Source organism: Jaculus jaculus, chromosome 10 (assembly GCF_020740685.1).
Source record: "Jaculus jaculus isolate mJacJac1 chromosome 10, mJacJac1.mat.Y.cur, whole genome shotgun sequence".
In the NCBI taxonomy this organism is placed as follows: Eukaryota; Metazoa; Chordata; class Mammalia; order Rodentia; family Dipodidae; genus Jaculus; species Jaculus jaculus.
The window spans coordinates 67,717,703-67,789,791 of record NC_059111.1 but is presented as its reverse complement, the minus strand read 5'-3'; the positions used below and the strand labels follow the sequence as shown (position 1 = coordinate 67,789,791).

The 72,089-nt window shown below is 40.5% G+C and overlaps 1 protein-coding gene and 1 pseudogene across 4 annotated transcripts; both read right to left on the bottom strand.

Moving 5' to 3' along the window:
- Positions 1 to 33,006: 33,006 nt before the first annotated feature.
- LOC101600329 lies at positions 33,007 to 34,362 on the bottom strand (annotated as a pseudogene).
- A 5,691-nt stretch (positions 34,363 to 40,053) lies between these two features.
- C1galt1 (core 1 synthase, glycoprotein-N-acetylgalactosamine 3-beta-galactosyltransferase 1) lies at positions 40,054 to 68,927 on the bottom strand. 4 transcript variants are annotated; one of them, XM_045160576.1, is made up of 6 exons: positions 68,781 to 68,915; positions 68,169 to 68,259; positions 67,692 to 67,734; positions 52,015 to 52,260; positions 49,129 to 49,796; positions 40,054 to 44,869 (listed from the first exon to the last, which is right to left on the bottom strand). In XM_045160576.1, the coding sequence occupies exons 4-6, from the start codon at positions 52,241 to 52,243 to the stop codon at positions 44,666 to 44,668; spliced, it is 1,101 nt and encodes a 366-aa protein (XP_045016511.1). In that variant the 5' UTR covers positions 52,244 to 52,260; positions 67,692 to 67,734; positions 68,169 to 68,259; positions 68,781 to 68,915; the 3' UTR covers positions 40,054 to 44,665. The 4 variants fall into 4 exon arrangements, with proteins under 4 accessions (XP_045016511.1, XP_045016512.1, XP_045016510.1 ...); XM_045160577.1 differs by lacking the exon at positions 67,692 to 67,734; XM_045160575.1 differs by lacking the exons at positions 67,692 to 67,734; positions 68,169 to 68,259 and having other exon boundaries at positions 68,781 to 68,927.
- Between the last annotated feature and the right edge of the window lie 3,162 nt (positions 68,928 to 72,089).

The following is a 72,089-nucleotide window of genomic DNA, read 5'->3' as shown; positions in this document are numbered from 1 at the left end:
GCACATGCTAGCTAATGTTTCCATAAGCATTCTTAGAGGAGATTGAATACATCAATTCTCTTCATCGTTAACTGGAGCAGTTCAGAAAAGAGGAATTCTTTTACACCATCAATATACTGCAAAAAATAACAATGGTTGGGCTGAAGAGATGGCTTAGTGGTCAAGGCATTTGCCTGGGAAACCTAGAGACCCAGGCTTGATTCCCCAGGACCCACATAAGCCAGATGCACAAGGTGGTGCATGTTGTCTGGAGTTCATTTGCAGTGAGTGATTTGCAGCTCTGACATACAGATTCTCTCACTTTCGCTCTTTCACTTTCTCTCTCTCTCTCTCTCCAATAAATTAACTAATTAAACTAAATAAAAGATTGAAAAAATAACAACAGTTGACTACAGCCATTACAATCACATGTCTTATCAAGCTGAAGGCCTACTTTAAGGACAGGTTTTGTGCTCTTAGTGATTCCAGCTTTATACATAGGTCTTCAAACAGATTTCAGCAGATAAAGGGACATACTGAAACTTCCTTGGTACACATTTTTTCAATATAATTTTTTTAAAGCATGTTCAATCTTCACATTACCTGGTAAATGAGTTTTATTTTCCTTGGCATATGAATTTTCTACTTGGTAGGCTCTTTGCACTGATAGGACTCATGTGTCCCTAAGGTTTTGGTATGATCATCAAGTCACTCTCCAGTACATGCATGATAACAATTGTATCTTCTCACACTGAAAAAATTACTATCAGAGTTTTAGTGTTTGAGATAACAGTGTGAACAGATCATTTTATAATTTCCGAATCTCACCTCACTCTGAGGTAAAAATGAAGCTGAATAAAATTTCTGGGTTTATGTATGTCATTAAATAATAAATATATGGGATGTTGTTAGCAAATAAATGAGCCAATATATTTTTTTTTTAATTTTTTATTTATTTATTTGAGAGCGACAGACACAGAGAGAAAGACAGATAGAGGGAGAGAGAGAGAATGGGCGCTCCAGGGCTTCCAGCCTCTGCAAACGAACTCCAGATGCGTGCGCCCCCTTGTGCATCTGGCTAACGTGGGACCTGGGGAACCGAGCCTCGAACCAGGGTCCTTAGGCTTCACAGGCAAGCGCTTAACCGCTAAGCCATCTCTCCAGCCCGAGCCAATATATTCATGGTTAATGGATAACTAGTTAAGCAAACCCATGCAGCTTGCTGACATGGCATTTTCTGCACATGCATCATTAAACTCCCCGCAACATGTCAAAACTGATATAGTCACAATAAGATAGTTCTTTAGCAGTAAATAGTAAGTCAGTTTCCCACCACATACAATATGAGTGGAGATATATATATATATATATATATATATATATATATATATATATATACACATTTACACATTTTGGGTTTTTTTCAAATTTATTTATTTAACTGATTTGAGATAGAGAGAAAGAGAGAGAGAAGAGGTGGGCAGATAGAAAAAATGGGAGCAGCGCCATAGTCTTCAGCCACTGTAAACATACTCCAGATGCATATGCCCCTTGTGATTACATGGGCCCTGGGGAATTGAACCTGGGTCCTTTGGCTTCACAGGCAAACACCTTAACTGCTAAGTCATTCCTTCAGCCCTATTTTGGTTTTTTGAGGTACGGTCTCACTGTAGCCCAGGCTGACCTGGAATTCACTATGTAGTCTCTGGCTGGCCTCAAACTCACAACAATCTTCCTATCTCTGCCTTCCAAGTACTGAGATTAAAGGTGTGTGACATCATGTCTATCAAAAATTCGTGTTTCTTTTTATGTGGCAGGCGGGGTGGGGGAGTAGAGAGGGATTTGAGGTAAAAGCCACTCTAGACCAGGCTGACCTAGGATTTTCTATGTAGTCTCTGACTGGTCTTGAACTCACAGCAATTCTCCTACCTTGGCCTCCTGAGGACTGGGACTAAAGGCATGCACCACTACACCCAACTTAAAATCTAAGTTATCGTATATGTGTATGAGAGAGAGAGAGAGAGAGCAGAGAGAGAAAAAGAGAGAGTTTTACAGCACATGTGTGGAAGTTAGAGGGCTAGTTTTGGATGGAACTGGGTTTCCACTTCATTTGAAACAGGTCCCTTGGAGATTTAAACTGAGGTACTCAGTTTTGACTCATTTGTTCATACTGGTAAAACTGGAACTCAGAAGATTGAGACCTAATAAAGAATATGTTCCTGACTAAGGACTTCCGGTTAAGATGGCGGCGTAGGTACCACACCAAAGCTGCCTAGGGGGGAAAAAGACCAAAAAAACTCAGCAAAATACACACTTTTACTAAAAAGTGAGGTGTATAGGAAATTGAGGCGGCAGTGGAGAAGTAGAAGAGTTATGGAGCATCCAGAGCCCGCACAGGCGGGAAAAGCAGCTCCGGCAGCTCGGCCAACCTCCGCAGCCGCGGCGCAGCAGAAAGCCGCCAGACTCTTGGCTCGAGCCGCAGGAGAAGCCAGGTGCGGGATTTTCCCCTCACACCACGCTCTCCGCAACTCGGGAAACGTGAGGGGAGAGCGTCAGCGAGCAGCGGAGGAGAAGACCGCGAGGTAGAAGAACACGTGGAGCAGCGAGAGATCCAGAGCAGCCGCGGCTCCCTCCCCTCCCCCAACGCCTGAACCCAGCTCCAGCAAGCACAGCAGCGGCCCAGGACCCGGCCACGCCAACTTGGGCTGACAGCGGGACCCAAGCAGGAGCAGAGTTTGGCAGCAACTTCAGCGGCTCCAGCACCGGTACCAGCAGCCCCAGCAGCAGCAGACCCAGGAGCGGCAGCGGCTTCGGGGGGAGCAGCGGCGGTGGACACGGCAGCGGCAGCTTCAGCAGCGGTGGTGGCTCCGGTGGTGGCAGCTATGGCAGCAGCAGCGGCTCGGTTTGCCCCATAGGAAAAGCAAGTGCCCAGCTCCAGAAATCAGAACAGCAGCCCGACGACCCAGGCAGCAACTTGACTGAGACCAAAATCACCCAAGGTTTCTTCCAGGAAGGATTAACTGAAGGAGGAAGTCCTTCCCCCAGATAAGCACTTCTCCCAGAGTGGGTGTCCCCTCTCAGAGGGGGACTTTATATAAGGAAGCTCTGGGTGAAAAGAGCCCCTTCCTTCCACTTGGCTGTAGAAGCTGCTTGAAGCCTTCCAACATGGATTGAAGACCAGTGCAGACTGAAGACCAGAGTCAACTGAAGACCTGCATGAAGGAAAAAACAAACAAACAAACAAACAAAAAAAAAAAAAAACCAGCAGATCCCCAGGAAGCCTGTAGGCCTTTAGTGCCAGATTGGGACTGCTGAGGCATCTGGCCATGTGGACTGAGAAGCTATTGATGTTCCTTGATTCTGCTACTGCTATTGGACTATCATAAACTAATCCAACAAATTCCCTTTTTAATATAATTTATTCTAGCAGTACTGTTCCTCTAGAGAACCCTAATACAACTACAGTCCAGTGACACTTTCCATTATACATTTAAGTCAAGCCATAAGAAGACTTCAATACCTAGACATTTTTCTTTATCCTCTTTCCTCTATTTTAAAGTGACAATTTTCTAATCTGCCAAGGGTAAAGGCAAACAGGGAAGAAAAATGTTTGCTGTGCCCTGAGGCATGCAGGGATATGTAGTGTGCAGGAATGTCTCTGAAGTTACCACTTATGAAACAGTAGGTAAAGCCAAGCCAGACAGAGGATGAACAGGATGGAATGAGAGAAGAGGACAGGGAGAAAGAAAGAGGAAATCCTCCTCATCACACATGATGAATACTGGAAAGGATGTGAGAGAGAAATCTGGTTAATGGTTAACCACAAGATGTTTGGTGAGGCTGGGAATGCTAAGGAAAAATGTCAAAGGAGGAAGTATAATGACACTGTGAGCTTCCTGCTAAAGAATTTAAATATTGTCATTCTCATTGAAGGGTTGAGTATTGAACCAAAAATCTTTTTGTATTCAAGATTTATTTCTACCAGCAGATATTAAGGTTTTCCACAACAAGCAATTTCTTGATTCTCTACAGATGCCCACAGGGTGTCTTGAGAATTAACACAATCCTGTCATATCCACAGTAAGCTGAGTCTCCAGAGGTTAGGGGATGGGTCCCATAAAACTGGTGCCTATTTCAGATGCTAATCATAGATAGTTGATCCCAAAGTTATGCTTACTTCTGTTTATATAGTTCATAATCAGTGCCCTCCTATAACTTTCTTCTCATGTTTGCTAATTTCTTCTAATGGCTCACAGAAATCAGGGCAACATTTCACATGCTATTGCCATTGTATTATGAAGGACATTACTAAAGGCAAAAATGAGCTGACAGATGAAGAGATACATACGGTGAAGCAAGGTCGTGGAGGCTCCTCAGTGTGGCAGCATTTCCTCTCATCAAATTTGGGTGCATTACCCTCCCACCATGTGTTCACCATCTCAAAGCTCTGTAGATCTTGTTATTTATACCTTTGTGGAGGATGTGTTACATGGGCATGATTGATTAAATCATTGGCTATTGGTGATGGAATAGCAATCTTTCAGCATTTCTAGGAGCACAGGGCTTGGCCTGAAAGTTCCCACTTCCAAGAGACAGATCACTGGTACAAACTGAAGAAAAGTTGAAAGACTCATAAATAGCACAGCTCTTCCTCTCATTTATATATCTTAGGAAATTACAAAGGTATCAGAAGCTCTGTGTAAGGAACCAAGGGTTCAAGCTTTTAACTTTTTGATACTAGCTATTAAGCAGGAAAATAAAATGATTCAATATGATGGGGTAGTTTGAAAAAAAAAAAAAGAATATGTTCCTCTTCCTCTTCCTCTCCTCTTCCTCTTTCTTGTGCTGGTTCTGGAAATTGAATTCAGGGCCTTGTAGGTGCCAGGCAAGTGCTGCACATGGAACTACATCCTCAGCCCTGAGTCCATGTTTCCAATAGTCAGGCATGCCTTTCTTTTCCAGAGAGTGAACAGCCCCAATAAAGAATGTAGATGATTATAGATACACCCAGCATCAAATGCAATATGAACTCTAGGTATGCCATCTCAGGTGATATTTGAAGAAACAAGTTTATCAACTACTGTACTTAGATAACCCTTAAATTTTATCTCCAAATATTTCTTCATCATTTAATTATTGTTGAGGCTGGTAGTGGCACCCTGCTCAGGCCTCTGTCTTTTGTACCCCAAAGGCAGGGCAGTGTATATTCTTAGTAAACTGAACCCATACTTGCTATCTCAGTGACGTTTACTTACTTACAGTTATTCTTGTGGGCCATAGCTCTCCCCTTCCAGAGTCTGTCAAAGTTTTACCTATATATATCATACTCTCCCTGAGAGATTAGGTGACCTAACATTCATCTTAGTTTTATGTTTATAGAAACACTTTGGCACTTTTGCTAGATTGGTACCTTTTCAAGATATCCCACTGACCTTCCCTTTAATAATTTTTAAAAATATTTTCTTTCTTTATTTGCAAGGAATGGGGAGAGAGAAAGAATAGGTGCAAGAGAGCCTCTAGCCACTGCAAACAAACTCCAGATTCATACACCACTTTGTGCATCTGGCTTTACACGGGTACAGGAGAATTGAACCTAGGTTGTTAAGCATAGTAGGCAAGCACCTTAACCACTGAGCAATATTGCCAGCCCTTTAATTTGTTTTGAGTACATCTCTTTCTTTTTCTTATTTTTTTGTTTTGTTAATATAAATAGATGTCTTTCTAACTTGGTCCTAGTTCATAGACACTAAACAAAATGTTAGTGACATAATCATTGAAGTTGGGACATGAGATTCTTGGGCCAATCTTTTTCCTAAGGAATAAAACCTCCATCATGTAGCATGAGGGTGAGCTGGCTTAGAGGTAGACCTTATTATACTCTTGAGGTAGCAGTTAGCTTGCCATAGGCAGCAAAGGCAATGTCCATGGATAATTATAAGTCAGTCATGTAACCAAAAAGAAAAATAAAAAATGACTTAGTCACCAGCCTTCAGAAGTAGTACAACTAGTTGGAAGAGAGACAGACAAGGTGACCATGATGTGTGACCACTCCCATGATTGGGTGAGTGAAACATGATTGATTTTCATAGTTGGGTGGAGGGACATGCACAAGGCATGTAGACCCGTGATGTCTATAAACAATACCAATCTTAATACAGCTTACTTCAGTCTCTGTACAGTTCCCATCATAAATTCCCCCAAAGTCCAGCAAACCAGACATCTGGTTGGCAATCATTTTTTTTTGTGTGGGGTGTTTCAAGGTAGGGTCTCACTCTGGCCCAGAGTGACATGAAATTCACTGTGTAGACTCAGGTTGGCCTCGAACCCACAACTATCCTCCAACCTCTGCCTCCAGAGTGCTGAGTGCTAGTATTAAAGGTGTGCACCACCATGTCCAGCTTTTACTGTTTCTTCTTCTTTTTTTTTTTCCTTGTCTGCATTTCTTAATTGTTTGGTGTTCAACAATAAACTCAATAGCCCATTGGCTCAGGGCACCTCAACCCCTTGAGTTAAGCCAATAAAACTGAAAAAGGTTGTGAAACTCTCAAGCCATGTCACTCTCATGATGAGAAGATAAGAAACTAGAGAGGAGCTCCTTTCTAATTTGCTGTTGGTTGGTTCAAGTGTAGCATACAACTTAGTTAAAGGATTAAGACTTAATTTCTGGACACTTTGCTAAATAACTTGCAAATATGCCCACAACACTACCTATGTCTATTTTGTGTATTTGGAATGTACGGATCAAAACTTTATTAAATGTGCTAAAGATTACCCAGCTAGACAGAAGTATAACTTGGATTCACACTGAAGAAAATTAATGTTGGTTTCATTAATAAAATGAGATAATTAAGCCTAGCATACACGGTTATTGTGAAAATTCATTATACATTTAGGAAAGGTACCTGGCATGTAATACTGATCATTGAGATGTGCATAGGATCTAGTACTAACCTTTATTTTCTCTAAATGTCTTTTCTGCAGATTGAATTATATCTTCTGCCCATTTCATTTCCTTTTGAACCTGTGCATGAACACTCAGCTAATAGTCTTTCTGTTCTAGTTTGTTCTTCTGTAAAGCTGCTGTAGTGTGTAATGTCCCCTGGGCTCACCTCTCCCTACTGTGTCATATTTTAAAGTCAAAGCAAGTAAGCAAGGTGTGGGCTTCTGTGTTTTCTTTTCTTTTCATATCCTGCACCATGCATATGTATTGACCATCAAAAAGTAAACATAGTTATCAAACTCATCCAAGAAAAGCATGTTGAAACATAAATGCCTGCCATATTATAGCAATTAAATATCTTTAATATTTATTACCAAAATTCCATTCCTTCAAAGTTGAAATCAGATCTCTCAAATCAAGACCAGAGTTACCTTAAGAGTGAGGAATAAAACAAAGAATGAGGAAGTGTAACCTTTGTGGCAGGAATGAAGATGATCTAAGGAGATGCTTGTACTCCTCCCTTTGCCTACCAGACTATTGAAACAGTGGTTCCCAGGGAAATAGAATCCACCTAAGAATTTCATGCTGGGAGAAGGAAAAGGCTGAAGCATGATACCAGCTAAAGGGGAAATTTTTCTGGAAAAGAGAGTTCACACAGTGTAACAACTTGTCAGACTACCTTGTGGGAAAGACTAAGGGCCAAGACAATGTTGGATCAATGATAGGTGGGTCCAAACCCTGACCAGGACTTTAAAAATAATTAAACATTTTTTAACTTATTTGAAAGGAAGAGAGAGAAGGAAAGGAAGAAAGAAAGACAGGAAGGAAGAAAGGAAAGAAGGAAGGAAGCATCAGATAGAATTGGTTCTCTGGAGCCTTCATTCAATATTGATGAAGTCCAGATGCATGCATCACGCTGAGCATCTGGTTTATGTGGTTTCTGGGGAATCAAACCTGGGTCCTTTGGCTTCACAGGCAAGTGCCTCAATTGCTATGCCATTTCTCCAGCCCTATGCATATGTTTTATTGTCTATTTAAACCCAAATCTTATGTCGGTACCCTGAATATGAACTTGGCGTATCAGTGGATGGACCTTCCTGTTCTTCCTCCCAACATGACCACATTGAGTAAATCTCCATTTTCTTCTTTTTACTATTGTTTTGTCTGTTTAATTGGCTAATTGAGTGTGGATGTCCCTTGTTAGGATTGTCAGGTTCTGATCCTAACAGTAGAAATACAAAATTTTGGCAGTGATTTAATAACTAGGTATCTGTAATATTCAAAGTCCTTTGAGGTCATTTTAACAGTGTTGACAGCATCGTCATGAGGATTGTATTCCATCTTGGGAAAGTATTCTATTAATCCATAAGAAGCAACTACTTCATTAAAGTTTTATAAACAGGTTAGAAAAGTTGGATATCTTCAGATTCTACTTCTAGTTTTAGTTCTCATGCTGTTTCTACCACATCTTTCACTGAAGTCCATGAGGATTGGACTCTACCTCAATATTGTTGGTCATGTAGATATTTTTACTTACCATGAGTCACAAATATTCTGAACAGCATGTAGAATGCCAAATATTTTCTATAACGCTTTCAGTTCTGTTACAGTCAGTTTCACATTGCTTGTAGAAATCACCCAACTAAGAGCAGCTTGTGGGAGAAAAGAGGTTTAGGCTCAAGGGGAAGCTCTGTGATGGCAGGGGAAAATGATGGCATGAGCAGAAGGTGTACATAAGCCCCTGGCCAACATAAGGTGGACCACAGAAACAGGAGAGTGTGCCAAACACTAGCAAGGGGACACTGGTTATAACACCATAAGCCCACCCCCAGTAATGCACTGCCTCCAGTAGGTGTTAATTCCAAAATCTCCATCAGCTGGGAACCTAGCACTTAGAACACCTAACTTTATGGGGGCCACCTGAATCAAACCACCACAACTTCCCTTTGCTCCAATCTTTCTGTGTAGCCTTACAATTGTATTTCTTAAATAATAATTCCTGAAGGTCAGACTTATTCCTCAATCTGAAGAATAGATTTTGTGTTAGTAGGCACACAAATAACCCGTATCTTATTTCATGCTTCCTGTAAAGGTTTTGGGTGACCACATGTATTATCAGTGTGCATACTATTTTGAAAGGAATTAGTTTTTATTTGGGCAAAAGTTCTCAGCAGTATATTTAAAACATGCAGTACACCATTATAAACAGATGCTCTGCATTATCAGCTTGTCTTACTTATAGAACACAGGAAGAACAGATTTAATGTAACTCCTAGAGGTCTGTAGGAATTTTGAATCAAATTTTGAATTTTGGAATAACAAATGAGCACTGGCTTTGACTCAATGTCACCAGCTGCATTAGCTCTTAACAGAGTCCTTTGAGGTTTTGATTTCAGGCACTGGGGTTTTTCTAGCTACAAAAATTCTATTCGGTATCTTTATCCAACATAAGGCTGTTCATCAACATTGGAAATCTGTTGTTTTTTTCTGACCACCTTCACCAGTGATCTTAACTAGAGCTCCTGGATTATTCACTGCAGTTTCTCCAAAATAGGTCTGTATCATTTTATAATTTTCTGTTACAGAGATGGCTCCTTTCCTTACACCTCATGAGCCAATATCTGCTGGTTTGGGCTTTTTTTTTTTTTCCTCTGGCTTCTCTACTGCCCCATTTGCATTGAACAAAAATAGTTGGGCTTTGCTCTGGATTAAGATATGGTTGTTTAATCTTCCACCAAGTTGTTAAACATTGGAGAAATAAAGCTATTTCACTTATCATCTGGCTGTTCCCTGGGAATGCACTTGTAATTTCCTTCAAGGTTTTCCCCTTGAGTTTATAGCCTGGCTGTTGGGTTCAAGAGGTCAGGATTTTTTCTCTTATCTTTTGGCATGCCTTGCTCACTAAACTTTTTACTTTAAAAGGAGAGATGTGGGTTAGGGAGATAGCTCAGTCTCAGTGGGTAAAGTGCTTGTCTTGGAGACATGAGGACCTTACTTTGATCCTCAGAGCCCACATTACAAAAGCAAAAATCTGCTGTGGTGGTGTATGCTTGTAATCATGGTGCTACAGAGGAGGGCACAGACAGATTTGTTGGGCTATCTGGCTGGCAGTCTAGTCTACTTAGGGATTTCTAGGCCAGTGAGAATCTGTCTAAAAAATAAAAAGAAAGAAAGAAAAAAGGTGGATGGTGCCTTAGGAATGACACATAATGCTGTTGGGCCTCCAAACATATGCACACATGTGTGCACATGCACCCACTGACACGTGCCTGAATAACATGGGCACATACATACATGCACAAAAATAAAGGTAAATATGTGTGACTCTTCCCTTCACTTGAACACATAGAGTCTATTGTATGGCTATTGCTTGTGCTTCAAAGAAAAAGAGGTCTGCAGAAAGGAAGAAAAATGGGGAAAGACATTGTATTTATGGATAAAGGTTGTGATTTTATGAATGTGTGCTGAGTAACTTTCATTGTCAACCTGACTGGATTGAAAATCATCTAGAAGACCCTCTGGGCATGACTGTGAGAGCATTCCCAGAGAGGATTATTGAATGTGGGTGGCATCATTCCATGTACTGGGTCTGAAGTGAATAAAAAAGGAAAGAAAATGGAGAAAGCCAATGGAGTGCCATCATTCCCCTTCTTCTGTTTTCTGGTCTGCTGTGGCATGAGCAAGGAGCTCCTGCTTCTGCCACCATAGCTGTGAGCTGCTCTGCCTGCCATGTCTTCCCCACAGCTTGTCCACCATGATGGACAATATCTCTTTACACTGTGGGCCAAATACACCTTCCTCTAGTTGCTTCTGATCAGCTACTTGGTCACAACAATGAGAAAAGCAACTTATGAGGGTGGCTCATAGTAGTCCAAAAATAGTTATAACTATAACATCAAAGATAACTGGCCAAAGATTACAACAGCCATTTTAATATGATGAAAAGGTTAAAATATGGAGGAATTACTAAAAGTGACATAGGGACATGATGTAAGCACATGCTCTTGGCAAAAGGACACCAAGGGATTTATTTGAATGGACTGTCACAGCTGACACTGAAAATGCCATGAAGAGAAGCACAGTAAAATAAGGTATGTCTGCACAGGTATTTGGGTGTTGGAAAATTCCTTAGCATTAGGCTTCTCTTAGAGAGAAATATTTTTCAATTCAGAAAGTGTTTATGTAATACAATATTGTCAACACATAAATATCTCTGGAAACATGAACAGCCATCTGCACAGTCCTCAACAGTTGACACACAAGACCTAAGAAGATTTTATATTTGTCAAGGTGGCAAACTTCTCCTTTCCTTAATATATGTTTTATTTCATCTTTATTTTACTTTTTGGTTTTTTGAGGTAGGGTCTCTCTGTAGCTCAGGCTGACCTGGAATTCACTCTGTAGTCTCAGGAAGACCTCACATTAATGGTGGTGCTCCTACCTCTGCCTCTCGAGTTCTGTGATTAAATGTTCACCAACATGCCTGGCCAAAAAACATTTTAGTTAATATTAAAAAACATGTTCTAACTTGGCCATCAAAAACTAACACTATTGTGAGCCGGATGTGGTGGCTCATGCCTTTAATCCCAGCACTTGGGAGGCAGAGGTAGGTGGATAACCGTGAGTTCAAGGCCACCCTGAGACTACATAGTGAGTTCCAGGTCAGCCTGGACTAGAGTGAGACCCTACCTCAAAAAAACAAAAAAACACTAACACTATTGTTACAGAGTGTCCTACTTAGGAAATGAACAGCACTTATTTCTCAAGCTGCAGCTTATAAAGATCTTCAGTGTCTCTGTAAATTTGCCCTTGTGTGCCTCCAGGCCTTCCTCCTGGCTTGCCAGCCATGTTGATCCAGGTCTGAAGAGAGTTAAGATTTAAAGAACACACACAGAAAAAGGAAGGGCAATTTTAATCAGCTATGAAATCTCATTTCACACTGCCTTTTTGTTCATGTACCCTTTATTCACTGTAAGCCTTAGATGTTCCCTCTTCCATGAAGACTTCCTGAGGCCTTGTTCTCTGTGTGTGCTGGCCCACAATCAGTAAGCTCATTCATTCAGCAAACAACTTAACCTCAAATGTTGAAGTAGCTAAGACCTCACTCATTGTGAGTAAAAGTCTAAAGCTCAAATCATGGGTGAAACCAACTTCAACCATTCTCTACCACACTAACCCTTGAGAAAGGGACACTGGGTTATAAGAACAAATATAGGGTAACTTAGGATTTGTGGCAACCAGTAATTTGGTTGCTCAAGACCAAATACGGTTTGTGTCTGAACATACCTACACAGTCCTGGTTCTTTGGGTCTCCTGGGATTATGTGAGAAGAAATCCCTTCTTATGGAGAAAAGACTGTTTTTGCCACTGTAGATCAAATTGCCATTCACAAATCCAACTCCTATGTGGTGGTTTGAAGCAGATGTACCCTAAAAATTCATGAGTTATCAGTGCTTGGTCCCCAGTAGGTGGCAATTTGGGAAGTGTAGGGGTGGACCTTGAGGTTTGTTAATCCATAGCATGCCAGCGCTAGTTTAGCTCATTCTTGTTGCTTTTTGCCAGCTGCTTTGGCAAGAAGTGACATCCAGCTTCTGCTCAACCATATTTTCCCTACCTTCATGAAGCATTTTCTCAAGCATAGAAGCCAAAATAAACTCTTCCTTCTCATCAGTTGCTTTTGGTTAGAGGTTTTGTCCCAATAATGTGAAAGTGACTACAACAACCTCGACTCCTGTCCTGGCTATTATCAGATATGTCAAGTTAAGACTTCATCCTTGCCTTGTAAAAACTCAAATCTATGTATTAAAAGATAGATTTTTTTTCTGAATGGTTACAACATAATTGCTTTGTGAGATATAGAAAAGAATGCTTTTTCTTTGAGACATTGTAATTGAGCCTGGAGAGAGATACAAGGATGTAGACACTGGAGACAGAGAATATGGTGACACAGATTGTGAAAACAGACTCCATGGGATGCAGGGTCTGGAAACCCCACCACAGTCATGAGGGGAAGAGAAGGCTGCCAGTAAGACTGGCATGAAGCATATATCTGGGCACCACCATCAGAAAATAAAGAAATCCCTGTTCCCTGAAATTCAGCCAACATCTACACTGTGCAATGAATGAAAAACACCAGAAGTGGGGAAATAGAGTAACAAGTTGTTACCTTCCCAACAAATTCCACCAGTTGTGACTTTTCAATTGTGACTTTTATTAGGAAAATATGGCATTTTCAGTGTTGGGTGGATGACAGCCCAAATTCAATAAAATATACCTTTGATTTGTTGCAAGAGAACGCTTTTCTTCCCAGGTGAGCAACTGTCCCTTCTGATGTTGGAGCAATTATAGAAAACTGAATTCGGAATTTGTGATTTGTTTGCTGGTTTTTCGGTTTATAGAAGTTTGCCCTAAGGTAAGATGCATCACTGCAGAGAATTTGAGAAGAACATATTTATTTCTTCATGCATTTAATGAGCTGCCAATTCTTGCTGCATAATATTGAATTGGGATGTGAGGAAAATAAAGAAAAAAAAGATCAGAAAGTTTGTGCTTGGATATATTATCATAATGAATGTATATGTAATCTCTATATACTGGCTATACTATATAAAATTTGTAGTCCATCAGAAGGATATTAAATTCTAATTTTATGAGAAGAACCCACCATATCTACTTTCTTCTCTTAAAAGTCAGCATTTTTAAAATTTTTTTTTTCCTTTGGATTTTCAAGGTAGGGTCTCACTCTAGCCCAGGCTGACCTGGAATTCACTATGTAGTCTCAGGGTGGCCTTGAACTCATGGCAATCCTCATACCTCTGCCTCATGAGTGCTGGGATTAAAGGTATGTGCCACCACACCCGGCTCAAAAGTTTGCATTTTATTCATTAAGCATAATACTTCTGTTTCATTTAATCTTCACAGAACAAATGTATATAAGGTTTATTTTAGAAGATTGTATAAAGCATCATGGGAGATGATCCTGGGAAATGTGCCCAAGATCTGTTTAACCCAGTGATCCTTATAAATAGGCCTTGCTTTTCAGAGGTTTTGGTTCTGTCTGAGGGACTGAGACAGTAGAATATTACAGGTGCCCACAAAACACAAGTTCCCAGAGTGTAAGGGACAACCTGGGAGCTCTGGTCCTGAGACTGATATTGGCAGAACACCATTACTCTATTTAGTGCTGATGCTGCAGACTAGGGTGGGACAGGGATGAAGGAGGCATGGCTTCTCTTCTCCAAGGGCTCACATATGACTCTTTCATGGCATTGGTTCTAAAACAGGAAGTAGCAGAGATGACCCTAGAGTGAGGATGACAGTAAAAGCCACTCTAAACAGAAGATCTGGAAGCTTTTATGGAAAGAGATTGTGTTATTACATATATCTCAATTATTATGGTATACTCTGATACATGGAGTTAACAAATTTAAGAACAATGAACAAATGACAAGAATTTTCAGAGATTCTGGGAGCTACTGTCCTATCTATCAACTTCATAGTTAATGTCCACTCTATCCTTTACAACTAACATAGAAAGTAAATGCTATCTTGGCTATCTCTTCCTACATACTCCCTCCCTTCATATTCATTATTCACCAATTTATTTACAAATATGGATTTTGCATTTTTTTTCCTGTGGAAGACAGAAGAGAGTGAGTAGGGGCCGGGGTCCTCCCCCCACCTGCTATCTTAACCCAGTTAGAAGAGATAAGGGGGCTTTACCATAAGATGGACCTAGAAATTCAGAGGGATGCAAAGCTAAGAAGAGGGTTTGTCCACTTGGTAAGGGTCTATATATAATCTTATTGTGGTGGGCTTTACCTTCAGAGTCTGGTGAGTCTGAGAGAGCTGATTGGTCTGGGCTAGGGGCTGGCTCAAGAAGAGGCCAGCCATGATGCCAAGTTTAGGGCCAAGCTTAACCAACCAGAATTTCAGAATCAGGGCTGAAGAGATGGTTCAGCTCTTAAAGGTGCTTGCTTGCAAAGCCTGACAGTCCAAGTTTGATTTGCCAATGCCCAAATACAGCCAGATGCACAAAGTGGTGCATGTATCTGGAATTTGTTTGCAATGGCATGAGGCCCTGGTGTACCCATTTTTTCTTTCTCTCCCTCACTCTCACTCTCTTTTTGCCTATCAAATAAGTAAAATTTATTAAAAACTAATTCCAGGATTGGATTTAAAATTTAATTTTAAGAAAGGGAAAGTCTTTCCTAGAGAAAGACTCAAGTTGCTTATGGAAAAACAGACTAGGCAAGAGATAAGAAGAAGCCATATTCTTATCTGATCTCAAACAAAGTGGAGACTGCAAGGGAAGGCCCAAAAACATAACTGCTAAATTTACTTTTGGGGCCCAGTCATAGTAACTGCCTCATAATTATGGAGGTTGCAACCACACAATCTGTAGTCTGGAAGCCGGTGGCAGAATTCAGTGCAAAAGCCTGAGAACCAGGAGCATGAAATTGTGTGAATCTAACCAGAAACAAGAGAAATAAAATGAGATGCCCTGGATCAAGAAGGAAAACAGGAGGAAATCCCTTCTTCTTCCACCTTTTGTTCACTTCCATCAGCCCAGGATAAAGAGGGCATTGCTCACCCACGTGAGCAACAAACCTTGGTAAGCCTGCTGATTCAAAGCCAGTCTTACCCAGGCAACATGGTTTGACTTGGGGTCCACATAAACACTCGAGGTGAAATTATCATGAACAAGTATTTGGCAAAGAGACATGGAATAACATGACTAGAGTCAAAAATTGAATCATTCTTACTTATCCTTAGCACCAGGCACACTGGTGCCTGAGAACACCTGAGGTTCTATTCTATGTTGTTGCAGGACTGTTCTTGGGGAGACATATACAAATGTCTATTCACCCCAATCAGGGCACCAGCAACACATCAAAGGAATGATACTGTCCAAGTCTAGCATAGTGAACTAATGAGGGTTACTTATAGGAGCATGGGAGACTTGGTAACTGCATCACCAAAAGCCCATATAGCATGGATGATGGATGATTCACTGAAGCAGCTCCATGGAACTTTCCTGAATGCAGCAATTGTCTATTGCTTACACAGCCTTGGGATGGGGCCTCATGACTGGTAACTGGTATCTTACAACTTTGTTGTGCCCTCCAGGAGGCAATAGCTACATAGCAGGAATGAAAAGGCAAAGGGTGGAAGTTAAGGAGACAACATGGCTTTTTTATGTTTATTATTATTAATAATGCTTATCCCATTTAAAATATGCTGATTTCACTCTCTGTTGGAGAATCTGTTCTTTTTCAGAAGTAGTGAGACCTGAGGAGATAAGCTACCCCTCGCACTTCCGGCAAGTCACAGCTGAATCCACAGAAAAACTGGGAGATGAGCAATAGTGCTGCTTCTATGCTGTTCATGATAATCAGCTCCAGGGTGTAGGAGACAGACCCTGAGGATGCTCAACACCTGCCAAAGTAGAGATGCAGAGGCTCCTAAGAGCTCATCACTGAAGTAGATGTAAACACAACATGGCTTTTTGCATCAGCCCTGAGGTATGCTGACACAGGTGCCCAGGGACCACACTTTAAACCAAAGGAGGTCATACGACCAGAATCATCCAAGGAGTTTTATTTTTCTATTTTTTTATTTTTTGAAGTAGGGCCTTGCTCTAACCCAGGCTGACCTGAAATTCACTATGTAGTCTCAGGTTGGCCTTGAACTCACAGAAATCCTCCTATCTCAGCCTAACCAGTTCTGGGATTAAAACTTCAAGGAGTTTTAAAAAGTATAAGATCCCTTGGCCTCACTGACTTAATGTGGCAAGGTGAGGCTCAAGCATCAGGATTTTTATTTATTTATTTTTCAAGTGACTGCTATGAAGCAAGGATTAAAGATTGAGATTTTACTAGAACAAACACGTAATTTCTCTTAACGCTGGTTAGATGTTCATAACGATGATAATACTGTTTGTTTCAAAGGATCAGTGTAAGATACAAACAGGTTAGTGGACATAATTGAAACTCAAACCAGCACATAATAGGTTCCTAAGTTGTAAATCTGAAACCACTTTATTTTATGCCAGATGGCTTTAGGAATAGATACTAATTCCTTCCAAAGAAATACAGCTCTTCAAATCAGTGAGTACACTTGTTTGTCTTGGCTACAATCTTAGTTCTCTTGTAGAAATAACAAATAACTACGAATTTGGCAGCTCACAACATTACCCACATATTATTTCACAATCCTAGAGGTTAGAAGTCCAGGTAGACAAGGCTGGTTCCTTTCTTTGTTTTTTAAAATATTTTATTATTTATTTGCAAGCAGAGACAGAAAGACAGGGAGAGAGAAAGAGTATGGGCATGCCAGGGTGTCTTGCTACTGTTAATGAACTCCAGATGCATATGCCACTTTGTGCATCTGGCTTTTTGTGGGTATGGGGGATTTGAACCCACACTGTCAGGCTTTGCAAGCAAGTGACCTGAACCACGGAACCATCTCTTCTATGTTCAGACTCACAAGGCCAAAATCAGGGTGTTGGCTGAATTAGGCTCTGTTGCAGCCAGGTTTGCATTGCTGGTAGAAAACACCCAATCAAGAGCAGCTTGTGGGGGAAAAAAAGAGTTTGTTTTGGCTTATGGACTTGAGGGGAAGCTCCAAGATGGCAGAGGAAAATGATGACATGAGCAGAGGGTGGACATCACCTCCTGGCCAACATCAAGTGGACAACAGCAACAGGAGAGTGTGACAAACACTGGCGAAGGGAAATTGGTTATAACACCCATAAGCCCACCTCCAACAATATACTTTCTCCAGGAGGTGTCAATTCCCAAATCTCCATCAGCTGGGAACCTAGCATCCAGGACAACTAAGTTTATGGGGAATGCATGAATCAAATCACTACAGTCCACCCCTACCCCCCATAAACTGATAACCATACATGATTTAAAATGAAATGCATTCATCCAACTTTAAAAATCCTCATATTTTTATCAATCCTAATGATGTTCAAGCATCACCATAATCCAAGGTCTTTTAACTAAGCCATAAGACAAAAAAAAAAAAAAATCCATCCAACCCCTATAATGGTACAGAATAAACATTCACACTGCAAAAGATGGTACTGGTCATAGCAAAGAAATATTCAACTAATACAAGATTAAAACAACCAGAGCAAATATAAAACTCTGTAGCTACAAATCCAACAACTCTAGCCAGTGACAAGTCTCCAAGTCTGATCATTCTAACCAGCAACAAGTCTCTGGTATTCCAATTCTGACCCTCCAGCTAGGCTACTTACAGTCCTGAAAACTTCATCTGGGGCCGGTAGTTCTGCTTAGCAGCCATCTCGTGGTCCCAGCATCTCTACTGGCTCTCCACTGCAACCCATGGTCCATCCTCATGGCTCCATCAGGTTTCCATGCAGACAATCCAGAAAACCTGCTCCATGCTGCCCATGGCCATTTCCAAAACATAAGATCATGTTGCAAATTCAATGACCCTCTCTTTCCTGCATTCCTTATACTCCATAATACCAGGGAGCATGCCAATTTTTTAATCCAGGAGGAGAATAAACAGACTTTGAAGAAAAGACACTCCTTCAGCATTCAGGCCCCTTCAAAAGACTGCATTCTTTCTGTTGTCCCAATGCAGGTCACCCAAATCTCAATAGTTTGCAATCTCTCATACAATTGCAGCTGAATGGGCAGGCCACAGTTTCAGCCCCCAAATTTAATTTTTTTCTGCACCATATCCCTCTGCTCATACCAGCCCATTTCTACCAAATGCAGCCCTGTACAAGTTCTCAGGACATGGCCATAACAGCAGGCCTCTCACATAAACTGCTTCTAGCTCAGTTCAGGCAAAGCTCTCTCTTACCCTCATAAGCCAAACCTTACAGGCCTTGGTTCTTACTTCGTTCAGGTCTTTCAACTCTGACCAGAATAGTTTATCAAGCTGTTCTTACAGCACTGCAGGTGTCTCTGAGGCCATGGTTTCAAATCCTTCCACATTTCTTTTGAAAAGGAGCTCCAAAAGACCAATGCCACACAGTCAGGTGTCTAGCAGCAATGCCACTCTTGGTAAAACCAACTTGACTGTTGCAGTCAGGTTCACGTTGCTGGCAAACATCGCCTGACCAAGAACAGCTTGTGGGAATAAAAGGGTTTATTTTGGCTTATGGGCTTGAGGAGAAACTCCATAAGGCAGGGGAAAACAATGGCATGAGCAGAGGCTGAATATCACTTCCTGGTCAATAGGAGTCCAGGTAGACAACAGCAACAGGAAAGTGTGCCAAACACTGGCAAGAGGAAACTGGCTATAATACACATAAGCCCTCCCCCAAGAAAAACTGCCTTCAGGAGGCATTAATTCCCAAATCTCCATCAGCTGGAACCTAGCATTCAGAACACCTAAGTTTATGGAGGACACCTGAATAGACCACTCCAGGCTCTTATCTGGATTCTAAATCGATAATCAGCTTTTGAGTTCATTCAAACTGTTGGACAATTTCAGTCCCTTGTTTGTGGAGCTGTGGTCCTGTTTTTTGCTAGAAACTCACAGGGATCCTCCTACCTCTGCCTCCTGAGTTCTGGGATTAAAGGTACGTGCCACCACACTAGGCAAAGCTTTCCTTTTTAAAAGGTTTATGTGATTATTCTGGGCTCATGTGGATAAGCTAGGATAATCACCTTATTTTAAGGTTACCTGTAGCATAATTACAGAACTACAACAGCATCATAGTTGAAGATTCTACAGATTAGGGTGGGACATTTTTTGGAGTGGGAAGACTTTAGACATTCTGCATGCTGCAGCAAACCATCCACCACCTATGGATCTCCGTGTTCCCTGTGACTCTCATTCTTCCCACAGTCTGGTTACTGGCCTTTACTCAGCAGTTCTTCACTAAAGCGCACCACCTACCATGTGTTGGATGGCAGCTCTGTGTGAGTACAGTTCCTTTGCCATGTTAAGTAAACACCACGGCAGGAATGCTGTCACTGTCAATTGTGGGCTCTGGCCACAAACACTGAGAAAATGCAGTCTGAGCATCTGGAGGGACACTCACTAGTCAAGTTTAGGGACTTCAGCTAGACAGAGTGATAAACAGCAAGGGGAGACAGTTCAAACCAGGTGCCAGGTGAAGGACACTGACACACAGGCAGTACTGGGGTCTAGAAGTTGTTTTGAAAAGAAGTTCAGAGCAGACCATTCTGGGAGATGCCTCTATAATGTCTCCAGACATGCTGAAACAAAGGCAGCCACCTACATCCCTATCTCCAGAACTCAATTCCTCTTTCCCCAGAAGGCCAACTTTGTTCAGCCAGATGTGAATATAGTCTTTTCAAGCAAGGCATGGCTTATAGTTGTCCAGACCATTATTCAAGATAACACACAAAGAATTCTAGTAAACTGAGATAATCTCAAAAAGAAATAATAAGGCAGGAAAATTCTCAAAACTACAGATGTAAAGACAGGTCAGCTTTTATGGCTTTGTTAAAAATATATACTGTGGCCGGGCATGGTGGCACATGCCTTTAATCCCAGTAATTGGGAGGTAGAGGTAGGATTGTCCTGAGCTCAAGGCCACCCTGAGATTACATAGTAAATTCCAGGTCAGCCTGAGCTACAGTGAGACCATACCTCAAAAAACCAACATCATATATACATATGATGTTGACATATATGTATGTATATGTATATATACATATATATATATGTATAAATACATGCATGCACACACACACACACACACACACACACACTGTGGGTTGAACCTAGAGCCTTACACTTTATCAGAGGGTATATCTCCAGCCCTCATATCCATCATTTGAACATGATTCTATAGTGGTGACTGTGGTACATCACTGACCCAATTCCCCATTAATGTAAGATACTCTTCTACAGCTGTCAGAAGTGTTTGTAACAGATGGCTTTTCTTAAATACCTATTAAGAGATTAACCTCAACCAGAGAGCCAACTGTCCAAAGTTGTGGTACCTTCCTGGAGATCAAGGGTTGGAGCAGAAATGAAAGGTTGAAGTACAAATGCCAGGGAGTCTTGCCTTAAGCAGGATAAAAATAATGAGCTGTTCATTGTCAGCCCTCCCTGAGTGACTGGCCCAGGTCTTGACTGCCTGACAACACAGATACCTTCTGCCCAATCCTGCTCCCTTCCATTCTCATAGGTATTACTCTCCAGGGTGCAGATCACAGCCCATCTCACATTCCTCTCTGGCTGGCAGCAGATCCAGAAAGTCCCATTATCCTTGAAGCAGATTGTTGCCAGATGCCTAAATAGGAGATGTGTCTCTGACAGTGTTCAGTGCACACATTTTTAGTTTTAGTGAATCCTGGAAGGGAGGGGTGGATGGGCTATCACTTTAAAATGAGATTGGAAAGTACATTTTTTTTGGGGGGGGAGGAATTCTAAAATATCACCATGAGCTTTTAAAAAAATTTTTATTAGCATTTTCCATGATTATAAAAAAAATCCCATGGTAATTCCCTCTCCCCTCCAACACACTTTCCCCTTTGAAATTCCATTCTCCATCATATTACCTCCCCATCACAATCATTATGCCATGAGCTTTAATTTCTTTACTCTCAACTTCATTCCTCAAGAGAGTTCCAAAAGCAAATCATGGGAAGGTGAAATTTTTACTGATGCCATAAGTACATCCAGATTCATTTCCTCTCATGATTTGGGTACAGTTGACAGAAGAGGTAGGTTGACAGCCATGCATGGCAATCAGGATGTGACATTTCAAAATGGCATAATTTCAAAATTCAAATTAATAACATTTAAAAGTGTTCCACCATGGCTTAAAAAATAATTCATGGAAACAACCATTTTCCCCAAATCCATCTCAGGTTTTCTATGGAGTAGGCAGTGGGGCCAGCCTGAAAAGGCTTCTGGGGAAATGGTGGGGACCTTGTGCAGAGTGGCAGATGCCCTCACCCTTAACTTCTAGTTAAGATTAACACTTTGAGTGCTGAGTGGAACTGATGTAAGGCTGTGCATAAATTTTCTAGGATGGTCTGGAGAAATGAGTCAGTGGTTAAAGTACTGGCTTGCAAAGCCTGATGGCCTAAGTTATATTCCCCAATACCCACGTAAAGCCAGAAGAACAAAGTGGCACATGCATCTGGAGTTTGTTTGCAGTGGCATGAGACCCTGGTGTACACATACTCATTTTCTCTCTCTCAAATTAATTAATTAATTAATTAAAATTTCTAGGAAAAAATAGCAAGTATAGGACAATATAGACTCAGTCTGGGTAGTAAAATATATGTAAATAATCTATTTCACCCAAAGTTCAATTCTATAGATATTTTCTAGGTCTTCGAATATCCTTGATTTTTATGGAAGTTACAGTAACTTGAGAACCTTAAAAATCTATTGCATACCATATTCTTAAATGTGGTGGGAAATCAACAAGGTCACCTCTGGATGCCAGGTGAGTGGAAGGTTGTGATTTCCAGTGTCCTACATCTTGGGTAAAAGTTGAGCTCTAGAGCTTGGAGAAGTGTCTCAGCAGTTAAAACTACTTGTTTGCAAACCTTCCAATGAGAGCTTGATTCTCCTTAGTGCCCATGTAAAGCCAGATGCAAAAGTGATGCATGCACGCATGTCTACTGTGTCTACAGAAGTGGGAAGCAGAGCCAGGCCTCAAGCAACAGCACAAAACAAAAGACCCTGTCTCAAAAGAAGCTGACGGCAAACCCCACAATGCACAACCCATATTCCACAACAAGGAGGTCCCTGTGGAGGGGGGTGGTCAGGGAGAAGGCTAATAATGGTATCAACTTAACTGTATTCACTAAGTACGAAACTAAATAAAAAATAATAAATAAATAAATAAATAAAAAGGTGGAAGAAGAGAGACACTGCGAGGTTGTTCTCTGACCTCCATAAGTGCAACATGGTATAGATGTGCCCATTCACACCATCATACACATATATATGCACGCAAAAATAAATTAAAAGTTAAAACTCATAAGACTTTTTGAAATGTAAAATAGAAAAGGAATTGCCATGGGTTAAAACATTATTCCTTAGGGATTAATATTATCTAACTTGCTACATTTCCTTGTTTGTTTGTGCGTGTGCATGTGTGCATGCACACATGTTCATGTGTGTGCAGATGCATGTGTGCAACTTTGTGGAGGCCAAAGAGCAAACCTGGTCATCATCTTCAGAAATACTGTCTGTCTTTTCTTTTCCTTCTTTTATCTATTTATTTATTTTGAAACACTGTCTCTCATTGGTATGGAGCTCATCAAGGCTAGGCTGGTAGGCCTGTAAGCTCCAGGAATCCTCCTGTCTGTGCTTCTCCGGCACTGAGATTCTACCAGGCCTAGCATTTCATGTGGGTACAAAGTAAAGTCCTCATGCTCAAGGGCAGGCCAGTAAGGCAAGCATTTTGCCAACTAAGCCATCTCTGTAGCCCCTAAATTGTTACATTTTAAACCAACATTGGAAGCAAGAAAGTAGATAGTACAAGTCAATGTTTTTGTTTATGGTCTTACAACTCCCAGTTTTTCAGTTAGACTGGCTGACTAGGGAGCCCCAGAGATCCTCCTGTCTCTGCCCCCACTTAATGCTGAGATTAGAGGCATGTGCAGTCATGCACAGCTTTTTAAAAAAATATTTTATTTTTATTTATTTACTTATTTGACAGAGAGAAAGAGGCATAGAGAGAAAGAGAGAGAAAGAAAGGGAATGGGTACACCAGGGCCTCCAGCTGCTATAAATGAACTCGGGACACATGCATCACCTTGTATGCACAGCTTTTTACATAGGTGCTGGAAACAGAACTCGGGTCCTTGTGCTTGCACAGCAAGTGATCTTATACAGTGAGCCATCTTTCCAGCCCCATGTCAATGCTTTAAAAGCAGGATTTCATACTATCTGCAATAGAATCCTCTGGAATGATTTAAAAATTTATATTCCTGTGCCCTGTTCCACACCTATCTGACCAGGGATTCTACACAACAACTCACATACCAAGTGATTCAGGGAAGTAGGAGAAATTTAAGAAAAATGGGTGTAATTAGATGATTAACTTTAGAGCTAGAGAAGCATTCATATACTAATCCAGTCTAAACACTGAAAACAGACATATTATAATAAAGGTTTAAGTAATGGATGGAGACCCTTTGAAGAAATACTTATGAATGACCTATTCCTTGCAAACCTCTATGGGAAATGTAAAGAGGAAGGAGATATAATTTCTTGTCTTTTGTGGAATTAAATGTCATCTAATTTCAAATATGTAACTTAACTTCTCCCAATTCTCTGTGCTTTCATTCTTTGTGAAGACTGTCTCCTGGAAGTCATTTAATATAATGCTCATAATATTTCTACAGTAATTTCATTTTGTTCTAAATTCATTTCCCATCTCTAAGCTCTAGACCAGGTGTTGGAAGATTGATTGGAGAACATTACATTGTATTCTGTCATCAAAGCTGAAATCACATTAAACAAGTGAGTTTAACATATAAAGTCGACGTTTACAACATTCATGCTTATGCTCATGCCTGTAGTGTGTCATGCTCACGTTGAAAACATTCTGCATATTAACTGTTTCAGAAAGTTCTTTGACATACAGCCTTCAATTCAAGCTCAACCCTGTAACCTAGTCCCTATTTTAAGACTGACTTTAGAGACTGAGTGGCAACTGTCAAGAAGCTGTGCAGGGTCCATTCCTTTGTCTTCACTATCTCGGTGGAGAACTGGAGGTTTCTTTCTCACAAAGGTGGCTTAAGGAATTTAGGTCAGTTAAGCATGTGATGTAAGTTTACTCTAGGACACAGCAATGCTAAAAGAGTATGAGATAGGTCCTCAGTGCTGTTCACTAAATTTAAGTGCAGAGCCCCATAAACATGTGGCTACTAAGAGAATAAATACAGGCTTAACCTTCCTCTAAAGACCACCAAGTCTGCTCATCCCTGATTGTCTGAAGAGATAATTGGGCTTCTGCATGAGAATGAAAATACTTAGTAGAAGAGGCCAGTAAGGTAAAAAGGAGACATAAAGGGTAGAGAAAGGAAGGGAGGAGGATACTTAATAGGTTGATATTGTATATATGTAATTACATTGATTGTAATGGGGAGGTAATATGATGGAGAATGGAATTTCAAATGGGAAAGTGTGGGGGTGGGGAGGGAGGGAATTACCATGGGATATATTTTATAATCATGGAAAATGTTAATAAAAATTTTAAAAAATAAAAATTAATTAATTAAAAAAAGAATTTACAGCAAGCTGAGGTGCACATGCAACTAAATGTCATCTGGGGGAAGGAAACTGGGAACCACAACACACAAATGACAAATATGACCCTTGGGCTAGAGAGACAGCTCAGTGGTTGAGGTGTTTGCTTGCAAAGCATGCCAGCATGGGTTCACTTTCCCAGTGTCCACATAAAGCCAGATGTACAAAGTAGTGCATGTATCTGGAGTTCATTTGCAGTGGCACAAGGCCCTGACATGCCCATTCTCTCTGTTTGCAAATAAATAAGTAAAAACTTTGATAATACCTTGACTCAAGACTAGAATATATAAACAAACAAAAAAAAACCAACAAAACAAAACAAACAAACAAAAAAAGAACAAGAAAAACGTGAGCCAAGCTACTGGTTTAGGTCTCTGTACAGTGGAGTTAGATGTTGGGCAATGGGGTTATTGTCCCTATGTTTCCTGAAGATACATCTCTCTTCTCCATTCAATCTTCTAACTTAAATGAAGATGAGGTCCTTGTGGAATGATCTTTGGCCCATTTCCATGAAGCTAGTAATCCTGAAAGATAGCCCTAAAAGTCAGAACAGTTAAGAATTAACAGTTCTAGAAATGACTGTTTCTTGTCATTGCTTCTGGTGGCCCACCCAAAACAAGGTGTGTGTCCCCTGGTTGAGATTTTGACCTATATTTAAGCTAGGAAAAAAAGAAGTCAAATGTTTTGCTGACCTGTATCAGGTAGTTTGGGTTGAATCTTGGGTAGAATTCCTATTGGAGAAGTGAATAAGGAAGTAATTAAGCAGAAATGACTATCATCTTGGCATTATGGATAAAAACTGTACATTCAAAGGAAGTCCCTATTGTTTTTGCTTCATTAGAAATACCACTCTCACTGCTCACTGATGCTGACAAAGCACAACAGTCTGGGTGAAGTCCGTTTATGTTCTCACAGACTTGCATCTCCTCTACTAGTTTCAGTAGACAAAGGAAATTCGGGTAATTCCACATCAAAAATGCTAGATTCAGAGGGGAAAACAAAAATACTGTGATGACAGGCTGAAGTGTGGCTTCCAAACAATTCCATGCAAGGACAGGAGGTAATCAGAGAACAAACAGAAAAAGAAGTCTCTAAGTTTAAGATTTATAATAGCTATGGGATTTGTAAGAACCCAAGTAAACACACTGCTTCTGCTTACCATGGAGCAAAAGTTACATATTAAACCACTTGTTTGTATTATTATGAGATGGCTAGCTCCATGTGGGGTCACTTATGTTCCTAGATTTATGAGCATGAGGCAGTTTTTTATCCCTTCCCACCCTCTCAATCTGTATCTATTTTCCAAATACCAAGGAGACTGGATCTTGATGTGTCTTGAAACTTAAGGATCAAGTTAGAGTTTTCTGCTTTGTTCTGAATCACTTGCTCTCACTGAGACACTCAGCCTCTGGATGCCAGTTTCTCATTTGTCAAATTACTTGGAAGATTTGTTCAAGAATCCTGAGTATATCTTATGCATACAAAAGACAGGGAATAAAGGGCTAACCTGGGAAATACTGACTTCAAGACAAAAATCTATTACTTTCTTCAGAAATCACTGGTCCAATGTCAAAATTATGTTCCCTATTTAAAGGTTATTTCACTTAGTACCCCCACCCAGTTTATCTTCTCCATTCCACTACCAAGTTTGATATTTTAAAGAGGTTGGAAACTACTGGAAGTAGCTAATTTAAGGAAGGGACACAGTATAAGTGAGATTATGAAGTAGCATTGTGTTATGTTCCAAAGCTGGTTAGTTTAACATATGGTCATGGTGAGGGTGGATTTGAAGCTAAGTTTGAAGCCTAGGGCTGAGCCTGGCATAGTCTCCTCTGGTTTTGGCTGTTGCTTCCACATGTGTAAAAGATGCAGGATTTATGAACTATTAATAATATCAGATCATTAGGAGACTTTTCTTATAGGAGACATAAATCCAAACTTCAGGCCACATTTATCCAAGGTGGCAAATGGCTTCCCTGCCTTCCAGGATGAAGTCAGACCTCAGCAGAAATGGCAAGCAGAAGGGGGATGTGGAGGTGCTGAGGGTCTGGTGCAGGAAAATCTTCCTCAGTGCTTAGTGGTTGTTAATTTGGCTCAGATTCTGGATGTGTGGTATCTGGAGTGTTTCTGTAGTGATGCAGCTGAGCTACCTCTGGTGCCATGGAAACAGGGGAAGAGAAGGCATGGAGCCAGAACTTGGTGAGGATGAGGACCACAGTGAATTTGGTGATCTCATTAATGAGTCTCTGGACTCGTTCTTCCACCATCTGGAACAGCCAGGAAAGTGTGGATTTTGCTGTGGGTAGTAAGGGAGAAGCACATCCCTTCTCCCGGGCAAGTTGTTGGGGGTCATCATCAGTAGCTCATAATTGAAAAATCCCTGTGCAAATACTGATAAATTTGCTTGTATGAAAATTAAAATTAAAGAAAACTCTGCATTCCAAAAAACCAAAATATTGTAGTATACAAAGCAAAATAGGCCATATTTAGACTTTGTAAAAATAAAAAGCCTTAATACTTCAATGGGAAAATAAGTAACACTGGCTAAACATAGAATACAAATTACCAGTGTATAAAAGCTTCTCAAACAGGGCTGGTGGGATTGCTTAGTGGTCAAGGCACTTGCCTGCAAAGCCAAAGGACCCAGATTTGATTCCCCAAGACCCACATAAGCCAGATGCACAAGGGGCACACATGTCTGGAGTTCATTTGTAGTGGCTGAAGGCCCTGGCATGCCCTCTCTCTCCCCCACCCCTTCTTTGTCAAGTAAATAAATAATTTAAAAAATAAATTTTAAAATTTATCAAACATTTAAAATAAAACATTAACATAATTTTCAAGTGTTAATATTGCGATATAATAAAATGACAAAATTTACAATTTAAAATTTTGGTAAAGGGAAAAGGGGAATATATTTTCTCAAAGGCTACATAGCAATATCTGAGTATTAATGCAATTCCTCTGCCACAAAATCATTTTTAAAATGTTTAGTGAAGTGGTATTTGTAATAGAGGTCTCTAATTATACAGATGGAAATGTAACTTACTGATTATTTCTACATACCACTTTAATTCTATCCAGTCAGTGTTAGCTACTGGCTTAAAACTACACTGGTTGTAATTTTTGTTTCTCCTCGTTTGTCCTTCCTTCCTCCCTCCTTCCTTTCTTTTTCTTTCTTTAATTTTCTTTTTCAGCAGCAGTGCTTGTTGCCTTCATAACCAGGAATGCTAAGCAGAAGCAGTACAGTTGTATTCAGGAATGTCTTCTACAGAGAAAAGAAAGTCAAGTTTTTCTCCCTAAGACCAAATAAACAACATTTTCTGCCCACCCTCATCATGGCTTTATTCATTCTTTTTCTGGCCTATCTTCTCCTAAAATAAAAATATGGTTGATGGTATGATATGTAAAAGTTCAAATAAGTGGGGTGTGGTGTCACATGCCTTTAATCCCAGCACTTGTGAGGCAAGGTAGGAGGATCACTATGAGCTCGGGACCAGCCTGACACTAATTCCAGGTCAACCTAGGCTAGAGCAACACTTTACCTTGAAAAACTGAAAGTTTAAATTAATATTTTCTAGAGTAGAGAACCTGTTTAAGTGTCTCTGCATTCACAAGAAAGATGTTTTGTCTAGGTAACTCCATAAATAAGTCAGATACATATATTAGCCTCACCCTTTTCTCTGTAGTGACAGGCCCTCACCAGCTCTATACTCAAACTGTATAAAATTCTTGTTATGGGGCTGGAGAGATGGTTTAGCGGTTAAGCGCTTGCCTGTGAAGCCTAAGGACCCCGGTTCGAGGCTCGGTTCCCCAGGTCCCACGTTAGCCAGATGCACAAGGGGGCGCACGCGTCTGGAGTTCGTTTGCAGAGGCTGGAAGCCCTGGCGCGCCCATTCTCTCTCTCTCCCTCTATCTGTCTTTCTCCCTGTGTCTGTCACTCTCAAATAAATAAATAAATAAATGGACAAAAAATAAAATTCTTGTTATGGTCCAGACAAAACTAGAAACAAAACAACTGATCTTTGCTCCCATAACGTACAACCGTCTCCCCTCCCAGTAACTTAAAAAGCAATTATTTAAAACTGTGCTGGTTGCCAAAAAGGGAAGTTCAGAGTGGAACTTAATTCAGCGCATTGAGGAGAAGGAAGTGGAGCCCTTAAAGGACATATGCCCCAGACTCAGCACAGCAAAATGGGATTTCTAGACTGAACAAAACCTTCCAGGAAGCATGCTAATCACTGTACTGCATGTTCCCTGTAATTCCTAAGTGCTCTGGAACCCCATGCCTCAAGTTGACCCCTCATGACCACCTTCTAGCTTGGTTGTAATCACTACTGTTTCTTTAAGCTGCTGAGAAAACACAGCCTTAATGACTTAAAACAATAGAAACTCTCTTATGGTCATGGAATCCAAAAATGTGAAATCTAGGCATCGGCAGGGTCTCTGTCTCTCTGTCCCTACCCACACTTTCTTGGCTCTAGGGAGCACCTAGGCCTCATTCAGCATCTGCTGGCTCCTAGCATTCTCTGGGTTGTGAAAGCTTGACTCCAGTTTTGTCTCTATTCTCACCTGGCTTATTTCCTACTAGGTGTCCACACTCCTCTCCCCTCTCACTCAGAACATCAGGATGACCTCACCTCCAGATCCATAAGCCCACTATTCAACCCATTACAGGAATTAAGGCCCAACCTCAAACAAAGTCTGTCAGTTATTATGTATTACAACAAAATTATAATAAATCGAGAAAAACATCTAAGTACCCAGCCCAATAATGGTAAAAACTATTGTGATACTTAGAATTTATTTTCAAATTATAGGAACATATAGATCAAATACATCTGAGTTTTATCTAGTAGTAAAGTATATATAGCTCAGGTTGTTCAGTAAAAATAATGATTGTCATTCAGTGTAAAAGGCCACTGACCTGGGAGTCAGAATTGAGTTCTGTTTCTATATCTGGCATTAACTATGTCACTTTGGTAAGCTTACTGTCTCTAGACTGGTTTCTGTCTATCAATTGAGATGAGAAAAACAAAACAAAAACTCCTAGAAATTGGTAGCTTAATTTTTATATAGAAAAGGAATCACTCATTGTCTTGTCTTCATGAAAGAGATGACTTGAAAGAGAACACATGTAATTTAAGATAGGAAAACAATTCATAATTCCAGGGCTTAGAGAATAAACAGTAGCTACAGAATAGGTGGCAGAGATGCTTAGATGGAGCCAGAGCAGGCTGCTGGTCATTTGGGATGCTCAACTGTTTGCCAGTCCTTGTGGTAAACACTTCCCTCATCCACCCTCCTTTGTTAACCAAGCCAGTAGTCTTTATATACCTTCTGTTGAGGAAAGATATCCATGGCAAGATACAAAAGGAACCAATGTCAGTTTAAGGATCCTTCATCCTTATGTATAGATCTGCTTATGTGAAAGGCTGCTTACCTGGAATACTATTTTATGAATATGTGTGGGTGATTTCTAGCATTGGTCATAAAAACTGACTGAGGGTCAGTGGTCCTGTAATCAACCCTTCCTTTAAATTCTCTCAACTATAAAAATATGATCTGAAAGTCCAAAATAAAAGATGACAATGAATCTCCTTCCAATTCTAGTACAAAGCCTCAGATATGCGTGTACACACACACACACACACATATATTATGTATGCACATTATAATTCTGTCATCTTACACTTTCCATTTTAAATTCTTTTATTTTAGCCGGGTGTGGTGGTGCACACCTTTAATCCCAGCACTCAGGAGGCAGAGGTAGGAGGATTGCTGTGAGTTCAAGGCCACCTTTAGACTCCATAGTGAATTCCAGGTCAGCCTCGGCTAGAGTGAGACCCTACCTCAAAAAACAACAAAAAATATTTTATTAATTTTTTTGCTGTATGGCCTGTTTGCATTTTGCTTGCATCTTTTTTTTTTTCCTTACAGTCCATTTATTGCATTTTTCTGTCAGCTCGGGAGGAACGGAGGTTGGTGGGGGCACAAACACAAAGTGAGTACTGAAGAACCTGGCAGCAATTCACTGGTCTTCTAGAAGAGGCGAGGAGGAAACAAAGCAGGGAAAAAAGGAAGGGAAAGAATTGAGACTGAGGAAGGGGAGTGAGAGAGGAAGAGGAAGCTGGAGATCATCAGAAACAGATCAAGAGCAGGGGAAACAATACTTGGAACCCCGATTTTCCCGAGTCCCAGATGGCTTGGAGAAGGAGGAAAACGGGTGCAGAGCCCATCACCTTTCCCAAAGTCCGCTCCTAACTGCCTCCTTGTCCAGTGAAGCTCACCTCCCAGGTTCTGCACGCAGTCAGTGCAGGTTTCTGGGCCTGTGTCCTGCTGGGCCTGTGCTCCTAGCTGACTGGAGTTTTGTCCTATAGTAAAGTCTTGACCACCAGTGGTGCTGAAGGAGGGATTCAATGCAGGAGGCCCTCCTTTACTGTCTTGAAATCTCTGAGACAGATCCACCATGGGGGGTGTGTTCCTATGTCTCCAAAAGTGTACGCAAGATGCCTGTCACTAGCTGTTCCTGAGATCTGTGTGGTACTGGTGTTTGTTCCTGCATTAAGAAACAGCACTAGGGCTAGAGAGATGGCCTACCAGTTAGGGGCACTTGTCTGCAAAGCCTAAGGACCCAGGCTCAATTCCCCAGTACCAATGCAATCCAGCTGCCCAAGATGGCAGGTGTATCTGGAGTTGATTTGCAGTGGCTAGAAGCCCCGGCGCACCCATTTTCTCTCTTTCTTTCTCTCTATCTGACTCTTTCTCCCTCTGTCTCAAGTAAATAAACTTTAAAAAGTAGAAGAATCAGTGTTAACTGCTGGCTGTGTGACACTGGGTCATTCGGTTTAAGTTTCATTTTACTGAAGATGGTCTTGTCAGTGCCAGCCTGGTAGGGTTTTCAAAAAAGTTCAATACAATGTGAAACTGGTTTATAAATGAAGATGTTCATAATAGGAGGAAAGGATGATGACATCAAAATAAAAGAGAGACTGAGTGAGAGGGGGAGGGGATATGATGGAGAGTGGAGTTTCAAAGGGAAAAGTGGGGGGAGGGAGGGCATTACCATGGGATATTGTCTACAAATATGGAAGTTGTCAGTTAAAATAAAATGGAGGGGCTGGAGAGATGGCTTAGCGGTTAAGCGCTTGCCTGTGAAGCCTAAGGACCCCGGTTCGAGGCTCGGTTCCCCAGGTCCCACGTTAGCCAGATGCACAAGGGGGCACACGCATCTGGAGTTCGTTTGCAGTGGCTGGTAGCCCTGGCGCGCCCATTCTCTCTCTCTCTCTCTCTCTCTCTCTCTCTGCCTCGTTCTCTGTCTGTTGCTCTCAAATAAATAAATAAAAATAAACCAAAAAAAAAATTTTAAAATGGAGATGTGATGTGCCGGCAATAAAGAATTAGGTCTGTGGACAATGTGTGCCTTTACGTGGCGGAGGGGGGGGGGGGAACCAGATGTTGATCAGAGCGAGAGTCGATGGCCCCACCAACTGGGAGAGAAGCAGGCCATGGGGCGCCCTCAGGCCCCTTCAGGAGCTTTTGGATCCGCATGGCTTCTTGACTTGACTGGCTGTGATCTGGACAAATCCTCTTTGATGTGCTGTGTGTTTCCAGAGGCCCATCCTCCAGGCCAGGCAGGGCTAATTCAGGGCACTGCTCTCAGATCCAAGTGGACAAATGGGGTCAGGAGACACAAAAAACATCAGAGACGGGCGAGCATTTAGGTGAGAAAAAACAAGTAGATGATGTCGTGAAAGAAGGTTAAGAACAAGCTCTGCTGATGGGCTTGGAGACAACAAGCGGGAGTCGGTGTCCAGTCGTGGAGAAGAGCAGAGCTGCTACATTCACGGGTCCCGAGGCCGCAGCCCGCGGGGCCGACAAGCTGGGGGAGGCAGCAGGTGCCACTGGCACGTCTTCTCGCTGAGGAGCCTCTTGATCTGAGACATCCGCTTTGCCTGGCGCCGCTTGTGCCGACATTTGACACAGCAGAGGATGCAGAGGCCAGCGAAGGCCAGAAAGCCGAATGTGCCCCCTAGCACGATAGCAAGGAACATGGGCTGGTCCTGGTTCCACTCAGCGGGCAAAACCTGCCTCTCGGAGTCCATCACCATCTCATTCCCGTCACTCAGCCGACACTGCCACAGCCCCGACGCAGGGGCCTGCACCTGAATGACCTTCTCCTGCTTGGAGACACGGGTCTCCTGGTTCTCCAGCATCAAGCTCAGCTTCAGCTTGGGGGAGGTGGGTCCCCACACCTCACACATCAAACTGTTCGGGGACTGAGCCACTCTCATCACCACGAGCTTCACTTCCTGAATCAGTGTTCCTTTGGTAAGATTCAGAGTTAGGGTTCCAGAACAAGCATACTGGGGCAAGGCCTTGGGCAGCTTGAGGCAGAGTGGGAGCGTTTTGGCCAGCTGGAGGCTGGGGTCTTGGGTAGACTTTTTCAGACACCTTCTTGTTCTCCAAGGAGAAGGTGATCCACGACTTGGAGGCGGGAGCCTTCTCGGCTTGCCACCTCAGCTCTCCACGCAGGGTTTCTTCTTCACAGTTCAGTGGAAAGGAGAACTCCACTGGCTTGCCTTTCTTCTCATAGGCTGTGCTGTGGGTCTTCTGTAAACCCATCACAGAGATGTGAATGTCAAAAGTCAGGCTCTGCCGGTCCTGGGTGATGGTGCAGAGTCAGGTGCCACTGTCTTGGAACCCCACGTTCGGCGCTAAGAGGACCTTGACCCCACTGACAATTCTGTTCCCTGGATGCTTGCATTGCACTGAGGGGTTATGACCAAGGCCAGAGTCAGGTTCTGCCCCTGCAGCAGGTGCGTGCCTGGATTGACTGTCACTTTAAACACCTGCAGCTCCACCTCCGTCCTTCTATTTTGCATTTTACAAATGTAGGTCGCAGAGTCTTTCACTTCAAGCTTATTGATGATCAGGGGAAAGAATCCTTGATCCCGCATGGACTTTTTTGAGTCAACACGGTCCTTCAGATGGGAGGAACCTCTAGCCATGAAGGAGTTCCTATTTCGTCGTTCGAGTGTTTCCAGGTGAAGGGCAAGCTCATTTTCCGTGAAGCCTCGCCAGGCAGTTCCACTGGGTCCCCTGGTTTGCCTTCTCTCCGTCTTTCCGTCGGGGACCGCTGGGAGCTGCGCCAGCTGCAGCCCTAAGAGCAGGTGCGCAATCGAGAGTCCTCGGTGCATGTGGCTTGGCCAGAGGGACAGGCCTGACTCACTGGGGAGCTGCGCCGTTGGAAGTCCCCTCCACCTTTCTTCTCACACCGATGCCTTGAAAGGACGGTTCACAGCTCTACAGCCAGATGCCCTGTGGAGAGAGCTCTGTTGGTTCTGCCTGCTTGCATCTTTTAGCAATTTCTATTTGAGTTATTTTGGTAATTAGTTTTACAACCACATTTAGGATACTGTCTCTTCCAGGAAGGATGAACTAGAACACGTGAGAATGTAAACTAGCCACTATGGATGTTTTCAAAAAAAAAAAAATGTAAAAATGGATCTACCATATGACCCAGGTGTTAGGTTGAAAAACGGGCTTCCCAAAAGGGAGTCACCAAAAGAAAACAGGATGGCTACAGGGAGATATAAGGAAATGGATCATCCTCATTCCTCAAGAAATTACCCAAACATTAACGATGCCCCCAAAAGATTTAGCCCCCTCCTTATCTCTTACCAGGTCACTTCTGGTCTCACCCTACGATCAGAGGTTTACTGCCCCCTTATCTCTCACCTGGCCACTCCTGCTCTCTCCATATGGCTAAAGTAAAGAACAGAGATTTACTGCCCTAACAATATAATTCCTTCCCTTTCTCACCTTCCCCCAATTGAAAAGCCTATAAAGCCCACCATCTGTAACCCCAAACTGACTGCTCTGCTCTTCAGGGTCAGTCCTGGCAGCTCATGTTTTTCCCCCTGAATAAAAACTTCCATCTTTGCCTCAGAGTGGGCTCCGTGGTTCTTGGTTACTCCTGAACCTTATACCAGATTTAGAACTCTTGGGTATTTTCCCCAAGAACTACAAATCAACATATGACAGAGATACTTGCACATCAGTGTTGACCACAGCACTATTCACAACTGCTAAGTTATGGAACCACTAAACGTGTCCAAAACCAGAGGAATGGATAAGGAAAATAGGGGATGGAATTTTTCCAGCTATAAAGAAAGAACTAAGTCATATGCAAGAATGGGTACAGTTGGAGATAATCATATTAAATGAATTAATCTAGTCCAGAAAGGCACATATTATGTTTTTCTCCCATTTGTGATTCTAAAATTGCATGTAAATACATAAATTGTGTATGTATACATGACATAAAATAGAGGTGAAACTGTCTAGGGGAACAAAGTAGACTAACAGTGGGGAAAGGGAGGAAAAGAGGATAGGAAATATGAGGGGGAAATATGTTCAATGTATAATATATACTTGTATGAAAAATACTGAAGATTTAAAAAGTTGGCAGGGGGGCTGGAGAGATGGCTTGGTGGTTAAGGCTCTTGCCTCAGAAGCCTAAGAACCCAGATTCAATTCTCCAGGTCCCACGTTAGCTGAATGCACAAGGTGTCACATACATCTGGAGTATATTTGCAGTGACTAGAGACCCTGGCATTCCCATTCTCTCTCTTTCCTCCTCTGTCTCGAATATGAATAATTTTTTTAAGTTGGCAGGGAATATGCAAAAGATCATATAGGTTAATGTTGGATTATGCTTAGTTTTCTGACTTGTACTTTTCTGTGTGTTTGGAGAAAACTAAAAGGGTTGGAGAGATGGCTTAGCAGTTAAGGTGCTTGCCTGCAAAGACAAAGGGTTCAGGTTTGATTTTCCAGGACCCACATAAGACAGATGTACAAGGTGGCGCATGCATCTAGTTTGTTCCCAGAAGCTGAAGTCCCTGGGAGATCCATTCTCTCTCTCTGTCTCTCTCTCAAATAAATAAAAATAAAATATATTTTAAAACTAAAACAAAGTATTTTAAATAGGTAGGTAAAAAAAAATCATTTCTTAACTATCAGTTCTTGGACAGGTTGGCAAGTTGTGGCAACTTTGATGGGATGATGAGTTTGTGTCAGAAAAGTGGAATTATCCCCTGCATCCAGACTTGAGTTACTTCATGGTATTAACCTTCTTAATAATAATGAAAACACAGTACAAAAAATACCAAGTGACACAGATAGAGGTTTTTGATACTTGTCTTTAAATGTGGGCCGAAGGCATGCTTGGGACTGTTCACCAGTACCATGGTTTATGTTCTACTTTTCCTGATCAGTATCTGGTTCCTTTAGTTCCTCAGTCTTGACTGTGGTCAACAAATACATTATTCAGTTCTGATCCCTGGCAACCTTTGAGATTCTTCACCCAAGGATCATTTCCAACTTAGCAGTTCAATAGAGAAATCTGCAATTTATAAAACTCCTTTCTCAATGACTTGTCAAGATGTCCAACTTTTATCAACTCAAGTATCTAGAAGATCAATACCAACATACTAGCTTTATTTCTCATTCTTACAGATTCCTTAAACTTGAGAATTATAGCTGCTTAACTATATTTCTATAAAGGATTTCTCTCTTGCATTCTATAAGATCCTAGAAAGAACCTTATTTTAGATACTTCAGAATATTTGAAAATATGAGTTAGAAAAAACCCTCCACTATTTTTTTAATCAAGCTCAAGAAAGCTATGTGAATGTTAATATGTGTTGAATAAATCCTGCAATTACTATAGCACCTTATAATGTGTTCCAAAGCTTCCATATCATGGTTATTTCCTTTAATCTCTATTCCTGATACTGGTGTTAATATTCCTGAGCATTTGAATTCACTTTAGAGTTCAAGAGATACTAAATCACATGTTTTGCTAAAATCCAAATGTATTACATCTCTCACACAGCCAGTATTCACAAAACTTGTAATTCAATTTAACAACCAAAAAAAAAGAAAAGAAAGAAAAAAGGAACCACTGTGGGACAGGGTAAAATATGCATACCATAAACTGTCAAATCTGAGGTAATTTATGATGAATGATATGTCAAATACAATTTAACAGAACTCAGGGGATTTTTGTTTTTTCTTTTTAAAGGATTGAGAATATTCCACAGTAGATCCTGTGGTGGTTTGATTCAGATATCCCCCATAAACTTAGGTGGTCTGAATGCCAGCTGCTGGCAATTTGGGAATTGAAACCTCCTGGAGGCAGTGTATTGCTGGGGGTGGGCTTATGAGTGTTATAGCCAGCTTCCTCTTGCCAGTGCTTGGCACACCCTCTTGTTGCTGTTGTCCATTTGACATTGGACTGAAGATGTCTACCCTCTACTCATGCCATCGTTTTTCCCTGCCATCATGGAGTTTCCCCCTCATTGTAAGCCAAAACAAACCCTTTCCTCCCACAAACTGCTTTTGGTCAAGTTCCTTGTGCAGCAGTATGAAGCTAGCTACAACAATAAAATTAGTACCAGAAATGGGGTCACTGCTGCTAGAAACCAGATTGCATGGCTTTTAGCACTGGTTTTCAAGAGGAATGTGGAAAGATTTGAAAACTTGCCTAAGAAACACCTTTAAGTGCTCTAAGTGAAGCTTAACGGACAGTTCTGTTAAGAATTGAAAAACCTGGATGTGGTAAGAACTATGGACTGTGAGGTTTGGCTTGTAAGGGTGAGGAAGAGTTTTACTTGGACTGGGCTAGAAGCAGTTTGTGTGAGATTTGCTGCATTCTGCTTGCCTGTGTCCTGATAATTGTTCAGGGTTGCACTGCACAGAAATGGACTGGTGTAAGGAGAGGGATATGGCACAGAAAAAAAAAAAAAAAAATGAAATCTTTGAACCAAAACTTCAATTGTAAGAGAGACTACAAGTTCTGAGATTGGGCCAGCTGACCTACATTGGGACAATAGGAAGAATGCACTCTTTGGGAAGGGCCTGAATGCTAAAGGAGTGTTCTATTCTTCAAAGCCTTCTTTATTCCACCCTGGATTGACAAACTGGCACCCTATCTGGTATTATGGAATATAATAAATGCAGGAAAGATAGGGTCATTGAATTTGCAAACATGGTTTTGTAGTTTGGAAAACAGCCATAGGCATTGTGAAGCAGACTTGTTGGATTATCTGCCTGAAAACCCTAGGAGCCGTAAGGATGAACCGTGGGTTGCAGTGGAGACCCAATGGAGATGGCAAGACTACAGTGTGGTAGTTTGAATAGATGGCCCCCAATATATTCAGTTTTATATTGTTTGTAGTTTGCATCTGCAACCACCTGGCTGGAGGCAGTGTCACTGGGTGGATCTTAAGGTGTGGTGGTGGGTTGCAGATTTCCATCTAAAGATATGCAAAGTGTGCCTAGCTGGAGTTCCTGAAGTGTGCTGTGGCTTTTGACCTTCAGGCTTGTACGTCCCTCTCTCTGCTTGGTCCTGTGAAGGCAGGCCAGCTTCTTTTGCCATTATTGAACTTCCCCTGGATTGGTAAGCTTCAATAAATCCCTTCCTCTATAACTGTGCCTGGTCTGGAAGTTCATCTCAGTGAACCTGAAGCTGTCTGCTACATACAGGATGGCTGCCAGGGAGAGCTACGGGATCTAGATGAAGTTTTCCAGGACTGTGAGTAACCTAGCTGGAGGAGTGGAATTGGAACTCCAGAGACTTGTCAGTGGATTATCAGACTTGGAGATTTGTCATGGACTAGTTATTAGACTTGAAGCTACAGAATTTGATGTTTGCCCGGTTTAACTCTTGTATTGGCTGAACATTCCTTTGCTATGTCAAATGCCATCTTTTGCAGTGTGAATGTTTATTCTGTGCCATTATGGGTTTTGGAGGGATTTTTTGGTATTATGGCTCAGTTAAAAAGACCTTGAACTATGGGGATGTTTGAACATTATTAGGATTAATAAAAACTATGGGGACTTTTAAAGTTGGACTGAATGTACATTTTACATCATGGATGGTTATCAGTTTATGGGGGCCAGGGGTATAATGTGGTGGTTTGATTCAGGTGTTCCCCATAACTTAAGCTGATAGCTAGGTCCCCAGCTGATGGCAATTTGGGAATTACTGCCTCCTGGAGGCAGTGCACTGTTGGGGTGGGCTTATGGGTATTATAGCCAGCTTCCTCTTGCCAATGTTTGGCACACTCTTCTGTTTCTGTTCTGTATCTGATGTTGGCCAGGAGGTGATGTCCACTCTCTACTCAAGCCATCATTTTTCCTTCCATCATGGAGCACCCCCCTCCCTTGACTCTGTAAATCAAAATAAACACTTTTCGCAAACTGCTTTTGGTCAGGTTCTTTGTGCAGCAAAATGATGCTGACTGCAAAAGTCCCAATTCTCTAATGGACATGAGTAAAGAGGTCCATCAACACAATTTTCTCAGGCCCAGGTAGACATGTTTCTTGTTGTCCATGATAGAATCAAAACACACAAGGAAAACATGAAAGCAATCTCTCTCTTCTCCCCTTCCCTCTAAATGAGAAAGTGCTCTAATCTTCTAAACATCCATTATTGTAAGTCACAGGTGAGATATTTTGTTGGCTTAAAGTAAGTAGCATATATTACAGAAAAATTATGTATGCTTGTTCAAATTGAAAAGCTTTGAGGGGAAAAAATAACCAAAGTACACATAAAAATATTTACTGGGGCTGGGGAGATGGCTCAGTAGTTAAAAGTCACTTACTTGCAAATCCTGCTTGCCCAAGTTCAATTCCCCAGTACCCTCATAAAGAGGAATATGCAGTGGCAAGAGGCCCTGATACACCCACCGACACACTATTTCATAATTTAAAAATTGATAAAAATATATTTACCTCACATCTTTTATGAGTTGAAATAATCAGATGAAACAACTTGAACATGGTAATTTATTTTATGCAGCTGTTTAAATCCATTATTTAAAAATTATCAAAAGGCACTTTAAAAAACATTTAAAAACACATTTTTCTGACTTAACGGTGATCACTTAAAATAAGCAAGTCACCAAACATTATTAAACCATTCAATGACACTATTACTTTAAATAATCTTTAAATTCCAAAACACAAATATTAACTATATGTAATACAACACACTGCTTAGCAGTAAGATTAGTTTCCCTCTAATAATATACTTCATGTAGATTATTAAGTCATAGAGCCCTGCAAAATTATACAAACTTACCTAATATAAACCAAAAACTAGTAGAGAGGTAAGGGAGTTGAGATGAAGCAAAATTCAACTCTTCCAGACTTGCTTCTTGAATGAGAGCCTGTGCAAGTTCTGTTTCAATCTGTGTTAAAATTGCTAATACAACTCTACAATATAAACATTTTCTTATCATTGGAGGTTACATTAAGCATAAAATAGACCACAGGTTGCTGCCCAAATTTCCTTCTTATGTTTTTGTCAGTTCTAATGTAAAGTAGAAAAATGAAGCATATGAGTCTTTTGTCAGAGAAGTGGGGAAGACCCAAATACTTAACTTTCTTTAATTATTACAGAAGTAGACTTAATGTTAAATTGTGTATTTTTAATTAGGGCAAGTATCCTGAGAACCAGTAGACATTTCTCTTAGACTTTTAATCTCACAGGGAAACTGAAACCTAATAGGTATAAAAGTATCAGCGAATGATATAAATTTTAGTCACCAATAGCAGTCAAATTAACCTTATGAAGGAAGCCTTAAGAGCAGCTAGACAATGGAAGCTGGTTATGATGGGACCATCAAGGCAATGATCAAGTGCACTGATACTGAAAATTTGAATGAATGAAACACTAGGTAAATAAAACCTGATCAATCCGTGAGGGAGTCTTTCAAGTACAAAAGGGCCTTGATCTGGTAATATACTTTGATAATCTCAAAAAAGGGTATAAAAATTAACAGTCAAGAAACAACTATGAAAATAACCATTTAGCAAACTCAACATTCAAATCCAACTATCATATTCAAGAAGTAGTTAGAATGGTGATTTATTTCTTAATCTTATTATGGTTACAAAATGATCTCTAAATATAAGGTATTTGAAGACAATCAAACTTTGGGACAAAACCTTTTTAGCTATGACTTTCCCACTAGAAAATAAAAGCATACTTTTACTGGAGAACATAAGGCATTCAAAGCCTCATGTTTTGACATCACACTAAAATCATTTAGCAGAGTAATATCTATCTTAATCTAGAAGACTGTGAATAAACCATCATCAGGAAATCTAAATTTTTTGCCTCATTAGATCCTGGAATAATAAAAAGATTCTTAAAAGTGATGAAATTTAAATAATGGTGTGAGTTAGCAGAAAATGCTCCAGTATAAAACAGCATTTTTCTACTTCTATTGAAAATTTTTAGTAACAATAGTGGATGCTTTTGATGACACTCATTCAAATAAACTTTTAATGAATTCATGTGTATGTATTAGTACTTATTGAACTCTTCCTGCTCAATGTGAACTTACAAACTTGAATAATTTAGATTTTTTTTTTTTTTTTTTGAGGTAGGGTATCACACTAGCTCAAGCTGACCTGGATTTTACTATGTAGTCTCAGGATGGCCTCAAACTCACGGTGATCCTCCTACCTCTGTTTCCCAAGTCCTTGGATTAAAGGTTTGTGCCACCATGCGAGGCTGAGAATTGTAGATTTTTTGAGGGCCCTGATAATAGTCATTGTAGAGAACCAAAGTATTTTCCCCAAAGCAATGGCCTTTCTTAAATTATCTTTATATTATTTACCTTTAATATATCATGATCTTACTGTTGTAGCTGCTGTTTTGCTTTTGAGGCAGGGTCTCTCTAGTTCAAACTGACCTGGAATTCACTATGCAGTCCCAGGCTGGCCTTTAACTCACAGCAATCCTCCTTTGTCAGCCTCTTGAGTGCTGGGATTAAAGGTGTTCACTACCATGCCAGACTTAAAACATGTTTTTTAAGTCTTTGAAAAATGCCTCTTTCATGAGGAAGCAATCCTGAGTGTGTTCCAAAGACTATCTGCACCAGAAACATTAGGAAAAGTGGACAATGGTTCTCAATCTAGGATGAGTAAGATTTACCTACTGGGCTTCTTAAACCACAGTGCTAGCCTCTGCCCTGGAGGGGTTGCAGCTCTAACTAGCTGTCAGGTACTAATGCTGCCAACACTGTTGAGAAGATATGGTAAGAATGCATATTCTGGGGCCTCATGCTAAAATCAAGACCTCCATTTAACTCCTAGCCAGAATGGGAGAAACAAAATTTAAGATTTCCTATAGCAATTTAGCTAGTTAATTTGATTATTATCGGCCAATAGTTCCATATGTTATATATCAGATATGTAAAAAGGGAACAATGCTAAATGACTAACCCCAAGGCTGGCATAACACAATGGACACACAGGCCTGGAATATAAACCAGCTCTATTTCATCTAGTTTTATGACAGTGGAAAAGTTACTTTCTTCTCTGAACCTCAATTTTGCTTCCTCATCTACAATAAGGAATAACACCTAATTTGTTAGAACTAACACGCATGTGTAGAGCAAGATCAGTACCTGGCACAGAGTAGGCACCAGATGAACACTACGTATTACTAACTGTAAGAAACATGCAAAATATTTCCTACAGTATCTGATTTTATAACTCCATTCAACTCAAATATTTATACTATAAGGTAATAGAATAACAAATCGTTGTACGTATTGCTCCCTATTTGGGACCAGGAGTATTCTAAGAATCTTCTATTAACTTACATAATTTTCATTAAAATCCTGAGGTAGGTAGTATTATCCCTAACTTACAGATGAGGAAATTGAGGCACAGAAAGATTAAGTAAAATACACACGGTTACAAAACTGGTAACAGAAACTTACAAGCTAGGCTGCCTAACTCCAGAGCCCAGGATTCATTGCAGCATTCATTTTCTATAAGCAAATCTTATGATTTTTGGATGATTATGATAAAGCATTTATATCTGTAGTTCTACTATAGATAAAATCATTCCAAACCATGGAAAAGAGCAAAATGAATACCTTAAAATTATGGCAGATGATATCATCATAAAACAATTGAAACCAATTTAACAGGTAAAGTTGATATGTTTTTTCATTATATGGACAGAGTAATTTATCTTAGCCACTGAAATGTACATCCTTTCAAATATATCATCCAAAGAGATCACGATTTTGGCACAATTAGTATAAAGTATTTAGCCAAGAAAGATAGTCAAAGGTATAAGACCACATAATATTAACACAATGATCAGAAATGTAAATCATATGCAATATTTAAAACCATTTTATGGAAAACTGTAAAATAGTATACTCTATACTCATATTGCTGAAGACACAAAGAGGTTAAAACTTTGTATCCTTCCAGAAACTCTTTGAATAGAGAATAACTCAAGTGAGAATAAAATATTTGTGAGTATGCTGATGATGGCAGTCTTAAGTAGGCATGCTGTTGTCAGAATGAGTCAGCATCAGACTTTCAGGGTGTTATTCATAAATAAAGTATATGGCATTTTAGTTTGCTTACACAATTTTCATTTGCAGTGTTTTAATTAACTCTGGACAAAACTTGCATTCAAAATATTTTGTCAGTGTCAACAGCCACATCAAACTTAAAAATAAATTTAAAACTTTTAAACAACTTATGAAAGGCACAAACAGGTTCTTATCTCTCAATAAGATGAGAATAAAAGGAACAATAATTATGTGTTCGGAAGAGTTCCAAATAATCAATTTAAAATGTCATTTAGTCATTCCTGAGAGTGGCAGCGGTGTAAGAAAAACATGCTCAAATAGCATTAAAGTTAATATCATTTCCCCATAATTAACAATAGGCAAATTTGGGGGAAAAAAATCAAACTTCATGTTTTACAGAATGCTGTCAATGCTTTGATTAAATACACAATAGTGGAGAATGGTATTCGAGTGGTTAAACATTTAGAATAGTGACAAAAGGGGCTTGGTAAAGGATTAATTAGAACCAAGTATACAATATAGCCAAGGTTCATGATAATGTCAAAATGTTGTTTTATTAACACACTTAAGTGCCACTCTTACTCAACCTTCTTGAAGAAATACTGCCAACTAGAAATAACTACAGCAAAGTTTTCATTAGACAACTGTGAGGGGTTGGTTCATTTCCATACTATAAATGAGTCATCAGCACTGTGCAATAATTCCTCCCAAAATCTTCTTTAAGGCAGATCTACTCAGCATTGTGTTACTAACAGGCTGTAGTTGCAGTTTTGGCCAATTTAACCGTCGTTGTTTCTCAGTGACAGTAATGCCCATGGTTGGGAACAGGTAACAGAATCTCTTTTCTAGTTCTTTCTCTGTCACCATTTTAAAAACACAAATTCTTCACACATGTATTTATATATTACTGTATCAAAACACACATTTTAACAGACTTTTCAGCTCATTAAAAGCTTCAGGTTGCAGTCACTCGTTTAATGATTTCTATGTGGAATGGTCACTTAGAGCAAATTCCTCACTGAGATGCAGGAGTCCTTCAGTGCAATGCTAGAATGTTTCACCTCAGTTCACTCACATTTTGCTTTCAAGGGTTGCCTAATTTTACTTTTTTATCTTCATTTTTGTTTGTTTGACCAATTTCCTTTAGTATATCCTCATGTAAGATAGGTTGATACCTATATAAATAACCATATGGACGAAGATGATAGACGAGGTATTCTAATACATACATAGTTGTGGGATCAACATAATGAAAAGAAACTGCAAGATCAGAACAGCAACCAGGACCCTAGAAAGGCAGTGGAAACGGGCATGTTAATTAGCAGCACATGAACACACATGCACCACATACTTACCAAGGACACACTAGTAACAGAACAGAAGCACCAGAGGTTGCAGGTAAAGCAACAGTACCCACCTTATAAGACTTGTGAAAGAAAGCAACCTTCTTACAGTTCCTAGTAATTTAAAATCAAACATGGATTGCCAAAGTACTTTGAACGGAAATGATATTTTCTTACACTTTTTAGTGTTTTAACAGATAAAATTCTTGAGACTTCTTTAAATGAAAGAGGATGCTTTACAAAGAATAGAGGCTCTATTTGTCTACCTTTTGCTTTCTCTATATAATTTTTCTTACCATAACTTTACATTTGACTCAGCCTGAGAGACGTTTCTGGAGCAGCAGTGACTGAAGCCTTGCCCATGTGGGTTTCTAATCCCACACCATGCCAATGAGCCTCCAACCCCATACAATGGTATCTCCAACTCCCTACCTTACCAGTTAACTCACAGTGCAGTATTTAAGAAAGGAAGTCTCAAGCCAGATTTGCATTTGAATAACAAGTCTGATGGTTAGTATTTGACCTGGGCAACTTGTAAATCTGAGTTTCAATTTCCCCATCTACAAAAGGTGGTAATTTAAAGGAGAAGGGAATATGTAAAATGCTTATGGTTAGTCTAAACCTTAGTAATTGCTCAGTACTATTAGAATTCAGGTGGCCTCAGGTAAATTGGTCAGATTTAAACTTTGCTCAATTACATCATCCTAAGAGGTCTCTAATAGAGTTGGTTTAAAAACAAGTTTAAAGACTGGAGAGATTACTTAGTGGTTAAGGCACTTGCCTGCAAAGCCAAAGGACCTAGATTCTATTCCTATTCCCCAGTACCTACCTAAAGCCAGATGCACATGGAGGAGGCACATGTGTCTGGAGTTTTTTTTTTTGCAGTAGAGGACCTGGCATGCCCATTCTCTCTCTCTCTCCCTCTCTCTCTCTCTTTCTCTCTAAACACACACACACACACACACACACACACAGAGCAGGCTTAAACAAAACAAAAATGTAAAAAAAAAAAAATTGTAAAGCAAACAAAAAGGAATGAAAAAATAAAAAATAAAAAACAGAACTGGAGTGGCCAGGCATGGTGGCACATGCCTTTAATCCAAGCACTCCAGAGGTAGAGGTAGGAAGATCACTGTGAGTTCAAGGCCACTCTGAGATTACGTCGTGAATTCCAGGTCAGCTTGAGCCAAAACCAAAAAAGAACTGGAATGAAAAAATGAAAGACCAATCTAGGGCCAGGATCAGTATTAGAAGAATAATTTATCCAAATGACAATAACAAAATTTGAGATCTTTTCAGGTATTGTTGCAGTAACAGAGGAAAATATTCTCACAACTTCCCAGGAAAGATTCATAGTGACCCATTAAATTAACACTTCATAATTGATATTTACAAGTATGTAGTTTACAGTACAGTAAAACTGAATAGTCAGAAGCTGTCCATTACATTTTCTGTGCCTTTCTTCTGAATTGTCCTTTGAATCAATCCCTGGACATTTGAGATTCTTGGATAACCATACAGATGCTGGAAAATTAGTACCTATTACACCTTTGTGGGATAGTAAAGAAGAAACAAACTGAAAGCTAGGAATGATGACATACACCTGTAATTCAAGACTATGTGAGGCTGAGTTGGTGAATGTTGGGCTATGTAGTATAAGACCCGATCATATATGTTAAGCCCAAATGTGAAAAGTAACCAGAAAAGTCAATTTATGATATGCAAATCACCTATGTTCAAGAAATATAGGGGAGCTACAGATACAGTTTAAAATTTTATAGTAGTTATATTAAAATGTGAATGTAGGTGAAATTAACTTGAATATATTTTTATTTAACTGAAAACTTCTATTCTACTGTTCCAATATGCAAAAGTATTCAAAAACGAACAAATCATTCCTATTTGTGCTAAGTCCTTGTGCATCTTGTGATAGCACCTTGCAAGCCAGACCACTTCAGTGCCACTTCAGGTTTCACAGCCACATGGGGCTGGCGGTCACTGTACACCACACAGGGCACTCACAGCCATATGGGGCTGCTGGTCACTACACACTACATAGGTCAGGACACACTTAACTGCTACTGGTATAATTTTTTGGCTTACTTGTAACTGCTAATCCTCTCTAGAAGCATTTTGTTTGAAGAACAAACATTTAACATGTCAAAGATACTTAGTTACTTGATGTATTTGATGTCAAAATTTGGAGTGATTTTAAAGTCTTCAAAAAAAATGACATAATACTTCAGTATAGCAATACTTAAAATAACAGACAAAAATATCCTTTTAAATCCTATTTTTGCAAACTCTTCTAAAAACAGCAAAATTGTCCTCACTTTTTCCTTTTGAAAGAAATTTCATATGCTTCCAGTATTGTAATTATTTGATAGTATTTACTTTATCATGCTATCATATTGAACTTTTTTACTGAATAGGAAGGATGTTATTATTCTTAAAGATTATAAGCAATAAAAGACACCAAAAGACAAATTATATTAGAAAAGAAACAAGATCATTCTTTGTAGAGGAGTATGGGTACCTAAAAAAATCTCATTTCCAGTAAAAATCATCAGAAATAAATAATTTTCTAAGAGTCAGATTTAAAAGATACTTTGAAATGTTCTCAAATGACTGGGGATATAGTTCAGTGATGGGACTCATTTTTATCTGCTTTTTTATGCTTTCATTCTACATTAAAAAAAATTATATTCTCTTTACTACTTCCTCTGTGCTAAAATGCTGGTTTCCTTCCCACCCCATGGACTCTACCCTCTCAAACTGCATACCAAAAATAAACCCTTTCCTTCTAAAAAAAAAAAAAAGTTCTAGGGCTTGAGAAATGGCTTGGCGGTTAAGCGCTTGCCTGTGAAGCCTAAGGACCTCGGTTCAAGGCTCAATTCCCCAGGACCCATGTAAGCCAGAAGCACAAGGTTGTACAAGCATCTGGAGTTCGTTTGCAGTGCCTGAAGGTCCTGGCATGTCCATTCTCTCTCCCTCTCTATCTGCCTCTTTCTCTCTCTGTCACTCTCAAATAAATAATTTTTTTTTGTAAAAAAAAAAAAAAAAGTTCTAGGGCTGGAGAGATGGCTTAGTGGTTAAATGCTTGCCTGTGAAGCCTAAGGACCCCAGTTCGAGGGTCAGTTCCCCAGGTTCCACGTTAGCCAGATGCACAAGGGGGCGCACGCGTCTGGAGTTCGTTTGCAGAGGCTGGAAGCCCTGGCGCGCCCATTCTCTCTCCCTCCCTCTATCTGTCCTTCTCTCTGTGTCTGTCGCTCTCAAATAAATAAATAAATAAAAATTTTAAAAAAAATGTTTAAAAAAAAAAAGTTCTAGCTACTGATATTAAAAAAAAAAAAAAAACATGGGCTAGAGATAACTAGCTCAGTGGTTAAAGGAATTTACTTGCAAAGGCTGATTGGCCTGAGTTCAATTCCCCAGTATCCAGATACACAAAATGGGACATGTATCTAAAGTTCATTTGCAGTGGCAGGAGGCCCTAGCATGCCCATATTCTTCCTCCTTTTCTCTCTCCTTTTCTCTGCTTGCAAATACATACATACATACACAACACAATAGTTTTATTTTTATTTATTTGACAGAGAAAGAGGGAGAGAGAAAATGGGCGTGCCAGGGCTTCCAGCTACTATAAATGAACTCTAGACACATGTACGCCCTTGTGCATCTGGCTAACATGGGTCCTGGGGAATCAAACCTGAGTCCTTTGGCTTTGCAAGCAAGTGCCTTAACCACTAAGCTATCCCTCCAGCCCTGCAAATATATATCTTTAAAAAGTATACACACAGGGCTTTACCCTACTTCTGCTTTCTCATGGGCAGGAGTTCTTAATACTCTCCTCCTTCCTTAAGTTCTATACTTTACCCTGCTCGTATCTTCTCATGGGCAGGATTTCTTTTTTTTTAAATTTCAGAGAGAAAGAGGGAGATAGAGAATAGGTACACTAAGGCCTTCAGCCAATGTAAATGATGTAAATGTAAAAGATGCATGTGCCACCTTGTGCATCTTGTTTACGTGGGTCCTGAGGAATTGAACTTGGGTCCTTTGGCTTTGCAGGCAAACACCTTAACTGTTAAGCCATTTCTCTCAACTCTTTTTCTCTTTAATAAAATCTCTCTAAGCTTAAAAAAAATTATCTAGTTTAGTATTTTTCAATCAAACAAATTTATCATCATAGAATGTCTATGCTTACCTCTACAGGAGGATAATAGTTATAGTTCCAGTACCAAAAGGTTTTAGGTAGATAACCTTTGATTAAGTGGTGTTCTGGCACAAAAGGATGGAAAGTTTCTTTTCCAGTGGTATCTCTGGAATCCCCAGCTTCCACATTTATAGTTTCCATGCATTTTCCCAGAGCCAAGTCTTCGATGGAGGAACTATGTGTACATTTTTCTGTTTTAAATGCATCAACAAACCTTTTCAAGGCTTCTTTGCTTAGCACATATCCTGCTCCTCCACTCATGTAACCCTGCTTCACATAGGGTTTAAATCTTCTCCCAAAGTATATGGGTTGCTCAGGGTCATACTTTGACAGGAGCCACCTCAAGTTGTCCAGGATGACATAAGTGTCATCATCTGCTTTCATAAACCAATCCGCATCCTCTAAGTAATGGTCATGGACATACTGAAAAGCTCTGATTGTTTTCCAGTACAGCTGATCTCTGCCTTCTTTGGTTTTTAATCCCACAGCAGGGAAGTTTTTATTTTCTTCTGAGCTCATGAACAACACTTTATTACAACGCTGGGCCCATGTAGCTTTGACGTGTTTGGCCTTTTTCTCTAGATTTTGAGGGCCTGTCATAACCCAGCAGAGAATTTTAACTTTTTGGTAGAGGTTCTCAGAGATGTCTATGTTCTCATCTATTGAAAAAAACAGTTTCAAGAGTTATATTTATACACACACACATACACACACACACACACACACACACACACACACACTCCACATAAATTGTATTTATTGCACTTATTATACTTATCTATTACTAACACCTTAGATTAATGAAAGAAAAAAAACACAAATTGACATTCTGTTCTATTGGTCCCATGTCATTAGGTCCTAAATGCTCACTGACTCACTGTAAAAACATCATTATCTGAAAGTCTGTTAAAAATGCACTATTGCCAGGTGTGGTGGTGCACGCCTTTAATCCCAGCACTTGGGAGGCAGAGGTAGGAGGATCGCCGAGAGTTCGAGGCTACCCTGAGACTACATAGTGAATTCCAGGTCAGCCTGAGCCAGAGTGAGACCCTATTTCGGGAAAAAAAAAAAAAAAATGCACTATTGCAGGCTTCACCCCAGATCTTCTGCACTGCCAAGTTCTGCTGACTCACATTCATGTTGAACACTACCTTAAACAGCTACTGTTTGCCATTTCAGACAATACACAGCAGGGCGTTCACAGAAGTTTCTCCCTCAACATGATGAAGCTCAACTAAGGCTACTTAAGAAGCAGCAAGCTTAGAAACTTACAATAGGTTTAACAACCTGGCTCAAGCTTCTCATCTGGGTGCAAACAACTTATAGGTCCTCAGACCAGGACCACATTATGAGTAACACTGGGTCTAAATGAAGAGCCCAGTTAGCAGATTCGAGACTGTTTCTTAAAATACCTATGGCAAAGTACCAATACTTACATTAGAGGTTTATACTTTATACATATGATAAAAATGAGTCACTACAAAGCAACTAAAAAAATACAAAACATAGCCCTAACATTGGAGGTAGGCAGACATGATCAGGCTTGGAGGTCACTGAAGAAGTATCCTGCCTCCTGTCTCCCTGCTATGAAAGGCAAAAGGGTAGAGATAGATCAATTACTTACCTGGTCAAAAGTTATGCTATAGAGGTGGGAGGAATGGTTATCCCTCAATTAGATAATATACTATACACCCTCCAGGAAGAAGACCCTTGCTCACAAATCCTCAGTGCTGAGCCTGCCCACTTCTCTGAGCTCTAACTCATAAAGCATAACTTCCTTTTGTTTTTCTTTCTTTCCCTTTTTTTGAATGCTAGGCAAAATCCCAAGTATGCTTGCTCTGGTACTCTGTGACTATTCCACCGTCTTCTCAATAAATCTCTTGCTTTACCCCTTGTCATCTGAGTGCCTAATTTTCATGGTCGTGACACAAGAGACCTGACAGTCTAGAAATCTGCAACACTAAGTCTTTATTTTTAGATTCAGACAAAATTACTGTCAAATTATTATAGCTGCTTTACTTTCAATTTCAATACTTACTTAGTCACAGACCACACTTTGAATATCAATGCTATAGGCTATTCCTAAGTATATCCTAAAGTTAAAGTCAAATACTGGGTTAAAGCTTCAATCCCATGAAGCTAATATTTAATGACATCACACAGATGAAGAAAGGGCTTGAAAGAAATCTTGAAGAAAACCTAACATTAGAGCAAAGACTGATTAGAGATAAGAGACCAGGAGAAAATGAAGTCTTTGTGACCTATCCTTACATTCTTTTTTTCTAGTTCTTTGACTCTCAAAAGAAAAAAAGATTAGCTATATTAACTACTGATAAAAATGCAAATTAATATTTACACACATACCTTATGATCTTTCCTTGGAAAATAAGTCTAAGCAAAACCAGACACAGATATAAGCCATGGTAACAAAACTGGACCTATTCTTCAAGTCATGGCTTCTGAACTATTTTTACTTAAAACTAAATTGAAAATTAGCAACTTCCTAAGTACTGGGTTAAAGCAATTCTCCTAAAGCATATCCCAAAATTACCTTGGGCTGTGGTGATGGCTGAGCAGTTGAAAGTGCTTGCTGACAAAGCAGCATGGTCCAGGCTTGATTCCCCAGAAACCCATGTAAGCCAGATGGCAAAAAGTGGTGCTTGTGTCTGGAGTTCACTTGTAGTGGCAAGAGGCCCTAACATGCCCATATTCTCCCTTTCTCTCTCTTACAAAAAAATAAAAATATTTTTTTTTTTTTTTAGAATCTGATATACAGAGCTCATTTGAATCAAAAGACAGATAACAATACATTATAACAAGAGTTATCTAACTTCTCCAACACTTTGAATACTTACTTTTTAGTAACATAAACCATACCTTTATGTTGGCTAGAATCTGCATTGAAGTTCATTTGTCCTTCTAGATGATTGTGCCCATTATCATCTGAGTGTCTAGCATGAGGATCATTATGAAGAATATTGGGCTGGTTGGGCTGGGGATCACCTTGTTCTCCCAGCAAAATACTAAATAGTTGAGAACATAAAAAAAATCCTATTGCTGATCCACAAAGGAAGGTTAAAAAATTCAGCCAAGATTTAGAGGCCATTTCCCGAAAGTATATTTCTGTTAAAAAAAAAAATGCACACCAAAAGTGTTTAGTAGCATGTTTTAAAGCAATATATATTATTAATAATAATAATTCTAAGGCTTAGCTATCATGAAAAGTTAATTTCTTTCCTACAGGAAAACATTTCTAATCATATTTAACTTTCTTATCTGTGACTTTACCAGGTTTTCTTTGATGCTGTAACAGACCTTTATGGATAATTCAATAAAAGATGAGTAACAGGTAGAATCATCCCTGCTGGCATAGAGCCCAGAAAATTGTCAGTATTTGCACACAGAATTTCCTTTTCTTCCCACCTCCTTCTTCTCCTTCTTGTACCCAAGCCTGCTTGCCATGGTCTTTTTATTCTTTCTTGGCTATCAACTCACTTGTAAGACTGTGAGCCTGATAGATTAGGCTGTATCCTGACTGTTCTGCTAACTGCCTGTTCTCCATTTGCCTCTCCCTTCCCTAAGATACAATATTGAAGTTAGGGCAGAGATTTATCACTTCAAATCAAAGGCTAGAAATTATTAAGCTTAATGAGAAAAGCACGTCAAAAATCTGAGACAGACCAAAAGTCACATTTTTTTTTTACACCAAACAGCCTTGTAGAAAACAAATGTAAAATTCTTGAGCAAAGTTAAATGGACACATGAATGCACACATGATTGTAAGAAATGAAATCACCTTAGTGCCAACAAAGTGTTCATGATCCCAGTGGAGGATCAATCATAATCATCCCTTACATTATATTTACCTCATATTAGAAAAAAGATGCCATGCACAACTTTCATAGACAGACAGAAGTCAATTCCTGACTTCAAAGCCTCACAGGAGAGGCCTCATTCTCTTACGAGCTAATGCAACTGGTGGCTAAAAGTTGAAACCAGTGTCCATGTACCAGTTCCCAAACCCTACCCTCTTTAGAGTTACAGTGAATTCACTCCACTATGTTCTATACCAGACTAACAAAGCCTGTGTGGCAGCATGTCTATTTACAACCAACATTTTCTGGATATTTAAGTGCTCTGATGAAGCACACTACACCCAGTTACCCAAGATTTCTGAAAGAAATTGAGGAGAGTCATGACTGTTTTCATGCATGCCAACGCAATATCCCTTCTTTAGCCCATGATGAGTTTCTTTTGGTCAGAACCATCAGGTGAATCACTTCTAGATGTGCTGCTGCATTTGCATAGTCAAAGTACACTTTTCTCTTCATACCACATTAAAGTGGTCATACATCATTTTTATCTCACACTTTCCTTTTAAAATTAAGACCAATCTTTTGTACTGACACATCTTATACATGTTTGCAAATATAATACAAGTGAGGCTTCATGTTAAAAATATTCTTCTTATGATTGTCATGGCAATCTGAAGATGTGGTAGCAGTATCCCTGTATTACAGGTGAGGAAAGCGTGGAGGCTATGTTATGTCTTGAATGTGATATGTGATATGTTCCGTGTAGGTTCAGGTGTTTGGTCCCCAGCTGGTGATGCATCTTTGGTTGTGGAACATTTTGGACATGTTACTTTCCTTTGGGCTATCAGATTACTAAAACAATGGACTCTAAAGAATAAAAATTTACTCTGGAATAAGAGCAAGAGTAAAGCCCTGGTGCCAACCAGAGAAAGAATATACCTCTCAGGAAGAAGGTTTCATAAGGTTTTGACAACTTAACAGACTACCTTGAAGGACAGCCAAGACAATGATGGGCCAATGAAAAGCAAAACTAACCCCTTGACCAGGACTGCTTAATTATGCACACCTTTGGCTATCTACTTAAACATAAACCTCATGTCAGTAAATGAACCCCTTTACTAATTAATTTCTCTTCTCACTGTAGTCACACTGAATACATTTCCTTTGACTGCTTTTTCATGATTCTCTTTAATTGGCATACTGGGGACAGGTGGCTAATCCTAGCTTGTTCAGGCTGCCAGAGCCCAAGCTTTGACCCTAAAAACTCTGTTAACATGATTAAATGCTTTCTAAAATTAGGAACAAGAGAAAGATGTCTACTTTCAGCAGTCTTACTCAACACAGTATGGCAAATTCTAGTCAGTGTAATAAAGAAAAAGGAAATATAAGGGCTGGGGAAATGGCTCAGTGGTTAAAGGTGTTTGCGTGAAAGCATGCCGACCCAGGTTTGATTCCCCAGTGCCCATATAAAGCCAGATGCACAAAGTAAATTCCAAAAGGAAGGGAGGGATGGAGGGAGAGAAAGAAGGAAAGGAAAAAAGGGAAGGGAGAGAGGAATGAAAGGCACACAGTAGAATAGTATGGAAAACAATACAGATCAAAGGAAAAAACTGAAAATAATTTCTACAAAAAGTGAACACAGCAAGGCCACAGGATACATGGTAGATTGATTGTACTTTGGTACACCAACAATGAAAATGTGCCTATCAAAACCAAGTAACACCATTTTCAACTGCTCAATAAGAACTAATTGCCTACAAAATGAACAAAACATGGATAATAATTAATAAAAACTAAATAATGCTGCTGAAAGAAATCAGGTAAGACTGAAATAAGGAGACATGAAGTAAGAAACTTCAACATAATCAAGATAACAAGTCTCCCCAAATTGATATTCAGACTTAATGCAATTTCTATTAAAGCGCGAACAAACAATATTTTATATTAAGGAAAAAAATAGGACACAGCAATTTTGAAAATAAATAAAAGTAACAATAACTGGTCTACTTGAGCTCCAGTCATTGCAGAGCTACATTTACCAAGAATGTATACCAGCACTGATGGAGGAAAAAATTTGCAACGGAAAAGCCAGAAAGAAATCCACAGTGGATGCTCACGTGACTTCTGGCACTGCTACATAAACAAATGAATGGAGGAGACAACGTTTTCAATAAATGATGTTAAACATTTCTCTCATCCTAGATATAAACAAATGTTGAACTGCAAAAGCATAATTTTTTAGAAAAAGCTAGAAAAAATTTGGTATCTAGAGCCAGGAACATGAATTCTTAGCCTTGACAACCAAGTTAAATTTACAGAAGTAAAGTCTGAAAAATTAAGACTTCGTCTAAATTAAAAACTTTTGCTCTATAAAAACTTATCAGAAAGATAAAACACAAGCTAGGGGGAAATATTTGCAAATCACTAGAATGTACAAAGAAGCTTCAAAACTAAAAACCAAAGAAAAATGAAAGAGTAGTTAGAAGTGAGCAAACCACATTTCAACAAAGGTGTAGCCATAACAAGACTTCAAGACATTTCATCAGGAAATAGTTCACCAAATATAGAGATAATGAGAATGTTAAGAGTAGCCAGGCATGAAGTATATGTCGAATCCCACGATGCACAGTTCACAGCCAGCCAGTACTACACAGGAAGACGCTGTCTCACAAAAATAGACTTTCAGCTTAACCACTAAGAAAAAGCAAATTAAAACAAGTTATTGCTAAGCACCTATAAGATGGCTAAACTATAACCACAGTGATAACTAGCAAATGCCAGTGAGAAAACGCAGAAAGCAAATCAATAAACATTGCTATTGATGGTGTAAAATGGTGTGTGGCCAGTATGGAGCAAGATGCAAGGAGGCTGAGGATATAGCTCAGCTGGTAGAATGCCTGCCTAGCATATACTGGATTTAATCCCCAGCACTGCATAAAACTTGGTATGGTGACACATACCAGTAATCCCAGCTTTAAGGAGATGGAGGCAGGAGGAGCCCAAGTGCAAGGTCTTCCTCATCCACAAAGGAGTCCATCCTTGGCTATATGAGACTTTGTCTCAAAAATAAACTAAAAAACAAAGAATATAACTATTATAACCATGTGTTTAAAAACACAGAAAAATATTCTAATTCATTAAACAAACCCAACTTAACTCAGAATAAAGTTATTCACCCTAACAAAAATAGGAAACACTAAATTCATGACATACAATCCAGTGAAGCTCACCACTTCCATGCCCTCTACCTCCTACAACTATTTAGGGGTTTAAAAATCATAGAAATCAGGCACCCATGGTCCCACCTTTTCTATTTACCTCTGGCAGGTAAGTGGCTGGACAGAAGCTACCACTTAGCAAATTCTTTTGCCACCAAGATTTGACAGAGGACCCACAAAACATATAGCATAGAAAACTATAGTCCAATCTCTCTCCACAACATTATGTTAGCCAAAAGAAGGCAGCACAAATTCTAGCTAATCGGACTTTGGGTAGCCTAGAAACAAACTTCAAAATGAGGCATGCAGGTTAAGGTAGGTTATTAAAAAATGGAAAAATGGGCTGAAGAGATGGATCAGCAGTTAAGGTGCTTGCCTGTAAAGCCTAACAACCCATGTTCAATTCCCCAGTTCCCAGTTAAAGCCTGATGCTCAAAGTGATACATACATCTGGAGTTTGTTTGCACTGGCTGGAGGCCCTGGCATATGCCCATTCTGTCTGTCTCCCATCTCTCTCCCTATTCACAAATAGTTTTTTTTAAAAAAATGGAAAATTTAACATTAAACAGATAAAGAGCCAAAAAACAAAAAGCCAAAACATTTTTTTTCCAAATAAACTTCAACTTTTATTCAATTCAGCTACATCTTGCTAAGACTTGAGATTGACATTTCTTTTTTAAAAACAATATTTTATTTTATTTATTTGACAAAGAGGTAGAATGGGTGTGTCAGGGCCTCCTGCCACTGCAAACGAACTCCAGATGCATGTGCTTCCTTGTGCATCTGGCTAATGTGGGTCTTGGGGAATTGAACTTGGGTCCTTTGGCTTTGCAGGCAAACACCTTAACTGTTAAGCCATCACTCCAGCCCTCTTTTCCTTTTTTTTGGAGGCAGAGTTTCACTGAAGCCCAGACTGATCTGGAATTCACTCTGCAGTCCAGGTTAAGGTTGGTTTTCATTAGCATGAAACATTCTAATCTCTGATCTTACAGAAGGCCACCAGGATCTTCTCAGTTTAACTCCTTTCCTTTCATGAGAGTTGTCTTTTTTGGTTGTGTTTATTCTGAGCCAGGGTCTCATGCAACAGGCTGGCCTCAAACTTAATATGAAGAATAGCTGAGGAAGACCTTGAACTCCTGATCCTCTTGCTTCCACCTCCCAAGTGCTAGGATTACAGGTATGCACCTGGTCCAACAATGTCTTTGTTTTTGTTCTTTCCCCACTCTCCCTTTCTGTACAGTGCATTCTATACATTGTTTAAACTACCCAGTTCCTTTCTTACAAGACACTTTGCTACTCTGCAATCACTAAATTCTTGACAAACAATTGCTATTAATTGCTCTCCCATGTGAGATTTTTGTCTTTAAAACTTGCTAGACAGTCTCTCTCTCTCCATCTCTCTTACAAATAAATAACAATATTTTTGTTCATTTTTATTTATTTATTTGAGAGTGACAGAGAGAGAAAGAGGCACATAGAGAGAGAGAGAGAGGGAGAGAGAGAATGGGTGCACCAGGGCTTCCAGCCACTGCAAACGAACTCCAGACGCGTATGCCCCCTTGTTCATCTGACTAACGTGGGTCCTGGAGAATCGAGCCTCGAACCAGGGTCCTTCAGCTTCACAGGCAAGTGCTTAAGCGCTAAGCCATCTCTCCAGCCCTAATAATAAAATATTAAGTATAACTCTTAGTTTCAACATTCCCCATGATGCCCATTCCTCTCTGCCATGACCAAATTAAATAATCTCCCATCAAACCTTTCTTTGTTCTTCCACTGACACCTCCACTATACTCAAGATACCGTGTTATAACAATATCCCTTTCCACCATTAGGCTATGAACTCCTTGTATGAGTTACTTTTAAATGTCGAGACCAAATGCCTGTTTTAACAACATAAAGGAAACAGTTTCAACGGGCTGGTGGATGACAGCTTGGACCCATGTGCTTGGAAGAACATGGTGGCAGAAGCATGGCTGTTCTTCATTTTGGGCTAACAGAGACAGAGACAGGATCCAAGGGCCAACTAGAACCTCCAGTGGCCTAGTTTACCAGCTAAAGCCTACCTCCTAAGGTTTCCACAAACTCCCAAAATAGCACCATGAGCTGGGGACAAAGCATTCAAAACATGAGCCTGTGGACATCTAACATTCAAACCACACACTCCCCAAAAAGCAGCAGCTAGGACTTTTCTCTTTACAGTTCCCTTATCTCACACACTCCCAAGATGGGGTGGGGCTCTCTCCAAGTCTGTATTTGTGCTGCCTGATTTAACCTTATTCAGTAGCCACAATCTACTGTAGGTAGAACTATGCCCACAATCCCTATCACCAGCTGTTCCAAAGCTTTCAACAATACTCTCCTCATCTCAATGACCAAAGAGGGGATGAGTTATCACTGAATAAAACATATGCCCACATAATTCTTACGAATGTCCCCTATGAAATCTTGAGGCCCCACATGAAGCTTCTGTGTACACATCAGTAACGTACAAAGCCATAAAGTACACATGCAACTTGAGTCATACACATTATTTCCTCAGCATTTGACTCATATGAACAAGTACATGTTAATTCAGGGACAGATTAGAAATATTTCCTACTGCTTATTAACTGATGATATCTATAGAAAAAGAAATAACACACAAAAAAATACAACCTTAGCACTCTTCAGAAAGAGCTTTGGAATTTTACAAATCCTAAGCATATAAGTTTAACAAGTACATTAATGAACCTGGTATTATTATAACCATTTCTTACCTCTACAATTTGTTTTCCACATAATTCAAGAGATTAGCATGGGGAGTTATAAAGAACAACTTTTGTATGCTACTGAAAGTTAAACTGGTATGAATTCAAATTCAAGTACTGCAAGTTCAGGAAATTAAATTCCCTTAGTAATCAAAGAAAATAGCTACATGATATACTCAAAAGAAAATAATATAGTGGCACCATTGAGGAAGACATGGCAGAAAGACTGTTAAAAGCCCAAAGAAGGAAAGGACTGCTTACAATTCTGTCTTGCAGACACAAAGTAGCCTCGATATTCATGACCCCACAGTGGCTGATGCTAACTACACAAGACCTACATAATACAAGGGGCAAAAATGATGACATCAAAATAGAAGACTGGGAAAAGAAAAGGGATTCAGGAGGGGGAAAAGTGAGGATGGTGGGAGGGGACTATGATCATGGTATATATTGTGTATATGTATGGAGGTTGTCAATAAAAAGTTTAAAAATGGCACTTTACACAGCAAGAACATAAAACAATTATGAACATTTATATATGTCTAATAACAGACTTTAAAACATAGGAAGCAGAAGTAGCCAAGGTGCTGGGGAGATGGCTAAGTCTGGAAAGTAACTGTCACTTCAGTTTTGCCTCAGCAATCCCTCCCCACCTCCTCAGTCCCCCAAGCCTACAGGACTGGCTACTTCTCCAGTGGAATACAGGTATTTCCTTTGTGGTACAAGGCTTCGTTTTGCAGCAAATTAGCCTTACTTTGCCAACCTACAGATATGTCCCCTACTGGTTTTTGTCAGAGGGACAAAACTGTCAGATTTAAATAGTTTAAGGAGGGGAAAAAGCACATGTGGAAACTTTAATATATAACTCACACAGCATTTCACATTAAGGAAAGATAGCTTCTGTGAGAAATAGTATTAAGGGGGCTGAAGAAACGGCTTAGCAGTTAAGGTGCTTGCCTTCAAAGCCTAAGGTCCTAGATTCGATTCCCAAAGACTCACATAAGCCAGATGCGCAAGGAGGTATGTGTCTGGAGTTCATTTGCAATGACTGAAGGCCCTGGCATGCCCATTCCCCCTATCTGTGCTTCTCTCTCTCTCTCTCTCCCTCTCTCTCTCTCTCTCTCTCTCTCTCAAGTAAATTTAAATAAAAGAAAAGAAACAGTATTAAGGGCTGTAGAGATGGTTTAATGGTTATGGTACTTGCATGCAAAGCTTAAGGACCCAGGTTCAATTTCCCAGTACCCACATAAACCATATGCACAAGGTGGTGCATGCATCTGTAGTTCTTTTCAGTGGCTGAAAGCCCTGGCACACCAACTCTCTCCCTGCCTTTCTCTGTCTGTCTAATAAATAAAATAAAATATTTTAAAAGAAAAATGTATAAAAATAATTAAATCTGAACTGGTGGGATAGCTTAGCTGTTAAGGCACTTGCCTGCAAAGCCAAACAACCCCAGTTTGATTCCCCAGGACTCATGTAAGCCAGATGCACAAGGTGGCATAGGTGTCTGGAGTTGAGTGGCTGGAGGCCCTGGCATGGCCATATTCTTCCTCCCTCCCTCCTTCTCTCTCTCCCTCTTCCTCCTTCCCTCCCTCCCTCCTTCCCTCCCTATATTTATCTTTCTCTCTCAAATAAATAAAAATATTTAAAAAGTAATAATTAAATCTTTTAGGAAACATAAACAATCAGCTAGATTCATTTCTAATAATTAACAATTCCAAATGTTTCTAAGATTTCAATATTTTTAATAAAAAAAACTAGAAGAAAACATCTTTTTGCATAATTATGTCATGAACTGAGATTGTTCTAAAATTCAGCAACTACAATAATAGAAAAACACTAAGTTTATTCACTGATAAATTTCTGGTGGCAGAGCAGCTGATTCAAAAAGAATGTTTCTTCATGACATGTTAAATGAGTGTAGAGCATGAAGACAAGTAACTGACATAAACAAAAAGGTGAAGAAAATAAGAGTCACAGGTAAACAAATCATCAAAAAAGTCCATGGTGCTCAAATTTTATTAGCAATTTTAAAAAGTAAATCAAATGAAGAGATACTACTTTTCATTTTTACTTATTTATTTTGTTTCTTTGAGTTAGAGTCTTGCTCTTGCCCAGGCTGACCTGGAATTCACTATGGAGTCTCAGAGTGGTCTTAAATTCACGGTGGCGTGTGCCACCACTTCGGCTTTGGGACATACCACTTGTAAGCTTTTAAGCTTTTTTTAAAAAAATAACTGGCATCATGCATTCTTTCTTACAATATATACTTTATTGACTCTGAAGATCTGGAAATTATCTTTTAAGTTTTTAAATAAGTATTCCCTGATCTATCATCTCATGATCAGAAATTATCTCAAGAATATGATTATAGGGCTGGAGAGATGGCTTAGCAGTTAAGCGCTTGCCTGTGAAGCCTAAGGACCCAGGTTCGAGGCTTGATTCCCCAGGACCCACATTAGCCAGATGCACAAGTGGATGCACGCATCTGGAGTTCGTTTGCAGTGGCTGGAGGCCCTGGTGCGCCCATTCTCTCTCTCTCTCTCTCTTCCTCTTCCTCTCTCTGTCTGTTGCTCTCAAATAAATAAATAAAAATTTTAAAAAAAAGAATATGATTATAGAAGACTTCCATGTTGTTCATGACAGCCTAAGCCTCAGGCATTCGCTAATGGACTTATACATCCATGTAACAGAATATGCTGCAGCTGTTAAAAAAAATAACCCATGCTGATAAGAAGATCTCTATCTCTGGCTAATCTCATTAAATCTTAATAAGGTGTATTTTATAAAGCAGAAATTAATAGGGAAAAATAAACCCAAACAAACTCTAGACGGAGAACAATATACAAAAAGTCTAAAGTTTTATTACTGCCTCTATCACCAGCTCTCCCTCAAGGCTAGTGTGAAGTCATCTCCTTCACAAGGAGCACAGTAGTGCAAACCTATGATCCTAACACTAGGGGAGGGAGCAGGATCAAGAGTTCAAAGCTACCCTCAGCTACATGACACTCTGCCTTATAAAAACAAAACTAAGGGGTTTCAGGGATGGCGGCAGAGGTTGGCAAAGCACTTACTATACAAGCATAAGGATGCCAGTTGAGATCCCCAGCACCCATGAAAAAGTTGAGTATGGTAACATATGCCTATTATCCCAGCACTGGGGAGGGAAAGACAGGAGAATCCCTAGGGCTTGCTGACTAGCTCATTGGTGAGCTCTAGATTCAGGAGAGACAATGTGTCAAAAATAAAGTAGAAAAATATTGAGGAAGACTCATGACATCAACCTCTAGCCTCTATACACATTCATAAGCACCATGAACACAGACATACATATGCACACATAACACACATACACATGTAAAAGAACAAAATACTTATATCAGCGTTTTAATGTAAAATGTAATGTAATGATCAGGTTCTACCCACTAATCACTATTTACCCGTGTCACTATTTTTCTCCCTAATACAACCTCCCTCATTTTAAGAACTATTTATTACCCACTGTGCTTTTTAAATGGTGGCATATATATATATATATATATATATATACACACACACACACACACACATACCACACACATATAAATTTCTATATATGTAAAACATAAAAATCTATATAGCTTTAATTTTCTGACAAAAACTAAGGCATGGTATTCATTTAGAGTAAAAAATCAAAACACGTGTAATTTTCCCACAGTAGCTTCACAAAAGGATCTCTTGATCCTTTTCAGACTGCTCCAAGACTCTGGAGTCAAACTGACAAATAAATGCCTGCTACACACTTCCTAGTGGACCATAGCCCTCTCCAATTCAACATGTCCAAAAGTGAGTCATTGTCTTCCTCCCTTACATCTGTTCATCTTACCTTAATTACTGGGAATTATCTAAATTATCACCACTGTGTTATTTTACTCAGAGCCATATGATTAGTGAAACTAGAAATTAGGTATGCATTCTTTTTGTGTGTGTAAGTGGGAAGAGCTGAGGATCATACCCAGGGTCTTGCACATGCTAAGCAGGAACTACCACAATGACCACTCCCAAGACAGTCTTAATGCTTCTCTTACTCTCAGCTCAAATCCAGTGGGCAAGTGTTTGCAATTCTACTTCCTATATACTTTTCTAATACAGCATCTGTTCACTCTATTTACACTATGCCCTATTTCAGTCAATTTCAAGCAACTGCACTACTTAACCTGTCTCCCTCTAGAAGTGCCATCTCTTCTCAAATCATCCCTACTCCATTACTCTTAAACTGAAGGGCCCCTAAACTAAAAAGTTGATCATATCACCCCACAATTCTTCTCACAGAATCCCACTCCATACAAGTGCAACAAGTGCAAAAGGAACCACCTTTAATTATGATATGAAAAGCCTCTCCCTTATCTAGACTACCATTCCTTCCAGCTTCCTCTTTCACTATCCATGCCTTTACATTTATACTTCAGCAATCCTGAACTGTCAACAGTTCCATAAACATCCCAACATAGTGTGCACCACTATTCTAACTGCATTATCTGACTAAAATGCCCTCTACTCTATCCTCTAACCTCTGTAAGTGCTTTTAAAGCCAAGGCTTCTTAACCTGGGCTTGCCATGACTTGTGCAAGCTTGCTAAATATGCTGTTGAGGGGGCATCCTGGGCCTCTACTAGATGACAGTAGCATTCCCACAAATGGTAACAACCAAAAGTCTAACCAAGCCCAATGTCTCCTTGGAGGAGAAAATCCAGTAACTGGTTAAATCCAGGAAGCTTAGTTCCTTAATACACATAAAATATCTCAGAAAAGATAAAGGCTGTTGAAAATTGGTTGCCTATAAGAATGACATTACTGGGCTGGAGAGATGGCTTAGCAGTTAAGTGCTTGCCTGTGAAGCCTAAGGACTCCGGTTCGAGGCTCAATTTCCCAGGACCCACGTTAGCCAGATGCACAAGGGGGCGCAAGCGTCTGGAGTTCATTTGCAGTGGCTGGAGGCCCTGGCATGCCCATTCTGTTTTTCTCTCTATCTGCTCTTTCTCTGTCTGTCCCTCTCAAATAAATAAATAAAAATATTTTTAAAAAATGACATTACTGAGATTAGAGCAAGTGTGTGGAGGTATACACACTTTTCACAACTTAAGTGTTTTTAAGTCTTGGACCTCTTAACCTCTCTATCACTACCATTCTAGTCTGAACTCCCTTTCTCTCTTAACTAGAACAACCTTCAAGCCAATTTTATCTCCTTCAACCTTTTTTTCTTCAGTCTATTTTTTTCTAGCAAGCCTGAGTGACCCTGTCAAACTAAAATCAACTCCTGTCATTTACTTTCTCAAAAGCTCCTACTATGTTCCTAATCTCACTTTTTTTAATTTTTTTTTTTAAATTTTTTTTTTTATTTATTTGAGAGCGACAGACACAAGAGAGAAAGACAGAGGGAGAGAGAGAGAATGGGCGCGCCAGGGCTTCCAGCCTCTGCAAACGAACTCCAGACGCGTGCGCCCCCTTGTGCATCTGGCTAACGTGGGACCTGGGGAACCGAGCCTCGAACCGGGGTCCTTAGGCTTCACAGGCAAGCGCTTAACTGCCAAGCCATCTCTCCAGCCCCCTAATCTCACTTTTAAAAGCCAGAAGCTTAAAATGAACTTATATATTACCTGTCCTATTCAACCCTTCTTTCTTTCTGATCTCTCCTGCATTTAGTGACTTTAGAGGTCAAAATGAACCACCAGTAGTTTCAACAGGTTGAACTGTTTCCCTCATTGTTTGGGACTCTTTGAATGGCCAAGGTCTTTGCACTCTGCTGGAAACATACCTCACTTTCTCATTTCCAGTTAATTCAGGACTTTATTTCACAGGAGTCTTCCCTGGATATCTTACTCTTACCTAAAGCAGGTATTAACTAACCTATTTATTTTCTTTTCTATTTTGATTATGTAACCAGCAGGAAGGCCAGTCACAAGTTTGCAAACCAAGAGATGTGCCGTGGGATCTGAAAATTTCTATGTCCCACAAGTTCCTAACTGGTGTTATGGGTCCAAAAATAACACTTTTTAAACCAATGTTTTAGAGCCACACAGGGAGAGAACACAATCTGATAAGAAAAGCAGAGGCTAGAGTGACGTAACAGGAAGCCAAGGACTGTCATTGACACAAAAGTTAAGATTCACAGAGCAGATTCTCCTTAAAACCTTGAGCATGATCATGCCATGATCTTAAATTATCCAATTTGCGGTTATTTTGTTTTAGTAACTTTGAGAATCTAAGACAGCAAATGACTACAACTAAGCTGTAGATAATTTCAAATTCTATTATATAACAACTACCTGCTTATATGTGCTTTACTTTTCAGCTTTCCTCGTGAAGTAGTCAAATTTCTACCTCAGACTTTCCCAATATTGCACTGCCTCTCCCTGTCCTCCATGCGACCTCCAATATGCAAGGACATACAAAGTGCTTCAGACTACAGGTGCCAGAGAACTGTTTTGAATTTTCTTTCTGGTTTTCCCATCTTCTAACCATTCCCTAGCTCACAAAGACCCTCTCTGATTTCCTGTGTCACACACTATACATTCTGGCATGCTCTGTGTCCTGGGTCCCCTAGGGTATTTGAATTAGGTGCAAAATAAAAATTTAAACACACCAATATACTTCTCTAACCATATTTGAAAATAAAATACTAACTGCACATTTTTCTTTCTTTTTTTTTTTTTTTTTTCTTTTTCAAGGTAGGGTCTCATTCTAGCCCAGGCTGACCTGGAATTCACTATGGAGTCTCAGGGTGGCCTTGAACTCACGGTGATCCTCCTACCTCTGCCTCCTGAGTGCTGGGATTAAAGGCGTGCGCCACCACGCCCGGCTTCCTAACTGCACATTTTATACAACAAGTCTTCCTTGTTTTCAATTCTTCATTTAAAAGAATTAAAGCAAGTATTGTGACATTTATGTATGAAAATACCACTGTTGAAACAAAGTAGGTAGTTTATTCTAGGGCCAAATATGAGTGACCACGGCCAAGGAACAGATTCAGGTTACCCCAAATACAAAATTCAGCATATTGACAATTTCATGAGGTTATTTTAGTTACAGAACTACTTTTCAAATACATTGGTGGGGCTGGAAGGATGGCTTAGCAGTTAAGGCATTTGCCTGCAAAGCCAAAGGACCCTGGTTCGATTCCCTAGGACCCATTTTAACCAGATGCACAAGGTGGCGCATGGGTCTGGAGTTCGTTTGCAGTGGCTAGAGGCCCTGGCGCGCCCATTCTCTCCCCCGCACCCCCCCCCCACCGCCTCTTTCTCTCTCAGTTGCTCTCAAATAAATAAATTTTTAAAAAATCTTTAAAAAAATCTTTAAAAAAATAAAAAAACACAACGAGGCTGGAGAGAGAGTGTAGCAGTTAAGGCTCTTGCATGCAAAGCCTAAGGACCCAGGTTTGAGTCCCCAGAACACACATAAACCAGATGCACATGACTGCACATGCATCTGGAGTTCTTTGCAGTGGCTAAAGATCATAGGACACCCATTCTTTCTCTTTTTTTCACTCATAAGTATATGTATAAAACCAGAGGTGGGCAGTAAATGACTATTTAGGGGGCTAAAGATAGCCCAAGATAATTTGGCTCTGAATCTGTAATATTCCATCTCTCCACAATATCAGAAGTTCTATTAGTTAATTAGCCTTACAGGATATCTGCAATATGAGCTTTCTGGGAACTTTAGTTCACACCATAATGAGTCCCATTAACTTGTATGCTAAATTGAAATTTTAATTTAAAAAAAAGACTTTAATCCCACTGGATTTGGTGTAAAAAAAGAAAAGTGTCTCTTTCAACCTTTCTATATATATAATTTCTAACTAGTTTCTTCACTCAATCTCAACTAATCTTTTTAAAAGATGTGATTTGAGAAGCTGCTTTTAAGTGTAGCTCAAGGCAATTGCAGCATCAAGTTAACAATTTTCAATTTAAATTTTATTTACAAATGTACTTTCATGAAAATTCCAATCAATGATTTTTTTTTAACCACACACAGATTTGATTTTAGGTTACCATGTATTACAGAATTATCCTACATAATACAATTTTCATTTTAACAAAATCAATACACAAATGGTATTCAGCCAACATAAGCCTAGTGACATACTTTTGCATTTCTATGATTAAGCAAATTAACTGATTATATGTACTCCTAAATAAGTTGGTGATAAAATTCTAAAAATTTTTTGAATATTAAATTTATTCAGACATATAGGCCAGTACAATTTTAAAAGGGTAACTGAAAAAAAAATTCAATTGGTAGCAACCACAGACTATTTTTAAAATACTGAATCCAAGTAATAAAAAAAAAAAAAAAGGAGCTGGAGGATGGCTTAGTGGTTAAGGAAAGCCAAAGGACCCAGGTTCAATTCTCCAGTACCCACTTAAGCCAGATGCACAAAGCAGTGCATGCCCTTGGAGTTCATTTGCAGTGGCTGGAGGCCCTGGCACACCCATCCTCTCTCCTTTATGTCTCTTTATCTCTCAAACAAATAAATAAAATATTTTTTGAAGATACAGAGAAACATAAATTGCAAGCAAATTTGAGACATTTAACAGTTCTCTACTAGTGCTAAAAAAAAAAGTCATTCTCTTTTAGCATAAATTTTAAATGAGTCGTACTAGCCTTACTTAATCACTGGTTTACTTAACATACGGTTGAAAGAGTTAACTGTAACTTGAAACATATTTAAACTGTACATCAATATATACTAAGGCAGGCAGAAAATAAAACAAGTTTATTATATACAATACTTACTACACAGTAAATATCCTGTGCAGATGGCTCACTTGACATTTATCTGAGAAAGGATTGGAAAGTTGTCATCTACATACCTTGTGAATACTCAAGATTCTCACCTCCCCCACTTACAACAGAATTAAAAAACTTGAAATTATACAGTTTTCTCTTGGCATACAGGCAGTTATGCTCTGTGCTCAGCTTTCAGTAAATTAACATATTTCCGCCCCTTACAGGTTGCCTAATGACTCACTCTGCCTTAAAGCTACAACTTTGTTACTTTTTAATTCACGATGAGTTTTTAATTTTTTTCCACGAGCTTTAATTCTTTAAAATACTAAGAGGAAGCATCTTGATAATCCATAATGAATTTAGAGAGCTTGGTTGGAAATTTGGTAAGCTTATTTTTTAATTCTTACTGATTGTTTTTAAAAATTGAGGAGAGGAGAGAAAGAATAAGGGCTTAAAAACAGAAGCAGTAAAATAAATTCCCACCTCTCAATTACAGTCAGCTCCTAAGAGTATAGAATTTCCATGCACTCAAAGCAGTATGGCCAACACGCCAGCATTCAGTAATCCCATTACACTATGTTGGGAAGAAATACGAAAGCAAATAAATGAAGTGATTCATTTTTAAAAATTTATTTTCGGCGCAGCAAGTGCCCCAACACACCTGACTGGGGGAAACTTGGAAAAAACCCAGCCAGCTACCGACAAACCTGGCGATGCTGGCGATCCGCGGGCGCTCGAGGAAGACTGCCCGACGCGGGCCAGGGCTGGGGGAAGAGCCCACACCTGAGCTCCCGGCTCGGCTCGGCGCGGCGCGGGGCGGACCCGGGGGCGGGCCCGGCGGGCAGGACCGCTAAGTGGTTCGGCCCTCGGCCGGGGCGCAGCCCGCACCTCCCGGCCCGGACCCGCCACCCGGCTAGCGGCGGCGGACGGCGGGGAGCAGGAAGTGCCCGCCGCGTCCCCCGAGCCCCGCCACCCCGACCCCGAGACACCTGTTTGGCGGGGCCGGTGACCCTCGCCCCCGGCCCCGCCAACCCCGAGGGGCCAGGGAGCCGAGACCTTGGACCCGCAGCCCGAAGGCGCCTCCGCCGGCCGTACCTGACATCAGCCGCGGCTCCTCTCGCCCCTCCCAGGCGGGGGAAGGACGGAGCGGAGCGGTGAGGAGGACGAGGCGGACCGACGACCTCCGCTCCTCAGGGCAGCTGGCTGGCTGCTAGCCGCGGCCGCCCGGGGCCGCTCCGCTCATTCCCCTGGCGACGGCCGAGGCGGGCCCCGCGCGCGCGCCCGCCCGCTCCGCCCCTCCCCTCCCCTCTCCTCTCCGCGGCGCGTCCAGGCCGCGGCCCGCCTACGGCGCAGCCGCCACCCCGGGGTCTGTGAGCTCTGACGTCGCCAACGCCGCCGCCACAGCCGCTCCAGCCCCGGGGAAGGGCGGAGTCCGGGGGTCGGCGTGGGCGGGGACACGGCGACGTGAGGACGCGGGGATTGGCTGTCCCGCGCACGCCCCGCCCCTCTGCGAAGGGGTCTGGGAAGTCGGGGCTCCGGCCCTCTGGCTGAGCGGTGCGTCGCTCGCCGCGCTCCGAGGCTCCTCTAGGGTTTGAGGATCCAGGCTGAAGCCCACGAAGTCTTCAGGGAGCGCTCTGTGAGGGACCAGCGCCACCGCTGCCCCGGACCCTAAACCTGTTCTGGACCTCTTCCCCTTTCCCTCCGGTTCTCTCACGCTGCTTCCTGGACTGTCTGTCTGTCCGTAGTGAAAGGAAATCAGTAGTGGTGAGAAGTGCTGGAGGGGCGCTGTGTAACCAGAGGTGTAAGCCAGACAGAGCCGAAACCCAGCAGTGATAACGGAACACGTGTGTGCACGGCTGGCTCTCCATTTCAGTACTGCAGTGGCAAACAGTGGCTCTGCAAAAACTCATCTGGCTTCCTCGTCACAAGGGCTACGAACCAGGAAGCTCTTTGGAATAAAAGAGAAGTTGAGGAAGCAAGAGGCGGTAGTAAGATCTACATTTTGCTGGGCATTAACAGTCACCTACAAGAACAAACCCCCTCTCCCACCCTCGAGCCTGGAAAAGCTGTTCTCTGCTTTAGTTGTTGTTTTTCAAGGTAGGGTCTCGCTCTAGCGCAGGCTGACCTAGAATTCACTGTGTAATCTAGCCTCGAACTCAGTAATCCTACGACCTAGACCTCCCGAGTACTGAGATTAAAGGCCTGCATCACCATGCCTGACTCTGCTTGTTTTAAATGCTCTACGCAGGTAGTTCTGTAGTACATCACATCAGAGGGTTGGGCCTTTGTCTTGGTCCACTTTCTGTTGCAGGTAATACTGTGTTGCAGTTGGCTGTGTTACAAAGAACAGGTGTGTTTTGGCTGTGATTCTAGAGCAAGAACAAGGGGTGGATCTGGTCCCACCCTTCTTGCTGGCAGAGTCCTGTAGCGAAGCAGGATATCATATGGCAGGAAACAAAGTTTTTAAGTGACCTAGCCAAACTGACTTTTATCAGCCCCACTCTCAAGATATACCATTAACTCATGAAATCACTATTGGCTGGAATCATTCATAAACGTAGAGCCCTAATTAACACTTTAATATTTCACTTGGTCCCACATCTATCATAACGTGGATTAAATTTCAACATGAGTCTTGGAGAGGACAAGCTATATTCAAACCCTAGCAGGCTGGAAACTTGGTCCCACCTACCTGTTTATTAGTTATATAGCTTTAACGTTATTTTAAATTATGTCCGAGAAAAATAATGAACAGCATAGTTGGCTATTTTTTAAATATTTACTTATTTGACAGAGAAAGAAAGAGGGAGGGGGGAGAATGGGTGCGCCAGGGCCTCCAGCCACTGCAAACGAGCTCCAAATGCATGCGTTCCCTTGTGCATCTGGCTAACGTGGGTCCTGGGGAATCAAACCTGGGTTCTTTGGCTTTGCAGGCAAACATCTTAACCGTTAAGCCATCTCTCCAGAGCCTGGATATTGGGGGGGGTGTTGTTCTTTTTGTTTTGTGGGGGCTTTTTTTTTTGGATTTTGGGGGTAGGGGCTCACTCTTGCTCAGGTTGACCTGGAATTCACTATGTGGTCTCGGGGGTGGCCTCAAGGCGATCCTCCTGCCTCTGCCTCCCAAGTGCTGGGATTAAAGGTATGCGCCTGGCCCATGTTCTTTTTTTCAATTTGCTTTGCTGCAGCATTAGTGAAATTTTCCAGGATATAGACTAAACTTACACCCCCTCCCCCCAAGGCATCTCTTAGGCCAAGGTTTCAACTCCTTCCACTTTCCTCTTGAAAATGAGCTACAAAAGGCTGAAGCCACATAGTCAGGTGTCTAGCAGCAATCCCACTCCTGGTACCACTTTACTGTTGCAGTCTGGGTCGCATTGCTGTTAGAAATCACCTAACCAAGAGCAGCTTCTGGGAAAAAGAGGCTTATTTGGCTTACAGGCTCGAGGGGAAGCTTCACGATGGCAGGGGAAAACGATGGCATGAGCAGAGGGTGGACATCACCCCCTGGCCAACATAAGATGGACCACAGCAACAGGAGGGTGTGCCAAACACTGGCATGGGGAAACTGGCTATAAAGCCCACAAGCCCACCCCCAACAATACACTCCCTCCAGGAGGCATTAATTCCCAAATCTCCATCAGCTGGGAACCTAGCATTCAGAACACCTAAGTTTATGGGGGACACCTGAATCAAACCACCACAACCACTAAGCAATATCTCTAGCCCTTGATTGTCAATTTGCCTGGATAAAGAAATACCTAAGATATAAGTGAAATTTTTCTATAGACAATTAGATCATGAGAGGTCTGATCTCATCAATAGATTAATCCCTGGATGGATTCATAATATTATGACATTATTAGAGGTGATTTTTAAAAAGCCAGAAGTAAGACCTTTGGAAGAAGTAGATATCTGTAATTGTGTTCTTGGAGCTATATGTTCCCATGATACCTTCTCATCTATCAAAAAGTAAATAACAGCCTCACCATAAATTCCTTGTGACATGATGTTCTGTCCAAGCAATTGGAGCCATTGTACCATGGACTCAACCTAAAACTTCCTGGAGTGAAAACAAATCTCTCCTTTGTTTGTGTCATATATTTTGTCATAGCAGCATTATGTATTATAGAAATGATGCTGAAGGGTTGGAGAGATGGCTTAGAGATTAAAGCAGGTGTCTGCAAAGCCTAAGGACCCATGTTGGACTCTGCAGATCCTATATTAGCCAGATGCACACAGGTAAGGCAAAGCACAAGGTCACACATGCTCACTAGGTGATGCAACCATCTGAGGCCCTGGTGCACCAATTCTCTCCCTTTCTTTCTCCCTCAAAAACAATATATATATATATATATAAAATATGATTTTAAAAAAATTTAAAAAGAAATGATGCTGAAGTTTATG

Bases quoted from the DNA above. Each gene is read 5' to 3' on its own strand.
- C1galt1 (XM_045160575.1), bottom strand. The intron at 49,797-52,014 runs GTATGGTTTATG...TTTTTTCAATAG, and splicing joins AGATTCTAGCCAACATAAAG to ATGAGAACATAGACATCTCT. The intron at 44,870-49,128 runs GTAAGCATAGAC...CTGCCTTTCTAG, and splicing joins ACTATTATCCTCCTGTAGAG to GGTCCTGGTTGCTGTTCTGA.